The sequence below is a fragment of the Equus przewalskii genome, chromosome 3, assembly GCF_037783145.1.
Source record: "Equus przewalskii isolate Varuska chromosome 3, EquPr2, whole genome shotgun sequence".
Taxonomy (NCBI): domain Eukaryota; kingdom Metazoa; phylum Chordata; class Mammalia; order Perissodactyla; family Equidae; genus Equus; species Equus przewalskii.
The window spans coordinates 96,431,419-96,503,507 of NC_091833.1; the positions used below are offsets into that span (position 1 = coordinate 96,431,419).

Here is a 72,089-nt window from a genome sequence, read left to right on the forward strand (position 1 = left end):
AGTGGCTTCAAACAACCAATATTTGTTGTCTCAGAGTTTCTGTGGGTCAGGAATCAGAGCACAGCTTAGCTGGGTTCTCTGCTTCAGTCTTTTACAAGTTTACAATCAAGGTTTTAGCCCAGGCTCTCCGGGCTCATCTGAGGTCTTGACTGAGGAAGGATCTGCTTCTAAGCTTACTTTGGTGATGGTTGGTAGGATTCAGTTCCTCAAGCATTGTTGGACTAAGGGCCTCAGTTCCTCATTAGCTGTTGGCTGGAGGTCACCCTCAGTTCCTTTCTAGGTGGACCTCTTCAACACAGAAGTTTACTTTATCAAAGTGTACAAGCTGAGATGGCAATGAAAAAGAATGGCAGCAAGATGGAAGTCCTAGTCTTTTATGATCTAATCACAGAAGTGACATTTCATCATTTTTGCCATATTCCATTTGTTATAAGCGCTAGCTTCACTCCATACGGGGGAGTGGATTACACTAGAGTGTGAATATCAGGGGGTGGGGATTATCGAAAGCTACATTAGAAGTTAATGTTATATTGTTTCACATTATATGTATATGTATATTTTCTTGAAAAAATGTATATTGTTGTTTGAGGGTATGCAGTTTCAGTCTTCATAAATAATATTGTGATACAGATATGACTTCATTTCTTACTTTCCGCTTCATCTAATATATGCATTCCTATATCACTACTCCCTCAATATAGCTCTCTCTCATTCTCTCTCTCTGTCTCTCTGCAGACACATGAACATTTACAGGTACACAGTTCTGTTCTCACCATTTTTACTTCAATACATGTTTTTACGATCTTTCCTTGTTGCTGTATATATCTATGTTATTACCGCCTGCTACTCAGCATTGCTGTGGGTACACTGCTATAGCCTTAACACATAAAGTAATGCTTAGCACATAATAGATGTTCAATAAATATTTATTGATTGATAAATAAAATTATTTTTTATTTTTTATATACCCTTTGGGCTGGATACCTGAAGTCTACAACTCCTTGCAACCAGAAAAAATTTCAAATTTTTGAAATTGTGAAATGAACATGCACTTAAAAAAATGATATGAAATTAAAGTTGCATATTCTTTCTAATGACTAATAACGCTATATTTTGAAGGTTTATCCATTTTCTGATAGAGGATGGAAATCTCCAGTTTTTTATGAGAAGTTCTTATAGTCAAAACACATATACACACACACACATCAGCACATACACATATACATTCATCTACACTTCAATGTACTTTTTCAATATTTGGTTATCATGATAGTCTGCTAAACTGACTCCCTATCTATAAGTACACATCCAATCAAATCCAGATATACTTTCAAATATGTGATCCATTAACTTTTCTTTCACAAAACAGACAACAAGACCAAGGATTTCAAGACAAGTAAGTTTGAAAAAATGAAAAGGTATTGACAAAAAGATATATCTGAAAAGTCTCATAGTTAAAAGAAGAACTAGTTGGGATTAAAGATTGGCAAATTTTATGTGGGTTTTTGGATCATGATTAATTATAAAAATAAAAAGTGTACTATCTCCATCTGGGTCATTTGAGGGCAAATTCCCAAGTTTGAGTCTCATCTTTAATCAGACAAATGGACTTTTATTGACACATTTTCTCTTCTATTCAGTTTTTGGGAAGAAAAATGGTATGGCAGGAGATAATGTTTTATTGAGTCCTTCATTCAGGAATGAGAATAAATGGCTCCAGGCTGCCTCCTAATTCATTCCATAGGACTTCCAGAATTGGATATTTTTAAAAAAGAAACAGACATAATTTTTTTTTTGACCAAACACTTCCTCATAAAATAAAATTTTCTGTCATGCTATTGTGGTTCAAACTATACAATTCACTTGACTTACAGCATCTGTGTCAGATAGATAACACATTCTGTTAACTAAAAGTTCAGTATATGACCATATTTGTGTTGAATAGAACACAAATATTGACAGTTACAAGTATCAAGTCCTAATCTTAGGTTGTGGCCGTTTATCTATTTCTGAAAACAATTTTTGTGCTTTTTATTTTATGCCGTTAATTCTTGAGCAGTCACTCATCTGGGAATGAAACCCTCTCTCTCTTTGGACAAACAGATCTAATATGAGAGGGCACTCCATTTCCATAACTCATGTATTTTGGCTCCACCTGCATTGAATGAATTTTTCTTTCCCAATAAGGCTCTTTATGGTGGTCAATGTTTCTCAGTATTAAAGAACTTTTTCTGAAACTAAGTCCCTTTTTTTTCCAAACATTTAATCTTTGAGTAACTTTGAGTCTCTCTCTCTTTTTTAATGAGTAAATATGTTTCATCCATTCTTTGCTCTCAAAATTATAATTCAAGTCATTTTGCATGAGCACATTTCACCAAGCACCCTATATAATAAGCATGAACTGCCAATTTCCTGTAATTTTGAGGCAATTTCCATATGTTATACTGTTATTATCTTCTTTCAGGCTAATTGGTGATTATACCTAAATTGGGATTCTCAAAAATGTTACTTACTCTTGAGGGAAAATTATGCTTAATTTTCCTCAATAACCCTTTTTTTCCCCACTTAGATATTTTATAATTCATTTATGTCATATGCAAGACTAGTTTCACCTCCTAAATAGTGTGCTGGGACATAATAAGTTAAATTCTTGATAAAATTAATATTAAGTAAATATAATGGACAGTAACCAATTTGGAAATGATTCTCCTTTCTTCTCAATCCCCAGATCCAAGTTGAAAAGATAATGTAAATTTGTTTTACCAGGGAGATATATCAGAAAATAAAATCCTTGTGCTGCTCTTGTGTTTATATTAGATGCAAGAAATGGTTGCAGTAGTATAAATGCCCTCCAGCCAAAGACCCCTGGGATTGCACCTGTACTTGAACACATGGGGTTCATTACTCATTGTACACATGGGAGGGAAGACTTACTTTTAGGGTTTCTTTGCCCCTAAGTGTTGCCAGTCAGAAAGCATCCCTCTCTCCACTCACTCTCCCAAATTCTCCCCTAATGGAAGGCTCATGGAGGGGCTATGTAAGGAGATTCTCACTAGCTGTGTGACCTTAGGCCTTCACTCTCTCAGAGCTTCAATTTCCTTATCTGTAAAATGGATCTGTGGTTCCTTATGCAGTGGTAGACCCATAGTTTAAAGTGTTCAATAAAAGGTATTTGTTATTGTTAGAAGCAGCACCTGCTTCTCAATGAAGCCCAGATGCCACCTCTACCAACCCCCAGGCCCCAGATGAGAGCGTCTTCCTAGACCCCAAATCCCACACAAGAAAGAAACAACAGTTTGAAGGCTGTGGGAGAAGGGTGAAGCATGCTGAGACCTTGGCCGACCTCATTCTGGACTTATCATTAGATTTTGGCTTGTCGGGGGAAAATATAAAGAATTAGAACTTTGCTCTGGATTAGATGGTTTTGAGAAGCAAACATAATTATTCAGTTTGGTATCTTAATAAATTTTAGCTAGAGGGAGGAAAAGATAAAGCTGTAACTGGAAAAGAAACAGCAGTACTCAAACCAGCTGGACAGAGGAAAGTTTGATCATCTTGTCTGTGTTCACACGTGATAATGGAGAGGTCTTGTTTTCGTCTTGATCCATGAAGGTTACAGAGTGGCCTAATTTGATGTCAGTGTGGTGTGAAATTGTTTATGTTCAACAGGTGGACACCAAGGCCTAACTGTGAGCACCAGGGAGCCTCATAACAGTACTCTGGTCTAGCTGGGAGTACCAAGCCAGCTCTGGGTGTCAGGGATCTTTCTTTCTCAGTAGTTACAATCTCAAAAGTTTTTAACTTTTTGCGACTTCAGGTTAGCCACTTTTACTAGAACCTGGAGATAAAATAAAGAGAAAGTTCTCATTTTGCGAACCATTGTCTCACTGACTTTCATCCTATTGTGGCCATTCTGACTTGCTTTCTGTCCCTGACAATGCCCAGCAACTCGTCACCTCAGGACTTTTTAAATTATCTCTATTCATAATCCTCAAATTGTATGCTTATGCTCACTACTCCTGTCATCATTTAATATCTCAAAAACAGGTTCTTTCATCAAGAAATTGAAAATAGCCCCGGCTCTCATTTCCTATCCACTACTCTTTCTCATTTCATTATACTTGCTAATCGCTGAAAAACCTTATTGATTTGGTTTTTACTTATTTGCCTACCTGGGCAGTTCTCCCATTCCAAAAAATACGTTCCAGGAATTCAGAGACCACGTGGAGTGTATTTACTACTCTTTTCTCTGGCATATTATAGGTGCTCATTAAATATTTAATGGATGAATAACTGCAGAAAGCAGACTTGTTAATTCTTGTGTCCTTTAATGTTCTCACTGTTATATGCTCTTCTGAAAAAGGATGTTTTCAAGGTTAAAAAGCTATCACTGTGCAGCAAAATGAATAGAAAAATTCCACCATCCTAGCTGGAGTCTTCAGAAAGATCTTATATTTCCTAGGAAACAGTGTATAGGGAAGAGAGGATCATTGGAGCCGTGCCACGTGGGCATAATTTTGAGCACTATCCTATACTTTTTTCCTTCTATTCCAAGGCTATGCACCTGAAGCAATTAAAATTAACTGATTTTGTATTTAAAGGAAAGAGTTAATCTCATGGCACTCTCATAACCGTGGGCTGAAGGTTTCCACCTGGGGCACTTACAACCAGACCTGAGAAAGTAATTTAGCGATTGTGGATAATTCATTCCGACAAATGACTTTCTATGACAAACTGACCTGCTTATCCTACTGCAGGCAGCACAGACTTGCATGGAAGCAGAGATAAGAAGGCAGAGAGCATGCTCTCACCTACGTGCCAGCAAGAGCTTATTGTCCACTTCCCTTTTGGTGCCAAGGTTAGGCAGGCTCTTAGGATCCTAGCACAGAATAAACTGGAACTATTTCTATAGACATAACCTGTGATATAGAAGAAAGACAGAATAATGAAATCAATATTTCTGTGATTACTTAGTTGGAGAGTTGACCATGATCATGGTATTGCACTAGGATCTAATCCCATCCAGTCTCTTGAGGGACAATGCTTCATGGCATTTCTGCAAGTCTCCTATCAGCTTCTGTTTTGAACTATCTTCTGAAGATTGTTTATATAGCAAGCAGCTTTGGAAGATACAAACAGTCTCCCTCTGGGGAAGAGGGCAGATTTGGTTCCTGATCAGGATGATAAAGATAACCTCTCCCTCTAGGATACTGGTTAGACAGGTTCGCTACAGTTTTTTTAAGAGTTGAGTTTCTAAGCTCAGCATTCTTTGACTGTGATACATACCCACGTTTAAGTAGCATCTACCTGTGCCTGTCTCCATGTCATCTCTGTGGGACCTGAGGAGAGAGTGCAAGGGGACCCAATGCAAACAGAAAGCTTATGCACTGTGCTGTGTCGTGAGTAATAAAGTCCTTTGTCTCAGACTCAGTATACTCATGTCTTCTGTCACCATCTAGGAAGCTGTGGCAGGATAATTTGACAGCTTTCAAGTAGGGTAAAATATCAGACCCTCCACAGTTCTTGACGGTTCTTCTCATGTTTGAAAGCTGTGTCATTCAGTACAGATAAAAACAAATGTAAAATGCCTAGTCAGAGACATACATTTTAGCTCTGCCTTGGGTATGCCTCTTGTTAGCCTAGATTTCTTTTTATTATCTGTAAAAGTGAGCATAGTGCTGGTCATTTCTATTGCTTCTGTATAAGTACGATCATTTGGTGATTGTGCACAATTTTACTCCATCTCTTTTTTCTCGTTCAGATAAATATAAAGATGTAGGTGATTAAGTGAGAAACTCTATCAGTGACAACCTTGAATTATTTCTATTTGTACAATTAAAAGTAAATTAATCAAAATCCAATATTTTAATGATTTCTAGGTATAGATTACTTATGACTAACAGAACTAGTTATGACACATGCCACAATAGTTCCATTGAAAACAGGTGATGGTAGTATCTAAGGTTTTTGTTGAGACCATAATTCCTCTGTGCACTAGTTTGTGGTAGAAATACACAAACATCATTTCTATAGTGCAGAAGCAAATGCATTCTTCTTCTACTTAATTTTCTATCAAGAAGTGACTTTATAACTGGAGTGGGTCTGGTTTATTTTTGTAGCTAATGTCAAACAGCCTATTTAAGTCATGACATTTTTCTTCTTTAAAATATATGTGGAAGAGTCACATAACTAGCCATGACAGAGCCTTATTAATATCCCATATCTTTTCAAAAATAGTTATTTCTTAAAGAGATTATAACTGGGACCCCCACTGTGTCACTTCTTCAGTTACGCATGGAATCCTGAGCTCCTTCTCTGTGACTGTGGACTAAAGAGAATACAATTTTTGTGTTGGTCTTAATATGACTGACAGTGTTAAAGCACAACCAGCAGGACCCGAAGAAGTTGCATGAAGCTCGTTTAGTGGCTGCAGTATGACCATGCATTGCAATTTTTTTTTTAAATGTGGAGTCATTATGTCAGTTATAATTTTTGGAATAATGGGATTATGGGAGAAAAAGATACTGAAAGCAAAGCTGAGGTTTGAAAAAACCGATCAGTTACTCAGTTTGAAATGCTGTCTCTAGATGATAATTTATTACTTGAGAAGTGATTATAACTTTAAAAAAATTGTTTGCCATGGCAATCCACTTACAGAATGCATGTCAAATTATGTAAAATATGGATTTTGTTTCTTTTAAAAGAAATTGTAAAGCTATGCTATGTAGCCACATAAAGTTCCTAATGATGAAATATGTCTGTTAAAATAGCAAATCTGTAGTATATTCAACTGTAGAATAAAATAGAAGGTCTAACTCCCAGTCTGACAAATGTGACACACATGAAACTTTGGTGACCTGGAACTTATAGCAGAAGATATCAATAGTCCCTTTGCAAATAAATATAATTCATCATATTTTGATCCATGAAAAGTTTCTAATGCATCAAATGTGCCTCAATATGATTGCATATTGCTGCTAATAGAGCCAATTTCTAACTGTATGTGCATGTGTGTGTATGTGTACAGCTGAAATACAAAAAGAAAAACTATTAAAAAATTTGCAAATTTAAATTAAAAATAAAATAATTTTTCATCAAAATAGAAGTTTCCCCTTTAATTATGATTTAACCACAGTGCTTTGAATATTTTAGGAGCAGTAGCTTCCTAGTGTTGACTTTGCCACTCAGAAGATGTTGAGAACCAAAATATCCAAGCCTCATACGAACACTGCCTTCCTTTCGTTCTTTGAAACTCTTCCTTTCAAAGATTAGCTATTACCCACTTCGTGGAAAGCTACTTGAGATTTTTGATACTAATAGTATCTTTAAAAAATACACATGGCCAAAGTTTGGAGAAAGAAGTGGTTCAGTGAGTTGTGTCTTAGATCTGAAATGCTTGCCTTGTGCTTGTATCTCTTCCTTTCTCGGAAAGGGCAGTGCTCAGTTAGTGGCACCAACAGATCAATCACATTAGCTCGGTTTTCAGTTTCCAGCTGGCCTCACGTTTACAAAAAATACCCACTCAGTCCATATCTTTTCATATTTGTTAATGTAAAGTAAAGGTTATTTGTCATTGTTGTCATCATTCTTTTTGTTGTTTGTTTTAGCTTCTTTTTAAATCCATTTCCATACAAAGAAAAGTTAAAAGCAACTAATTCCCCAAAGGTTTTAAACCCTGTAGCTCAATAACAGGCACATTAATGTCAAACATGAGCAAAGAAAGAAAAAGGAGCTGACCTTTGAAAAAAAAATATTGAAGCATCACTTTATCACAATGAGGCGAAATGATTGTTTATGTCTAAATTCTGTCTTTGCAATAACCCATTAACAGACCATTAGAGAAGAATACAAATGTTAGCAGCATTGTTCTGTGTCGCTGGAATAGGTCTGACCACTGAACCATATGACTCGAGGAGTGTCTTTCTAAACCAGTTGACAGCCTTTCAAAGACTTCAGGGCCGTGTTTGACACTCCCTAAAGGAGTGTGTGGGGCCCTATGATGGTTCTCATTGATAAGTACATCCATATACTTACTTGCTTCTCAGCTCAAGTTGCTAGCACCCTTTTCTTCCACTGGATCTTAAAAGGAATCATTAACCGACACTAGTAGACCACAGGTTATTGAGTGCTCTCTAGCAATATTTAATAACAACACGGACCTCTTAGCAGGCACTTAGCCCTTTTACAAATAGGAGTAGAACCAGTGCTCAGAGAAATTTTGCTTTTGTTTTGTTGATTGTGCTGTATTCCCTTTGTTTTGATAATGAATTAAACTGGCAAAATAGAATTTTAGGAAGGAAATGTCTTATCTTAGAACAATAATTTGTTTTCTAAAATAATAATTTCGTGTTCTCTTTTCATCTCTAAACCATGATAATATAGGACTCCTGTTTCAAATACTACTTTTCACTCCAATGAAATGCATTTTAATATCTCATTGATCAAGGTTTTCTGTTTCCCAAGGTGACAGACATAAATCACAGAATATTTCTTTCCTTATACCTTATCTTGTTCTAAGAAAAATATGGTATATTACAAGGATATAAATAATTTGACAATATGAAAAACATTAAAAATAATGAAGAAAGATGAAACATTGAAGACTTGAGAATAAGAAAGAAGATAGTGCTTGTTAGAGATTATCTATAAATTACACTTTATGGACTATTATACACATATATAAAAGATAGGCCAAAGCTTTTCTCTGAGTTTTCTAGCAGCAATTAGCAAGGAGGAAACCTAGTAAATAACGGATTTCACAGAATCTATCAGTAAAACAAAACCTCATGGAAAACCTAGTTGTTCATGAATCTGAGACAAAGTATAAATGCTACCTGAGGATTCTTATAGGTAGGCATTTTATAACGTATTATACGACATTTATACAATGTATTTATAATTTAATGTAATCTTAAAAGATAAGGGAAGCCCTAAAGGCCCAAGCTAAATTTTACTGGTAGAACCTCATTTAATTGTTAGTATTCTGAAGATGATGGTTCTAAAACCAATGATTTCAGACAAGGTAGGAAATAGGGTACATTTTGTTCATATTTATGGATAGAAACAAGGAATGTAGCTGTCTCTTTGTGTCTTCAGCATCTTTCACTATAGGTGGAGTTTTAAAATGGTGTTCTGTCACCATACTCTCATTGTCTTCAGTTTAGGTGACAAACTTGTGCCATTTTTCACAGAATTTCCTGGATTTAGCATTAAACGGCCTTGATCCCTGGAAATTCCTCAGTCTCAAGGAAACCAAGGTGGTTGCCCACACTAGCAGTGATCAGAACCAAACTGTGTTCTTTGCCTGGAATATTCTTCCTAGACTTTCATTTTTATCATGGACCATGAAATCTCTGCTCTTTAGGTATTTACCAAAATCCCAGTGGCAATTCCTCATACCGCCACTACTGTATTTTATAGATTTTAGCTTATAAATCCTTTGAGCACTTGTTTCATTCTTGTGTTTCTACATCTAACTCTTCATCTGGCTGAGTTCAAATACCATATCTTACCTTTTGAACTCCAAGCAGTGTTTTGCACAGAAAAATTGTTCCACCAATGTTTGATATAGTTAATTAAATTAATCAATTCATTCTAGAATATAATCATATTTTAAACATATTAAGAAGTATTCTGATTAAAGCTTTTTTGGAAGAACTGTCTGAACTGGTTGTATAATCTATGACTGTGCAAAGCTCTGGCATTGCCAGCCATTTTTCCTCTTACATTCTCAGGAGACTATCTGTGAGTGCTATAATTTGAACTCGTGAGATAAATATATGCAGATGTATGATGAGCTAAGAATCCATAAATAGTACTATATGGTAAAGTAAATGGGATAAATGCCACCATGTTAGGTAATACATACTATATAAATGGAATAGTGAGGAATTACATCAAGAATAGATTAGGCACTGACTTCTAGAAAAGAAGTTACAGCTTATTGTGAAGCATTTGGGGCAAAAGGATTTATTTGAACAAAAGCATCTGTGTGTTTTTCCAAACAGAACCAGAAACCACACCTGAAAATATGGACATTCCCTATAAAGAACACAACAAAAATGAAAGAACAATGAATGAATCACTCTCATGGCCCATAAACCAGGTAATATGAAAATAAAGAGACAAATTAATTAATAATGAGGGAGACTGGACTGAATGAGGTAGGAAGAGTTCCTTGATTTTTAATTATAAGTTTGTATAATTTACGTTAGGAAAGTATTTTTTCCTAGTGTAAATTTTCCTTAATGTCATAATCTACCTTCTATACATTGGGAAGATATTTCCTTCAGCTTTGACTTGTTTCACATTTATCAAATTGATTCCATAAGCTTTGAGTATCTACTATCTGCTAGACAAAATGCTGGGCACTGTCAATGTAAAGATAATAAGGAATAGTCTATTTGGATGAAGCAAAAGTATAACAAAAATACACACTTATGAGGTCCTTCCATAGTGTTCTGTATGACCATATGCACGCTGACTTACCAATTTCTATACAAGCAGACAGACACAGTTTTTGAGATAGTTATCACTATTGTACTGTTTACATTGTTGACAAAACTCGAGCATAGAAATTTAAGTAACATAAAAAAAGTTTACATAGCTTTTAAATGATAGAACCAAGATTTGACCCACATAGTTGAGTTTCAGAGTGTGCCTCAACCCTTAATCTCAACACCATGTTCTAATGGCATGTGTATAATAATAGGTGTGAATAACAATGTACTATTATTTCTAAGTGAAAAGCACATAAAATAGAGATGACTATAAAATACATCAAGGCACCAGTCAGGTAATCTAAATGAGTGAAGGGGACTGGAGGTGAATTGACAAAATACAACAGCACTAGACCTCTTGTGGAGGATACCAAAGGTCACATTTTGGACATTGGCAATTGAAGAGTCCATGCCTTATTTAAGGAATGGGCTCTAGTTGATTGTAAACATGCAGGAATACAGGTCTATTGTTACCAGATTTTCTAATTTTTCAAACAAAGATGGAAATTTTATTTTTCTATATCAACTCCCATTATGTTTAACTATAGGAAATTAAATTAAATAATGTGTCTCAACTACTACTAGAGAATGTGTGTGTGATCCGGAGAGAGTTCACAAAGAGCCAGCTCTGAGATAGAAGGTACAAGCATATGCATATATGTGTGTTGGTAGCAGAGGCAGAGGTCATAGAGAGATTGGTCACATCTACTAAGCTTAGAAAAATAAGTGATGTCTGGAATGTCACTTGCAAGATGGAGCATTAGGAGAACAGAAATGCTAGAGAGGCCACCAGAAGTAATTTCATGCAGGGATTTTCTTTTCTTCATCAGAAAATAAGTACTTTTTCCTCGAAGTACACTGATTTAGAAATAAGGATAATGATCAACCTGCATTTTGGCAGTATAACCTGGCAGCAGAATGAAGAACATACAGGAGGAGGCTAGAAACGAAAGCAAGGAAATTAATTTTGAGATTATTGCAATAGTATCAGAAAGAGAAATGGGACCTGAATGAAGACAGTAATTTGAAATAATTGAGCAATACAAAGTTTTCTTTATCAATACTAAAAACCTTTTAAATTAAAAACTTATGTGCTTCCAGGGCTGGTTCCACAGCCTAGTGGTTAAGTTCAGTGTGCTGTGCTTCAGCAGACCAGGTTGGGTTCCTGGGTGTGGTTCATTGGCGGTCATGGTGTGGTGGGAACCCATATACAAAATAGAGGAAGATTGGCACAGATATTAGCTCAGGGAAAATCTTCCTCAAGCAAAAAATGAGGAGGATTGGCAATTGATGTTAGCTCAGGATGAATCTTCCTCAACAAAAATAAATAAATAAAATATTTAAAGAACTCTTACAACTCAATAATAAAAAGAGAGATAGCTCAATTAAAAATGAGAAAATAATCTAAACAGACATTTCTACACAAATGGCCAATGAGCACATAAAAACGTGTTCAACATCATTAGTCAACAGGGAAATGCAAATCAAAAGCATGATGACATAACACTTCCCAAGTAGGATGATTGCAATCAAAAAGACAGACAATAAAAAGTATCAGGAATGACGAGAAATTAGAATCCTTCTATATTCTGATGAAAAAGTCAAATGGTGAAATCACTTTGGAAAATGCCAAATATACAGTTCCTACATATATTCAAGAGAAATGAAAACATATGTCCACATAAAAACTTGTACATGAATGTTTAGAGCAGCATTATTCATAACAGCCAAATAGTAGAAACATTCAAATGTTCATCAACTGATGAACGGATAAGTAAAGTGTGGTATATCCAACAACGGAATGCTAATTCACCCATAAACAGGAACGAAGTACTGATACATTCTAAAATATGGAAGAACTTGGGGCCGGCCCAGTGGCGCAGTGGTTAAGTTCGGACATTCCGCTTCTCAGCGGCCCAGGGTTCGCCATTCAGATCCCTGGTGTGGGCATGGCACTACTTGGCAGACCTTGCTATGGTAGGCGTCTCACATATAAAGGAGAGTAAGTTGGGCACAAATGTTAGCTCAGGGACAGTCTTCCTCAGCAAAAAGAGGAGGATTGGTGGTAGTTAGCTCAGGACTAATCTTCCTCAAAGAAAAAAATAAATAAAATAAAATATGGAAGAACTTGAAGACATTATTCTAAATGAAAGACGTTAGTCATAAAAGATGACACATTGCATGATTTGATTTTGTTTATGTTCTAAATATAAAAATCTAGAGAGAAAATAGATTAATGATTTCTAAGGCCTGGAAATGGGAGGTGACCACTAATGGATACAGGATTTCTTTTGAGGGTGATGAAAATGACCCAAAATTGATTGTGGATATGGTTGCACAATTTTGTAAATATATTGAAAACCATTGAGTTTTACACTTTAAAGGGATGGATTACAATGTATGTGAATTATATCTCAATAAAGTTCTAAATAAATAAAGTTGTTTTTGAGGGTTATTAGGGAGGTTAAATCTGCTAGAGGTGAGTAACTCATTGATTATAGACATTGAAAGTTAAAGGAGTCTAGGATGGCTTCCGGCTTTCTGGTGAGTATAATTCTAGGGAATACAGGAAGCACAAAAAAGGGTTGAGCTTGATTTTTCAAGGTCTTCAGTAATCTCTAAAATCCTAAAAGGATTATCTTTGTATAATTTTCTGAATATTTTCTTATAGTCATCGTTCTGCTTTGATTTCCAATTTATAAGCCCCAGTAACTAGTATCAAAGCATAACTATTTAATATATTTTTATTATTCATAGGGTTAGTCAAAAGATGTGTCACTGTCATTTAAAATGTGTATGATGAATAGAATTTTGGAAATATCATCTTTTAAAAATAGACTTCAAGTTTTTCAGTAATTTAATTCATGATTTCTGATAGACACAACAGTAAAATATTTCACTCAACCTTTAAAAAGCCTAAGCAGAAGGTTTAATGAAGACACAGTTAGACTCATATTTCTTTACAAGTGCCCTGACATTATAGCCCTTATGCTTTCAACATTTAATTCCAGTGTTACTGCTTGAAATCTTGCTAAAATCACCTTCAATTGTTTGTCCTCTTCCTCCCCTTCAGATGAATATAGAAACAGCAGTTATGAACTTTCTCTTGAGATTTCTCATGAAAAGGATGTAGAGATGAAAAGCACTCTTGTTGTTCCATAATTTTTTTTAGCAAAGTTTTGTAACTGTTAAAGTAAAACTTTCAATGTATTTCTGTGACAGACCAATGAAACTGATCCTTTTCCCCTTCCTCTTGGTGGTTACATGTTTTCCAATGACATATGGGAGGTGAGTTAAACTGTCTAAAGACTTTGAACTTTAGTATATCAGGCTTTCCTTCAGAGAAAAGATATCAAACTAGTTGAAAGAAAATTCTAGGGGGAAGAAAAATAATACCAGCATTATATAATTTTTAAGCATAATTTCACAAATGAAGAAGGTTATTCAGACATTAGAGGATAATTAACTTAAAATGTACCACTGACATGGAATACGTTCCTTCCCACAAACCACCTAAGTGATCTTCAGAGGTCGTGCGGTCAGCAGAACAGTTACAGGAAGAAGCTGATGACAAAACAAAAAGGAAGATATTTTGCTTAAGTAAATGAGCTTTCTACTTGACTTATATTATCATTTCCATTGCCATTATTTCCTAATATAAATAAGCCATAAGTTTTCTACATTAGTATTTCTTTGGACTATGTGGTAGAGTGAGAACATTGGCAAGCTACATTCCAAGCGTAGTTAGAGAAAAGAATACAGAAAATAAAAGAGAGGTCTCTCTAGACATAGTCACTCCTATTTACAATCCGCTATTGGGTCTAGCACAACTTCTCATGCGTATATCTGAAGCTGCAGTGCAAAATTCAGTGTAGCCTGTAGTTAGTCTAGCTACAACAAGTACTATAAGCCTCATGGTTAAGATCATATTTGTTGAAGTCAAATAACTCTTGGTCTGAATTTGACAGTCATATGATATGGGACAAGTTGCTAGACTTCCCTTCTTCATATCCCTATATCTAAAATATTGATAATAATTTCATCTATTCTTTAGATCTAGCATAATTGAATGAGATAGCACAATGTTCAGAAAACAGTTAGTGTTTATTTACTATTAGTGGTTATTTTAGTTAGTTTTAATATAAGCATCATGTATGCATATGTTTTATAATAATGATGAGAAGTATTGAAAATAAACCTACCAGTTTTTATCAATAAGAAAAGAATGTGTAAAATCAGCGAATTCAGTTTAACTAGTAAAGGTTGGAAGACTTTGGGGAAAAACTCATAAGATAATGAGAAGAGAGGATTACAGAATATTTACGTCATTAAGGCCATAATGAGATTGATCCACTAAATTTAAGCAATGCATTTATAGAAAATGCCACTCATATTCCATGTGCATTGGAAAATCTCATGAGAAAGCTATGTATTTCTTGGCCAGGTAAATCAGAGTGGTCTATAAAAGAACCAGTCTCGGAGGTTTACTTGGTGACTGGATCCCATCATATTCATTGTACAATAGTGAGAAAATTTTTATGCAAGTGAAACAATGAATTTTTGGAATTGAATTAACATATGGTTTAGCTATCATTATTTATGGAAAAGAATGGAGAGTTGGGGGTATTTGACAATAGACAATGGTCGGAATCGTATGGGAATGAGTTCATGTGCAAACTAAAAGAAATGTACTGAGCACCATGTCAGAGATTTTGCATGCATAATGCATCTTATGTTTGTCAGGGTGTTAACAGGACAAATAACTAGATGGATGTGGCAGTTAATGCTAACTATCACCAATTACTTCTTCTTTTACTGAAAATTAGCTTAAGTCATTTTAGGCTCTTTCTCAATTGGATGTGGCCGTGTGACTGAGTTCTAATGAAAATAATGTGAGCAAAAATAATATGCAGCAAAACTACTTGTAGGTCTGGCCAAAAATAAACAAACACACAAACAAAGATATTTACATGTGCTATTTTATATACTTGTTCACTTTCTCTTGGCTGATATAGATGCCAATGCTGAATTTGAAAGTTACATGTATTAAAAATGATAATCTTATAGGTCTGTGTCCCTGCATGGCTCTATGGATCAGATCTCCTCCATCTCCCTGGAAACATCTAGAATGTATATATGAAAGACACGTAAACGTCTCCTGTAATTGAGCTGTAATACACGTGTAGACCAATTTGTTGGAGAGCTAGCGTTACCCTACTAAAACAATGCCCTTGCAGCAGCCTTGCTGCTCTTGTTCTACCCGATGGTCATTACTGCACGGGAAGGTGATCCCAAGACTCCGCACTTTTGTACCTTATTATTCAGTTTTATTATGCTTGTGAATTGTCCAGGATTGCACGGATTTTTGCAGTTAATACTTTTTTTATGCTACTTTTTTTTGTGTTTCTCATTGTCACCAGGGAGAGAAGAAAGCATCCAATGAGTTTAGCCAGGACAGAAATATTTTGCAGTAACACTTCATACTGATCTTCTGGCTGAATAATAGTCTTTTTCTACTCTGACATGCTGAAATTGTGCAAATAATCTTTAACATTTATTGTATGTATAGCAAAGTACTTTTATACATAAACTGGAGCCATTTCCCAGAAGTATTTTTGTTAAGGCCCATCTTCACCTGATGGGTTTTTATGGGCATCTTTTTCCTATGGAAAGTGATCTTGCTTATCAAACTCCTATTTTGAAAAAATTCATCAATTGGAACAATACCAACAATGCCTATATGATATAATGTGTTGCCTACTGCCAAGCTCCTCCATGCCACGTTGTCTCTCATATTGAATGTTCTTTGATATCTATATCTGCACAGAAATGATCAGGACAAGTTTGCCATAACTAATTTGGAAAGTATGCAATAGCCTTCTGGATCTCTTTTGAGTCAGCTTATAATTAGATGTACAACATCAGTATTCCTCCCAGAATAATCTCCCTCATTCTCGAAGGCTCATAGTTCTAAAGTTTAAGAATCCATAATTTGCGTACAATTCCATAAATTGTAACAAAATTCCAAAAATATTTTTCGTATGAGGGATAATGGGGGAGAGATGTCATAAACTTCAAGGGTTTTCGAATGACTAAGATCTACACTCTAAACTATAAAGCAGGACTATGAACTATTTTATTCTAAAATATTATAATAAAAATAGCAAGAATTTATAATTTTTAGCTTTTTGTGGCAGTGTAATATATATATATAGAAAAGTACGAATGTTATGAGTGAACAGCTCAATGAATTTTACCAACCAAATGTACCTTGCTCAAGAAATATATTACCACATCCTGGAAGCCACCTAAATTTTTCTTCTGGGTAATATCTTCAAGAGAAAAAATTAATAATACAGCTTCTAACGTAGTAGGTTTCATTGACTTTGGCTATTTTTTTTTTTAATATTCGGTAAGTGGAATCATATAGTTTGTGGGTTTTGTGTTGGTTTGGTCTGGCTGTTTTTCACTCAGCATTATACTAGTGAGAGTCACCTTTCTTGTGTGAAGTTTTGGATTATTCATTCCAAATGCTATAGTATTTCATTATGTGAATGTATTGCAAGTTATTTATTCATTTAACTGTTTATGAGGCTTTGAATTTTTGCAAATTTGTGATATTACAAATAGTGCATCGATAAACATTATTGTCCATATTTTTGGGTGAACACATGTACATTACTATTGCAAATATACCTAGGAGTAGAATTTCTGCTCATAGGGTATGCAATTATTCAGCTTTAGTAAATACTTGCGATTTTACAAAGTAGTTGACCAACTTACATTTTCACCAATAGAGAATGAGGATTCTCTTTGCTCCTCTTTCTTATCAACAACTGGTATTTTCCACGTTTGCTCTCCAGTGGATGAATAGATGTCATATTGTGGTTTACAATTTGCATTTCCTTATGACTATTGAAGTCGAACACCTTTTGATATGCTTCTTGTCCATTTAGTTATCTTCTCTGTGAAGTGTTTGTTCAAGTCTGTTGCCCATTTTTCTATTGAGTTGTCTTCTTTTTATATTTGATGGGCAGACATCTATTACATATACTGGATAAATGTCTTTTGTTGTGTATATGCATTGCAAATATCTTCTCCCACTCTGTGAGTTGCTTTTTAATTCCGTCAGCAGTGAGTTTTGATGAAAGAAGTTATTAATTTTAATAGTCAATTCTTTTCAATTTTTCGATTGTGCTTTAATTTATTTAAATCTAATGATTCAATATCTACATATTTTATTAAAACAATTTTCATGTAACTGAAGATAAAGTGAATTGAGGGCTACGTTATCATCACATCCGTTTGTGCTTCCATTTTGTTCAATGTCTAAGTTCTTTGATAGAAAAAGATATTCTCGGAACTGTCAAACTATGACAAAATTCACTTTATTCTCTTTTTATCTTGAGAGACAAAATGGAAATCTTCAAACGGCCTTCAAAGGAGTACTTGATTGTATATCAGGGAAATAAAAGTTTCAGTTTAAATGTCTCCAACAATCTCTCTAAATGCATTTCCTTTTCTCCAAAATGGGATGATAGTGTCTACATCCTCTACACATAGATTTTTGTCTGTTTCTTCATTAGATCTCTCTGAATACACCATCAAAATAAAAGATACACTTCTAAAGGCATAGACTAGGGAGGTAGAATAAGTATGCATATCATTTGTTCACTTATTCTTTCAAATATTCTTTCAAATATTTAACAAATAATTCAAGAGCATTTGCTATGTCTGAGTCATACTTCTTAATACCAGTAATATAAAAGTTAAATACATATGGAATTAGACCTTGATGGACTCATTGTCTTGTTAAACAAAGAGAAACAAGCAAATAGTACTATAGCCTAAGGATATAAATACAATATTAAAGGTATTATTAAATGAAATGAGAGTAAATAATATTTACTCTCTGCCTGAGAGAGCCAAGGAGGCTTAATAATGGCAGTGAACTTTAAGCTGGGAAGGTCTTGATGGATGATTAGGAATTAGGCAAAGAAAGGGGATGAAAGACATTTAGTGCAGAAGAATAGCATGCACAAAATTGCATAAGTATAAAGGCCCTATTATTACATTTGAATTTAATTAGCATACTTTTTAATAGACAATCTAATGCTGTAAATTTTTATGTGCACTATGTAATTGTTGTACATTTACAGATTTCATCTTTTTATGGTCTTTATTTTAAGACAGAAGCCTGGGGAAAAAAAGAAGCTATTGATGACAAGGGCACAAAGTGAGAATGCGTGTTGATCAACTCAAATGATCATTAATAGTGAAAAGACCATTTATAAGTACATGCCCTCTTGTTATCTCTGGTGATGGATTATAAACTGACAGCAGCAGAATTTACTGGCTTTAGCATTTACGATTGTGCATAATCCGATAAAAATCTTGAGAAAGAAAACAAAACCGATTGAAATGGCAACTATGAAATGTATTGATGATAATGACAAATGCTGTAAGAAATTACGCAAAAGAAATAATAAAACAATATATGTAAAACTGCATAATAATGACATAATTTGCTTAACTAACACATGTTTTCTGGGACCTCACAATATTTTCTTAGGCTATTATAGCACGTATATTCAGCTAGCAAATAATTTATTGAGTAGCTACTTTATTTAAACATGCAAACTTCACAAACACAAAGATTAAGCAACAAAGCATCTTGCCCTTGAGTGCTCCCATCACTCTATGATACACACTTGCTGAGTTATCTGGCTTTTTTTTTTTTAAGTGTGATGAGGTGAAACGTGTGCAGCAACACGTAAGCAAATCCCTAAAGCTTTTCTTTACATGACCAGACAGGCAAACTTTCTATAAGTTATAGCAAACTAAGAGGCTATCCTTTCCTCTTGACACAGCCTGGAGGCAGGGTAATGAAAGGAGGGACACTAAAGGCCTTTCTGTCCTGAGGCAGTTTCAGGCTATCGAGCTAAAAACCAAACTCTCCTGAAGCCCCAAGGAAAGAATGTTCGCAAAAACAGGCCTTCAGAAATAATTCAGCACTTATTTTGGCACTCTGAATGTTTCGAAGCATCTCCTTCTTGGAATGGAGATTTGCTAGTTTTGTGAAGTTTGGTTTTTTAATTCTCAGTATTTGGAAGCATCTTTGCAAACAGTAGAAATTGGCCACACATGACATTTTGTGTAGGAACTTTTATATTTGTTCTTAACCATGAACATTAATTCTTTTCAACATAGAGATTTTTAACATTTATTCTACACGAGGGCATTCTCTCTGCTTTAACTGCCTGCTTTTCACCCTGTTGATGAGGGAAGGATGCCCTGCCAGGGTTTTGGGGATGGCCAAATTCAGGACACCTGACACTGGACAGATGAGATCAACATACACTGTCACATATACCCACAGCCCAAGGGAGGACACTGCATGCCACAAAGGGCCCCACTGGGACTGCACCTAGAAATAGTAAGCAACCAGGGGCTGTGGGAGGTAGACTTTGTAGTATCAAGAGGATGTGGTGACCTCTGACTCCCACACAGGATGCGATTAGCCTTTCTGAATAATTCCACAGGCTGGCGTGGAACCAAAAGCTGCAACTCAGGGATAAGTCAGAACTGCTCCTGATCTCCTTGATAAGGAGGGTTGTAGGCCAGGGGATCCTAACTGCAGGAGCAGGGTTGGGAGGAGAACTTGTGGTTAGGACGTTGGAAGCCGTCAGGTTTCACCAAATGTCAAAGCAGTACATAATATCAGGCCTCAATTTTAGGCTTTAAACCACAGCTTCAAATCCTGTCTCTCTTTTTCGCTAATTTGTGTGCTATGGCAAGCATGATCAAAAGTGATCATTTTCAAAAGACTTGCGTAATGTCACAGTTTCACACTGTTTACCTTCAATGGAATTGTGATTGTAATCATGTTTATCCAAAGTGTTAATAAAATGTTTGAATTGGAATATTTTTAGTCGGAAGATGTCCATTCCAGTTTGCTGCACTCACCATATCACTCTAAAGGAAGCACTTTGCCTGTTTTCCTTCTGTGCTTTTCTCTGAATGCACATGAATTTAGGACTCTTGGTACCACTTACAAACTTGTGACCCACGTGGCCAATTTCTCATCATATTATTCAAAGCAATGTAAAAAAAAGTAACCAAAATTAGTTTCACAATAGTTCAAGTTTCTTACAGATATTTCTTCAATAACTAGAGTGAGAATACATAGAATGCAGACATACTTCTTAAATACGTAGCTTGTGATGTCATGACATGTGGCATACTTTTTCAGACCCTCTGCCTTTTCAAAATCTGCCTAGCTCATATGTCTGTTATTCTTGTTGTCCTTTCCCAAACAATTGACCACTGATTATTTGTTCAGAATTCTTCAGCACCAAGGTCAAAAGAATTAACAAGCAAGGTTGAACTTCCTAAGAAATTGGGTGGGGAGTGGATAAAACAAAGAAATCTTGAATCCTTTTCAGAAGCAGAGGAAGAAAAAGGACTGGGTTAACTTAAAAGTTAATGATGAGAGTGGCTTTTCATGTTTAATAATTATTTTAATTAGTTCATATAAGAAACTATTTTTTATGTTCTCACAAGTAACTGAGTCTTAAAGGCCCTTACAGTCTTGGGTGAGTCAAAGGTAAGAAAAAGAAGAATGGAGGAAACAAAAAGAGACAAAGCAAAGACAAAAAAAAAGAATAATAATGTAAAAAATAAAGAACCACAGCGTAAGAAAGCACAGAGTGAATAAAGTTTTGACACCTTTTCCCTGTTCTATAACTGAGGGATTAAATGAAAATCTTTCAAATGCAAATGTTACCTTGTTGCCTTCATTTTGCAAGCTAAATCTAGTCCTGAGGAAATGTAAGTTGTTCCTTTTTCCTAAGAGTATATTTGAAAGACACTATTAAGCTCTCCTACTATTGACCTTAAACAGATAGACAGTCCATTATTTCTCTAGCAAAAATGGGTTTATTCAGGATCAGTAAAGAATTGCAATCCAGAGTCTGCAATTATGGAGAGCTCAGCGCAAGTCCCTCCTCAGCAAAGGAGAAGAAACTCTTTTACAGAGTTAAAAAGGAAGTTGGAAGGGCTATTGTAAACAGAGTTAGTTGGAGGAATTGAGAGTTGACGTGTAATGGCTTTTCATTGGCTGAGCTGTCACAGTCTCCCATTGGCTAAGCTTCTCACTGGTCAAGAATAGGAAATCTTTCTTCTTCCTGTTGGGCTCTGTTATTGATGTGGGCCGAGAGCTTCCCCTTTGATCTCCTCACTCTAAGATTTCTGTCTAGTAATTTGACACTACAATATTTTGTGAATTTCAAGGTGCATATTTTTCACATTTAATATCTATGAAATCCAGGACATTTTACAGTCACAACCATCCAGGCAGGTGTTGTTGAGATGGTTGTCACTGGCAAAGCAGGTACTTGTAAAACTTGCAGAATGGGTTTTATCATTTAGAAAAACATCCTGAAGAAAATGGTGGAACAGTCATTTAAGAAATGCTACTCCTTTGATGCTTTGATTGCACAGAGAATGATGCTATGTGGAAAGACTCTGACATTGGCCTCTCTGAGCTTCAAGGTGATTCGGAAATACCAAACTCTGAAAGAACAAATGTTTGCCAAATGCTTCAACTATTTTATTTCACTTATATTTTCATTTTACGTGTGCTCAAGTTTGATATATGATGAAAGCACATATCAAAATGAGTCTAAAAATGCTCATTCAAGAAACAGAAAGTAAAAATTCTAAATGATAAGAAAACATTGTATAATGTTTTAATTGCCAGCATCTTCTTTTTTCTCAACATTACCTAAAATAATAGTGAATCACAAAATCAATCTTTTCTTATATTTGGTGAAAGTTGGTTCTTTGAGATTTCACCTTGTAACTACCATCCTTTTTCCAGATCAAGACTAAGATATGGTCAGACTACATGGGTGACGAGAGAACAATAAAATATCTAGCAAACTTTTGAAATATATATTTTTATTATGTGAGGCATAGAAATAGATAAAACATTTTCAGAATACTTATCCGTACTATGTAGATAGAAATTATTCTATCTGCAAATAGCCAGAAAACTCCCACTTGTTTTTATCTATAGTCTGGGGGAAATTCATGTTTTAAATATTGGCAAATATGTAGAGGAGTGTTGCATACTTTTTATACCTTTTTGTTTTTTTGCTTGTCTTTATGTAAGCAGATGTCTTGTTTTTGGCTAATTTTTAAAAATTGTACTCAAATGTGCTGCTTTTTTTTTTTTTAAGGTGGCTTAAGCAATATGGTTGAAAAACTAGACATCATAATGAGTGGGATATGTCTTTAACTCTTCTAACGTATTCTCCAAATCACAAGAAATAAATAAGAAAATTTCTAAATTTGCTTTTGGAGTAAACAACACAAAATCAGCACCCTTGACCTTTCAGATATTTTTTCCCAAGATTAGAAGAATTTTTTGAATCCTTGGAGTTTCAGTTTTCCAAGTAAAACTAACTTGGCTTGAAAAGTATACCAAGAAAAAAATTTACCTTTAAGCAAAACCCTCTTTTTCTCTACTTGCTCATATATCTAAAAAAGAAAATCAGTCTCCAAAGCAATTTTTTTCCACGACATGAAATAAATGCTAAAGTTTTGCTAATGTGAAAACTCTATGCAAGAGACATTGAAGGACATGAGACTTTTCCTTTGAAGACTTTACCTTCATGAGATCTTGTGTCCTGGGGCAGTTTCTCCCCAATCCCTTTTGCACATGACTCTACCTTTTGCTTCTCTTCACCTCTCTTCATAAACACTGCCTGTGGGGGATCAGAATTTACCACCCCAAAATGTATCTCTTTGGCTTGATTATTTTTAAGAGCAAAGACTCAGAAAAAACTTTGATCTTCCCCCTGACTGCCTAAAAGAATTTAAGATAGAAGGCCTGTTCCAAGAAGGAGCTAAGCCCATAAAATAACTATAGAATAATATAAACTAGGTGTGGTAAATAGGGAGGAACCCATCAAGGGCCATTTGATCAATGTCCTCTACATCTATCACATCTATCCTTATCTTTGCAAGGCATTGGCAACATTTATCTCCCAAACATTTGCTTTCTATCTCCACGTGAATTCCCTTCTTCCCCTTTGAAATCCCACACCACTATCCCCAACATCCTCCTTTGTCTTTAACTGAAGATGATATTTAAGGTGGTGGCTTCAGCCATTTTGATGAGTTACTCAGTTTTCCTGTGTTTCTTCCATATATACATGTTATTAAATTTCTTTGATTTTCTCCTGTTATTCTGTCTCACGTCAATTTAATTCTTAGACCAGCCAGAAGAACCCAGAGGGTAGGGGAGTATGTCTTCCTCCACCACATGCCCAAAATGGCTACTAGTCCTCAAGAACCATTCTTCTATTCGCGTTTTGAAGCTAGTTGAGCATCAACAGAAATCCTTCTGTTGAAGCCTCATATTCCCCACTCCTTCCTCAAGTCCAAAGTCCCCCCAGAACATTTTTCATGCCCGGCATTTGCCAAGATAGACTTATACTAATGGTGGTCTTGTTGATTTTTTTCCACACTGTTATTTTAATTATCAAGTAAGTCAATGTTTGCTATTTAAATTTAAATGAATTTAAAGAAGATAATAAATGAAAAACTCTTGGCCCAGTGAATGGCACATAGTAATCATGATTATGCATAGAATGAATGAGCTGTACTCTGGAGGGTCAAACAGGAAGTAATTCTTTGCCTTTTCTTATGGCTGTTTTATTTTTCTTGTGGATCATCCTTTTCTTCCCTCCTCTCCCACTCAATTCCACTCCTACTCCTTCAATTCGTGGCTTGTCTTATAGCTTTTCTGATTACCCTCAGATAGTAAGTAAATCTTCTCTTTTGCTAGGTACAAATTTCAGTCCAGTGAAATATAAAAACTTCACAATCTTATATTATCCTCTTGTAGCTTGAGCCAACCTCAGCCTGAGAGACAGTTAGGAAGAAAGTAAAATTGGCTCCTCTTATTTCTCTATTTCTCAGGTCATCTCTTCCCCCTCTATCTTAGCTGCTGTTTGAAGCAACTCCTGAGTAGGAGCTGAGCAGACTGGAAAAGAAACAGGAAATGACAACGTTCTTATTGGACTTCTACAGTTGTAATCTCAGTGTGGCTGATATCAAATATTGATTCTTTCTATCAAGGGGAGCTGGTATTGTTACACACACACACACACACCTCTGGAGATTTCACCTGTGGCTCCTTTTGCACTGGTAATACCACTTCACCTTGTACCTGGCAACCTATCAGCTCCATATTGAATGCTCTGACTCAAGCCACTTTCTAGAAACAAAACATCATGGGTCTGTCTTGGATCAGACTTTTTTCTTTCTTTCCAAAGATACTCACAGTAAATTCTGTCACACTTGTTGCTTATCCTGGTAGAAACTGTAAGTACAGCTTTTTACTAATGCAATCCTTTCTTTCTTTGCTCTTTCATCTCAGGCTGAACTAGCCAGTCAACCTGGTTGAGACTTTCTCCTGGCATATTCTAAATGCCTCTCTCTGTTTCCTCAAACTCTGCAAAGGGACCCCAGTACACTCCAATACCTCTGAGAAAATTCTCATTATCAGTCTCTTCAACCTTCCAGTAAAGTTTTCAACTTTGCTTAAGTAGCCTACATTGAGGTAAAGAACATTGCCAGCAAAAGCAGTTTCACAATCTTTAGTCTATTCTTCGTTAAATATTCATTGAAGCACCTAGTTTTAGGATGTGTGATTACTTGGCATTTACTGAATTCTTCTGACCTTTGTAAGCCTCTACAGAAACAATGAAATAACAGAATACTCTGATTTATATATCTATGTATCCATTTATCATCTATCAATCAATCGATCTTTATAGCTATATAGAGATATGTACATATGCATTTGTTTATGTGTGTGTGTAGATAAACAGATAGAGAAAATAAGGGAAGAAGAGGAGGAGGAGGAAGAGGAAGAGAAAGAAAATGAGGTGGAAGAAAAGAGGGGTAGAAGGGGAAGGAATGAGAGTAACAAGGAAGAGAAGCAGAAAAGGATGAGAAAGTCATATGAAGATGATTTTGCAGCTTCCCTATAACGAACACTTTTCATAATCTCTTGACTCAGAGTTTTATTTTTTTCCTCAAGAAGCTTGGAACATATTTGTCAAATTGCAAATCAGCAAAAACGATATTCTGAAAAATTGCTCTTCACAGGGATAACCTGATTAAAGAGTCACCCGGGAAACCTGGAAAAATGGCAAAATTAGCCCCCTTAACCTCTTGACCTCTCATTGGGCTTCAAGATATGTCAGTTTCTTCTGCTCCACTATAAGATCCTACTAAAGACTTTCCTCAGCTAGGAATTCGGAATCTCATGATCAAACAAAAGGAAGGGTCAGAGTGCTGACTGACAGTGCTAACCAGTCACTGGGAAACCTGCAGGCTCCAGGAGATAATGCCAACCACCACGTAAGCAAGAGGCCCATAGTGAAACTAAATTAGCAAAGGAACAGATTACTGTTGGAGGACCAAAACCTCCTTCACAAGTCATCACTGAGAGTTATTCAAACAAGGTCATGGCAAAGCACACAGTTGACAGTGCACAACTGTTAAGGAAAAAAATACATTTCATATTCCCACCAATAAAGTATCATCAACTATGAGCTTTACACAGCATTGGCCACTGAGGATGTTAAATAAGATTTGGTCCTTGAGCTCTAGGAATTATAAGTGAGGTTAAAGATTAATGTCATAATTAAGAGATTCTTTTAGTGTGTTTTTAAGCATTAGCTTTGCACAAGTAGTTGTTTTAAGTTTGGCCTGTCATGTGATCACTCTATGTTTAAGTTTCTTCTTTTGTAAAATGCAGATAATAAGAGTAACTGCCTTATAGTGTTTTTTTTTGGGGGGGGGAGGTTGTGGATTAAATGAAAACTAAGCCACAAAATTAATCTATTACATAAAATTTATGTTAAGTGTCTAGCTTTGTCTTAGAATTGCTCAATAAATGTGGATTGTTACTAATTTATTGATGGCTTTGTCACTATTATTATCCCATAACAGTTTTATGGCGTGTTGGCTAGAACCGTATCGGTTTCCAGGTTGAAGGAAGTCACAATGACAAAAATAAAGTAAAGAGGAACGCAGAAGAGTGGAATTCTACACGGAAGTGGATGATCATTTTCTTGATTTGGTGTTTACTTAAGAAAATAAACTCTTTCTGTGTCCACACACCTAATTATGCCTATTTGTAAAATTAATTTTAAGAGAAAGAAAAAACGCTAACTTACATCCCCTCCATTTTCTGACGTCTATTGAAATACTAATCCCCATGAGCACCTTGTTAAAAGTTTGGAATAGACTTATAAATACAGTGCCAATTTATTTCTGATTTTATTCCATAGCACCTTATGTGAGAATAAAATCATGCTCAAATCAACAAACTCATTTGATTGCATTCAGACTGAGTAGAACACAGACTCAATTTGTTTTTATTTTTAACTCCCAGAGAGTGAAAAAGAAGGAAGAATTTCACCAGAATGATAATCCCTAAGACTTTTCCAGATTAGTTCATACACCAAGAAGTCTTAGATATACTGCTGTTAACATTGGGTAATCTGACAAATTCTGGAATCCTTATTGGAACAATTCCTCGGGGCTAATGACTCTCATCCTTGCCAAACTTTGTCCACTAAGACATTGCATCTTATTTGTAAGAGCTCGTTTCTCCGAATCAAATGAAGAACACTGTCTACTCTGTGAAGAACTTGGAACTTGCACTTTGTTATGTATTTTTTCAATATTAAGCTTTTATTTATGTTACCATTTAACTAAATTCAAAATAATAAAGTGCATTTACACAAGAAAATATATTGGATCAGATGATAAGAAGATCAATCCATGCACATTTACTTTTCCTTTTAAATTAAACATTTTAATGCCTCTTATCAGGTATCAAAAGTTGATATGAGTCATCTTAGTGGTTTCACATTTTGTACACATTGACCAATACTCAGCTGACATAAGTGATTAGCTTACCTGAGGACTATGAATAACAGCATGCTGTGGAACTAGAAAAGGTGAACAAAAAGTGTATTTCTTATAAATAAATTACTTATTTATGTATTATTTATGTTAACACAAATTTAAACAATGTATAATATATGAGGAGAAATTTACTATATTTGGAGCAAAAATAACTGAGCAGTCTCTCAGGACCTTTGTTAATATTTCAATATCAGTATTATTCTGCTGTATAATTGATTTTTGGAGAATATTTTGCATATGTTTTCTGAAATCTAATGACTGAAGTGCAGAATTGTGAGAATATGCATGAGTTTGATATCACTTATTTTGGGACAAGCTTCAGTCTTGAGGCCAAGGTGAGAACTATTGTCAACCTGGGAGACACTTTCAACAGCTTTCAGAATGACTCTGTTTAAGAGTGTCTCTTCACAGGTTTATATCCTTCACCTCATGCTCACAACCAAATGTATGAATAGAAAAAGAATCATAGCCTGCCTCTATCCCTTGTATTTCAAGCCTTATAGATTTTATATTTCTTTTGCTGGAGAGGGGAAGGCAGGGGTGTTAATTTCAATTTCTTTTACACGAGAGTCTTGGATTAATTACTTTATGGCAAAAATGAAACATACTCCAAATAATATGACTGTGATTAATGATCTGGATCATTGATTTTATAAGCAATACCAAGAAATTCTTTTCCCCCTTAAAGCAGTATTTTGACCTCCCTTTTGAAAGAGGAAGAAATGGGCTCCAAAGTTTTGCAAAGCTAAGGTGAAATGTTTTCTATGTGAGTAGGAATTTAATAAATATCTGTGAAAAGAATGTCTAAGTACCATAATTTATTGGACTTCTATTCTGTGAGAGGCACCGTGCTAGATTTTTAACAGACATAAAAGGAAATAAAAATCTTAGCAAATCTTTATGGAGTGTTAGAGTTCATTGTTCCTGAGTTGCCTCTGTGAATCTTCATAACAAACCTATAAGATACATATTTCAATGATTATTACTAAGAGTATTGCTGATTCTTATTATTCTTTTACAGACCGATGGGAAATCAGGCTTAGAACAGCTAAGTGGCTTTTTACTTGAGATTTGAATATAGGCAGTTTTGTTCTAGAAGGTATTTATTTGTCTACTGTTCTATGCTGCTTCTCATATCATAGCACTACTATTATCTTTTGACAGATGAAGTAATTATTTTGAAAAGTTAAGATACCAGTTCAGTACCACAAGATAAGAAATAAGCAAGTCAAAAATTGGAATCCAGGGGCCAGCCATGTGGCCGAGTGGTGAAGTTCACATCCTCTGCTTCGGTGGGACTGGGATTCTCCAGTTCGGATCCTGGGCATGGACCTACACACTGCTCAGCAAGCCACACTGTGGCAGCATCCTACATAGATGAACTATGACCTACTAGGATATACAACTATGTACTGGGGTTTTGGGGAGAAAAAAATATAAAAGAGGAAGATTGGCAACAGATGTTAGCTCAGGGCCAATCTTTGTCACCAAAAAGCATACTTAAAAAAAAAAGAAGAGGAAAGAAATTGTAATCCAATTCTCTTTTACTTCATTAACCACACTTTACTTCATCGGCATAAATGGAAGGACACTAGAGATACAGCAAACCACTCTTCTAATGTGTCCTAAAGTTTTAAATAGTAAAATTATGAATCATAAATCTAATTCTCTAATCTCAGGAATAATTACATTTGTTTGAAGAAATATTTTTTTCAGAGAAAGTTTTTAGCATTTCTAAAATCACACCATTCAGCTTGCTATCTTCTTTATATACTTGCAAAGTTATGTCTGAGAGTAGCTATTTGTATTAGGGTATTTTTCAATCTAGGATACAAAATAAACTCACAAAACTGTATAGAAAGAAGACCTAAATACACTTAAGAGTGGTGAATCTGATCACAATGTTGTCATGGATTTTGAACAACAATTGCTTATAGGTTGGAAAAGTCCCGAATTATGGCCCTTCTTTTCTTACTTCCTTCCAGCATTATTTATCTCAGCATTAGTCATTTATTGATTTATGTATTTGACAAATATTTATTGACCTCCTACTCTAGGCTAAGCCTTCAGTTAGGTGTTCGAAAGTCAGGAATGGGCATTAACCATACGGCAATTTCATTTCCATTAAAGATACAAAGAAATAAATCTCTTAACGTGTGAGAATAGAACTAGGGTACAGTTGAGTTCAGAAGCACAGAATTTAATGGGGTTACAGACAAAGAGCTCTGAACTGAGATATGGGGACAGGAAGGGAATTGCCAACAGCAGAAATAGTAAACGTGAAAAATTGGCAGTTCACAAAAGCATAAAATATTTGAGAATCCATCCGTAATTACACATGGCTGGAGGAAAGGTAGTTTGGATACAGTAAGTAGCGAAGTTTGGGAGGCTCGTAAAGGGTGAGCATGCTCGTCTTCAAACAGTTGGTGAACATGGCTCTTCATCTTTGAAAGCTCTTTCTGATAATTGTTGTGATATTGGAAGACAGCACTAGGGAACCAGAAAAATACTGCTGAAGAACAAAGGAATGACAGAGTAGGATGAACCGACGGAAAGAATATGACCACAATGTTTTAGGAGTGTGTGGACAGTAAGAATCATCATAATCAGAGTGGCCAGTCAAATAAAAGCTTGGTAGACAGACTGCTTTTCAGAAAACAGTTTCAAAATTTTGGCTGTAAATTTCCACAGCAGGAGATATACCATCGCGCAAAAGTAACTACAAAATATAAATATATTCCCAAGAGTAATAAGAACAATATTTTCTATTCTATCCAATTATGTAAGTCAACACCTTGTGATTTCAAGATAGCGTTTTTCATGGTAAAGCTGACACATATATTTAAATAATTTATCCTTTGCATCCCAACTGACCCTTTGCTAAGACAAATATATATATTTGCCAAGACAAAGATATGGGGAAGAGACACAACTTTCTGTCTTGTTTCTCTTTTATCAATAAAGGTAACTCACTACATGTCTATAACTAGAAACCAAGATAACAAGACTGCTATCCTTATTTCTTTGATAACTAAAGTGTAGGCAAATGAGGAGAATAAACCATACTTTTATTATTATTGAGATATAATTGACACATAACATTAAATTGGTTTCAAGTGTACAACATAATGATTGGATGTATGTATATATTGTGAAATGACAACCACAATAAGTCTACCACATACCATTCTTGCTTTAGCAAAGTAAGATTACCCAAAGAGGAGTGGAGACTGTAAGCCACTGACCCAAAGCTGGGACTCATGTGCAGCATATGTGCACCTGTGGGCCTGGCTCAGTTGTCTAGACTTGACAAACACTCTGATTGGTCAGTGCCTATCCAAATACATCATTACATAGTTTCAATATCACTCTACATTTTGATTCAGGACCACTCTTGCCCATCCTCTAAAACATTAGGTACAGCCTTACTGCTCTCGCCTTCGTGATCAGGCAAAAGGTGGAAGAAAAAGGAGAGACAAGGAAAAAAATTATAAATATGGTTACCCTTGCCTATTTTACATGTAGAATATGAAGCTTTGTGATGACAATGTGTCTACTTTGCCAGAGGAAATAATTACATGCCAGCTTATAAATGACACTGAAAACACAAACTAATTCCAAAGGAATAATCAGAAATTTCTAATAAAATCTTGCTTTTTGTTAATTTTGTTTTTTTAAGAAAGTTAACATAGCTAATCGTTTCTTTAGCTCTATTATTGGTCCTAGATGAAATCTGAAAGAAGAATAAAGTGAGAACTTATTAAAAACTCGCAAATATCATTTCTTTCAATCCTTTATGTTATCTTCTGAGATTTCACATTCAAGTGCTGAGAGGAACTGACCCTGCTCAGGTAGTCAGGATTGACAAGATCACAGCTCAAGATGGTACGTCTTTAGAAAATGATACATTTTTCTTTTCCTTTCTGGCTATTCTTAATACAAATGTCTCAATAAAGTTCTCTAAGTTTCCATTCCTCTTCTCAAAACTTCTCAGCTCTCCATATTATTTTGAAAAATAGAGTGCATAGACAAGCAGGCCAAAAAGTCAAAATGCAAAAATAAAGCTACATTTTTCAATATGTTATTCTTAAAAGCTTATAATCCTGGTGCTTAAAATGTTTTTGCTGAAGACCGCTAGCTAAAATTTAAAGAATCAATAAAGGAGAAAATGGTGGATAAATAGTATTGTTATGCATGCAGTTAACCATTAGCAAAGATATTCTTGGGCATTGTCAGAGTTTTTATTATAGATTCCACTTTTAAAGGGACCTTCAAGCAGAAATTAGCTTTAAATGCCTTGGCTTAGAAGTAAACATACTCTATCCAATAGTTTAGATAATTCTAAGCAATTTTAAAAGACCAAATAAGGATATGTTCTCTAGTCCTAAAGCATTTTATCCAATTCAAAACATATTCCATCTCAGTCATGAGCTTTGGATGATTGTTATTACGTAAAGTAAAAAGAAGTATTTAGAGATCATTTGAACACAAAGTAAGATGGAGATATACTTTTAGATCCAGATTGAAGGAATGTTATATTATTTCAAAACTTTTGTAATTAGGGGTGCCTCACAATATGGGGATACTTTTGTAATATCAATAATCTCCAAAATCAGATGTAGGAACATCTATATGAGTTTTCTATGATCTATCCAAATGGAGCAGAGATTGGGATGGGGGCTGGGAACTACAATTTTCTCCAGACTCATTGGTATGTATTAGGCAAATTCAATCTTAAAAACCATAGTTAAGTGAGACACCTGTATGGCAAGGCCTTATTCCGGACTTTTTCAATACTGAGCTTATAGCCTCAAGATTAATTACAGGCTCATCTCTTTGTCGGGGCTGCACCTCATTTCCTCATATGCAAAGTTTTATTGACCTAAGAAAGTTCTTTAAATGGGACGTAAAAGTATAACAGGAAAACCTGACCATTTCGATCGGCTTTAAGAGGGAGTGCTAGATCTGTCATTCCTCTTATGCCTCTGCTCCATCAGGTCATTGGCTCAGAAAATACATTTCTTTAACAAAATTTCTGAATTGAGAGAGGTGCTTGTGTTATGATCATTACTTATATTTAGGTTATCAGTCCAGAAATCTTGGAAATTTTGAATGAAAAAAAATAAAGTGCAATTTCACAGCTTCAGTGACTATTTACGTTACTTGGTCAAGGCTTGAATGCATCTCTGCCAGTGAGAGCTCTCTTATATGGACAAAAATACATCAGGGAACCTTTGGCTTTTCTAATTTTTATGATGTAGTTGATGAGATGTTACATATGCTTTATACAAATGTGACGAGTTGTTTTCATTGTGAGCAGATTTGCCTCTCAACAGATAAGTATGTTGACTAGGAGAAGGCCTAAGAAATGAGGTATGGAGGAGAAGTATTATATGATCACCAAGTTGAGACATGAAAAAATAAATATGGAATAAAGAAATTCCCATGGAATTTGTAATTATTTTCCTGTGTAGCGGTAGATAAGTATTAAAATACATTACCATATTTTGTCTGCATTGGATGAAAACATAGAATGACTGAGATAAAGCTGGTTCTGGTCAGCATCATTTACCATAAACACTTAACTCTTAAGTAGTACCAGAAGTGTCAATGTATAATTTTTCAAACGTATAAGATAATTATGATTAAGTCTGTTAAATTTTTGAGTGGCCCTTAAGATTAAATAAGCCAATTAAAGAAAAACTCTCTGCTTTAACAGCTTTGGGAAAAATGGACCAGAGGAAGTCTACTATGATCTGACATATAGGAACAAAGAACATAGGCAGAAGTCAAGGAGTATACAGCAAAAAAATTAATCCCAGTATAAAAAAGAGGACTATGTACTGGCTTGCCTATCAATTTCATAATTTCACTTATGAAACCCAAACCAAAACCTCAAAATTTCTTTAAGTCGGAGCCTTTCCGGTTTACAATGATGCCAAGCCACAATCCAGGGATGTCACTCACATTGTGTCCATTGTTAGCTCTGGAACATGAGCATATTATGACTCGCCACCAGCAATATGGGATAAAGAAGGATAGCTAATGTATATCTATATTTTTCTGTTTTTACTACAACATAAATTGGTCTAATCTGTCTTCTAAAGGATTAACAGAGAACTATCTAAAGTAAAAGTCATTTTGGAATGAGTCAAAGAGTGAAAAAAAGGTTGTCATTACTATTTCTTTTTATTCTCCCTGAGTCTCATAAATTGTTGTTGTGTGTGTATAGAGAGAAAGCCAATATTGGGAGTGAAGGTGTCCATGACCAACACATGGGAGTAGTGGTTCGATCAGATTGGTTGTGTTGGAGATGAATATGTGTAGTTCTAGGACAGAGATTTAGGTGTGAGATGGTGAAGACTATGGAGGAAGGTCAGGAATGTCTAGGGTTTAATAGTTAGTAGCTATTTTAAATTATTGTTGCATAATACAAAATTAATTCAGGTAAGTCATGATGCACAAACTAAAAGTTTTTGTATAACAAAATCCTATGCATTTTTTTAACAAATGAGTACATTATTTGCCTTTTGTATCTTAATTAGGCCAATGTTAATTTATTATAAGCATTTTTTCCTAATCAACTGCTAATTAATTATGCAGTATGAGTAAGCAACTATTAGAGAATGGCTTATATACTTATCATCCTAAAGTTTCAACAGAACTGTGCATACTTTAAAACAAACACTTAAAAAATTGGGGAGAAATCCAATGTATCGTGCAATAGCACCAAAAAATTGACTGAAACTTCCAATCACCCCTTTCTCTTCCAATCCCCCTTCAGATCACAAAAGCTTTTTTAATGGCTCCCTCTGAATGCAGATTCTCCATGAGTTTTCAACTTTCCTCATTGAAAAGAGTTTGAGTGAGGTTGGGTTTCATAGTACATAAGCAGAGGAAATCTAATATTGCCATCACTGCCACCTGAGATCAGGTAGGAACATCCACTATCTGCCCCTTTCCCAGGCTGGCTCCTATTCTTCAGAGTGGGGCCAACTAGTCTGATCAATTTCGCTAGAGAAATGCTCTACTGTATTGTTGTTTAAAAAGGAAGCAGTAAACACAAATAGACGATTTTAATTTGTTTTTTAAAGACTTTTCAGATTATTTAATTATTCTGATGTATATTATAGATGTGTAAAAGGAGAGAAATCATAGGTATTATCTCCCAAATTTATTTCTTAAATTACTCCAAGTTTTTTCATTTTTAAAAATTTTCCTCCAGTTACCTTTAAGGTTAATGATCTGTGGAGCATGCTTTGGAAAACTACGCCCTCGGTAAATATCAGATTCTGTAGTAAGTCATGTCTCTCTCTCTTTCTACCTTTTCGCTCTCTCTTCCTCCCTCCTTCCTCTCTATTTTTCTGATATCATGGTCAGCAATTTGATAATTTGAACCAGTGCAATGATCAAGATCATAATATAATGGACATCAGCTCATTGACAACTAGAAAGAGTCCACTCCATCTCCGCAGAGGATATTACAAGACAACACCGTTTAGTCCTCTCGTGATGGAAGAGCCCTGAGCACTTAAAAACTCTATAGAGACTCTGTATGTCATGCAGCTTCCCAGGAAGCATTGACCATCTGCTTTAAATTTATGATTTATTAGGGAAATTAATGTGGACATCATTCAGTAGATTCCTGGAAATTCTTCAGAGGAGTTTAAGCATATGCACAATCCATAAATCACAGGACAAAGAAACGAGAATTCTGACATGTAGTCCCTGACTCTCAAATACTATAAGATGCTTTTACCTTTTTGAAAATAAATGTCATTTTTATCTTTTTATTGTCTTTCAATCTGGGGATGTGTTTAGACAAGTAAGATAACACAGAATCATTAAGTCAAATAGAACTATTTTCCCTTGATCAATAGTTTAAAAAATTTACACAGAAAAATAGAGAAGTGTGAAAGGAGAGCATTTGCCCTCTAAATAGAAGTTGTGACAATTAAGAACGTGCTCTGAGAGCTGCAAGAGGAAGACAGAAATGCAGGAAAGTGTCCATCGAAGGGTTTCAGTTCAACACAGTTTGAGCATCAACAGCAACTAACCTAGCGTTTAGGTTGCAAAAAGCGGCCACAAACTTTTACTTTCCCTGTACGCGTGCCCTTTCGCAAAGTAATTTTGAAGCTCTTTTGTTCAAGAGATTGAGTTTATTTCTCCACTCCTTATATCTGAACTTGACCAGGTGGCTTGCCTTAGCCCGTGGTATATTAGCAAATGTGACACAGGCAGAAGCTTGAAAAGAGTTCAGGCCTCATTCTGTCTATGCTTGAAAATCTGAGACTATCATGTAAACAAAGCCGAGCTAGCCTACTGGAAAATGAGAGCCCACATGTGGATGAGAAGAGCCATTCCACTTGAGGATCCACCATGTCTGCCAACTGTCAGCTGCGTGACTGAAACCATCTGAGATCATCTAGCAGCTGGCCAACTTGCCACCTGATCATAGATAAGTGAGAGAGCCCAGCATGACCAGCAGTACTGGCCTTGACCACAAGAATGACAAGACAAGCCAAAGAATTGTGAGCTAAATAACATTGTCATTGTTTTAAATCACTATATTTTGGGATAATTTGTTATACAGCAAAAACTAACTGAAATGTCTGCTTAGTCAACATAGCAAAGACAGTGGCATATGTTTACCAAATCCCATTTCATTTTCCTTTTCCAGGATTCACAGGGAGAGTACATTCCCCACATGTCTTTGTTATTAGCTTGGCGTCAGATGATAATTTCTGGCAAATGTGTTCCACTACTGCTCAATTAAATTAAAAGTTGAGATTTTATGATTAGGTTTCAAATTAATAACCTCTGTTTGGAAGGAGAGTGAAGTTAGGTAGCTTTCAGACTGCTGGATATAATACTTATGTTCAACTGAGAGTAGATTTTAAGGGGCCAACCTGGTGGCACAGTGGTTAAGTTCGCACGTTCCGCTTCTTGGCAGCCCAGAGTTTGCCGGTTCGGATCCTGGGTGTGGACATAGCACCACTTGGCAAGCCATGCTGTGGTAGGCGTCCCACATATAAAATAGAGGAAGATGGGCACGGATGTTAGCTCAGGGCCAGGCTTCCTCAGCAAAAAGAGGAGGACTGGCAGTATTTAGCTCAGGGTTGATCTTCCTCAAAAAAAGAAAAAAAAAGAATAGATTTTAATATGATATTTGATCCTTCCTACATTTTCCCAAGGCAGTACCTGACAAAGTGACACATAATTACTACCTAGAGAGTTAGCCCCATGCATCACTGTAAGACCTAGAGATTTTTGTTGAATATGTTGGGATAGCTCTTTACCCAAGTTAGATTGATCCAAATGGTTAAAAACTAATATAAGACACTTGGTGTGTTCTGTTTACATTTCCTAAACCCAAACCTGAGTGTATTTATTCAAGTACTTAAAGGCACAGTAGGTACACCAAACCATTGCAAGTAATCTCAGGGAATCTGAGGGGAACATCAACAGGGGATGCTACCCTAGTCCGTATTAATACTCTCCTTGGATAGTGGAGTTAAAGGGGGCAAAGAAGAGTTTTGATGTCCTTTATTGTCCTTTGAAGGCTAGTTTAGATCAACCTCTTAACTAAAGAAAAGCCAAACCTGTTCCCTGATAATCATTAAAACTTTCAATGAGTTCCTTGTTAGAGTCCAAAAGGAGGGGAAAAGATTTGGATATGTGGAAAACAAGAATTTAAAGAAATAATAGGAATATAAAAATTGGAAAGTTGAACACTTCGGGGAAAATAAACATTGATTTTGAGAAAGATGTATTTTCTATTCCTTTCATTCAACGACAGAATGTGCAGATTAGACGTTGGTAGTGGCAGGAATGTACTGGAATGAGGGGCTTTGAATTGCAGGGGAATATAGCTTTCCTCATCTCAGGGTTTCATGTTCACAAGATCAAAGATGGCAATTTGGGCACAGTCAAGTACAAACAGCCTGTTCTTGCCTTCTCTTTTATCAGATAATATTGGTCTCCTCATCATTTCTTTCTTTCTTTTTTTTTTTTTTGAGGAAGATTAGCCCTGAGCTAACATCCACCACCAATCCTCCTCTTTTTTTGCTGAGGAAGATTGGCCCTGAGCTAACATCCATGCCCGTCTTCCTCTACTGTATATGTGGGATGCCTGCCACAGCATGGCTTGATAAACAGTGCGTAGGTCTGCACTCAGGATCTGATCAGGCGAACCCTGGGCCACCAAAGCGGAGCATGAGAACTTAACCACTGCTCCACCAGGTCGGCCCCTCCTCATCATTTCTTAAAAGACTAAATCCTAAATTCTTTTTCAATTTCTGGACTACTTCAGATCTGTATTTCATTCTCTAAACAGCTGCGCAGAGCTGAATGTGTGCTGTGTTTTAAAAGGTATTTGGATCAACTGTAACAAAATTCACATTAAAAGAAGAAAGAAACTGTAAGTAACCTAAACTATATAATGTTTTTTCAGAATATGATTTTTTTAAAAAAGTGTTTGGATCAGGAAGGGCATAGGGGCCAGCTTGAGAACAACCTGGGATATGTACTTTACAGTTTACAATTTTTTTAATTAAAGAAATTCCTGTTTTCATTGGTTTTATAGGTTGCGGTTTAGTGAGGCTTATGAATAATAAATGCAGATAAAATGTATTCTATACAAAAATTCCATAACTGGTAGGAAATTTACCACAGAGCTAATAGGGCTTAAGTTTCTAGACCTCTCACTTGCATAGGCCACTTGCAAGACTCTGAACCGCACATCATATTTATAATTTATTTATTTGCTAATGGTGGATGCTCAGAATTGTGTCAGCGTCCAGTCCCCAAAACCTTGATCTGCTCTGGGTTATAAAGAATTACCAGTTATTACTATTCTTATTCTCTTCTACTAATGCTAATAGAAGTATTAGCAGTGTTAGTAGCACTAACAGTCCCGGATGGATTCCTTTGCCATTGCTAACTCTGGAACTCCTGTGGGCACTTTTATGTTACACATTTACTCTGAGGTCCAAAATTGGGACACCGCTGCCATTTCTTTTATTTCTACTTCGGCCCACAACATGATGCCCCCTTGCCACCCCAATGTACAATCTTGCTTCTGCCCCATTTCTTAGATCATAAATTTTTGTTAGTCGAATACTATCCTCACCGATGACGCCTGCACAATGAAAAGACTAGTTCATTGATGCCATACAACTACTCAAAAACCAGGTTGAAATTCAGCTACCACTGAGAACCTGCTCACCTTATGACACATCCTATGCTACAAGCTTTTGTTGCCCACATCGCTAATCTGCACCACTGCAGCAGCTGCAACAATTAGGGGGGTGTTAGACAATGTCACAGTAAGTGACTCTCGGCCTCGCCTTGAACTTATATCTGTAGTCTGATTTCTCACCACATGCTTCATGATTACTCTGATCTGAGGTGCAATCATGTCTTCTCAGGCGTTTCGCCCTAGTCCACTAGTAACCCTGCTTCAGCAACTGGCCTGCTACTGTCTCTTTTCCACCCAACAGCAGGAAAAGATGCAGTTACAAATGAACCAGTTTGTGCCACTCTTTTATTAGTAACCATTCAAAGGCTAAGTATCTATTCCTAGTGAGACCCAACGTCCCTAAAATGGCTTCCAGTATCCTGTCTCTGTATGGCACTACCCTCCTGCCCTGTTCTCTTCCCCTTCTACCCCAGACTCATGGCCACCTTATGCTTCTTCCAACACATTAGAAATGTGCACCTGCTCAGAGGCTTTGTACTCATTGTTCCCCTTCCTGGAATTCTCTGCCCCTGGATTTCTGCATGCTTGTTCTTCAGTTCTTTGCTCAACTGTCATCATCTTCGTGAGCCTTTCTAGGCCCACTTGTTTAACAATGAACATCACCTACCCAATCATACATACACACAGACCTCACACACATTTCCTACCACCTTCTCTTCGTCTTTCCCCACGGCACTTATCACCATCTGACTCGAAGTAAGTTTTAGGTAGTATTTTTGTTTAAAGTACTAGAACGAAAGCTCCCATCTGTTCTTCACTATTTTATCTCTAGCATGTAGAGAATAGCCTGGCTCGTAGTAAGAACAAACTTAATACTTATGAATAAATTAATAGGTTATGGCTAAGTATTTCTGTAGAATGATTTTTTATTGTGGTAACATTGGTTTATAACATTATATAAATTTTAGGTGTACATCATTATATTTCAATTTCTGTGTAGATTACATCATGTTCACCACCCAAAGACTAATTACAATCTATCAGCACACACATCACTCCTTTCGCCCTCCTCCCTCCCCCCTTCCCCTCTGGTAACCCCCAATAAGTCTCTGTTGCTATGTGTTTGTTTGTTGTTTTTGTCTTCTACTTATGAGTGAGATCATATGGTGTTTGACTTTCTTCCTCTGACTTATTTCACTTAGCATAATACACTCGGGGTCCATCTATATTGTCACAAATGGCCTGAAAAACAATTCAAAATTCTACAGGTTTCCATCATTTGAGAAGTGTTTTTTCTTGATAAAAAGTTTTGAATTAATTTAAACTAATTTTTTTAAAAGAGAGAGAGAACACATCAGGATTAGAGATAAGAGAAAGAGAGAGAGAGAGGAAGAGAAGAGGAAGAAGAAGGAGGAAGAGGCAGAGGTGCAGGAGGTAGATGAGGATGGAGGGAGAAGGATTCAGGAAGGGAAAGGACGCTTTCCTTCATGAGGAGGCAGGAAAAGAGACGTGAAGGTTAAGGTGTGGATTTAGAGTATATGAGTTCAAATCCTGCCTCTATTTTATTAATTGTTTGACTTTGAGCAGGTCATTGACCTTCTATCTTTCAGTTTCCATAAACCTAAAATGGGGATGGTATGAGTACCTCCTTCCTGTTTTGGTTATGTATTTATTTATTTTTCATAATTAAAGGCATTAATGCACAAAGTATCTGACATACAGTAACTGCACAACAAATGTTAGCTATTATTATCTTCAGGATAACCTCTTGCAGAACATAACAAAGAAGGGGGCAAAGCTCTTAAAGCTCCGTGTCCCAAATGAGCTTGTGCACCAGAAATAAATAAAATACAACTCCTTCAAGTGTTGTTGCCCATGGTCTTCATAATGACAGTTCTGTACTAACAACTGCAATAATATCTGATAATTGGCATATAGACACAAACAATTCTATAACTTCTAGAGAAAGAAAAACAGGTCTTAAGAAATTCTATTTGGATAATTTCCACTCCTTCTAATTTTCCTTCCTTTCTTCCTTTTGCTGGAATTTTTAATATTATTTGCAGCAATGTTGATACCTTGAACAGGGTTGTGATTCTGTCATCTTTCATTGCACTGTTCAGGAAAATTTGATCTATGTGTCGTTTCCATATACAGATATGCTACTATTATTCCTACCAGATCAACATTGATTTAATATTCTCTTTCATCTCTCTCACTTCACTCTTTCTTATGGCTTCCTGCTGGTTAGGATCACAAACTGCCAAGTAGGATGGATATCTGAAAAATATCAGTTTTAATCTACATGATTTCACCAAGGCTATGTGTGTGATCTTAAGAATCTCACATTTTATATAAGTTCTAAATAAACTATTTAAAAGATATAAATATTTTATGTATGTATTCACTTGTATGGCAAAAGTAGAGATTCATTTCCTTACTTTTGGGGTATTATGGAACCCCTATATTCTTCACTGAAAATACAATTGGGTAATAATGTACATAAAATGACTCTACTAAATAAAACAAAGTTGACAGTCCCTGCATTTCCAAGCTTCCCAATTAGAGAATTTCAGTTTTATTGGTTCATTTATACATTCATTATATCTTTATTGAATAATTATTATGTACCCAGCAAGCTAGACATAGGAGCTTCAAGATGAGTGGAGGTTAAAGAGAAGCTGATCTTAAATAATAGGAAAGTACAGTTACTGTGAAACACGTAGAAAAATCAACTGCTCAGTTTTAGGAGAATGAAAATAAAGTTTTCTGAGAGCTAAAAGAGGAATAGGAATTAACCAGACAAAGGCATATGGAGAGTTGGGATGAGGAGTTAAAATCAAGCAGAATATGGAAGAATTTGCTTAGGTGAGAGAACAAAATGCAGACAGCCATGAAAGAGAATTTCAGGGTCAGGAACTAGAAGTTTATTAAATCCTAGTGCAAAAATAATTTGTCTAACCTACCAGTCCCTGAGATAACTCTGACTAAGGTGGGAAAGATATTAAAAGCCCAGCATCTACCAGTGAGGATGTGGCCTAGTATACATTTTGCTGTCCTAAACCCAGTTTCCAATGTTTGTAATATGAGTGATTAGCACCCACATGCCACTAAGCTACAGCTGCCTGCCCCAAATACATTGTGTCCAATCTTTATAGTTGTCATTCATTAAATCACATACCTACTGCTTTTATTCAAGTATTTATCTGCTTTATGACCAAATAAAGCAAACATTTACTGAGTTCCTACTATGAACCACACAAGAGAGATAAAATCTCTGCCTTCATGGAATATTTTAGTGATAGAGACTAACATAAGCAGATACACAAATCATATGTGTATGAGCATATTATATAAATATATATATATATATATATATATATATATATATAAATTCTGCTGTTCCACTTCAGATAGAGGCCTGTCTTAAATCTCGTCTATACGAATGGAGCAAGAATACTTTGTCTACTCTTGCCATTTTCTATTCCCAAGATGGTAGACTTTTTATGTTTTTTTTTTCCAGAATAACGAACTTCTAGAGAAAAGCGAGATGGAGGGACACCCCAGAACCACAACTTCCAGTGAATAGAAACTTTTCCAAGTTTGAACTCTCAAACTAGTGGTTCAGTTTCTGGTGATCTCCAATACGAAATATGCCCCTCTGGGGAGCAGTCTACTTTAAAATCTGTCATCTTTGCCACTTCCACTACATTTTCCTGTTATTTAACCACTCAGTCCTTGCATTCCTTGAAGTCCAAGAAACTTAATATCCATTCATGCTTAATATCCATACTTGGCCAGGTTACTAAAGCACAGTGATTTCTTTCTGGCCTATAGTATTCAACAAACATTTTCTCTAGGCTTAATGCTTCTATTGCTTGGGAAAGTTTAGTCATTTACAAAGCCAGATTAACTCCTAAATCTCTGTGGTGTAATGGCAGAGATTTGTTTCCCACTAACCCTACCTGTCTAATTCAGGTTGGTGGAGGCTTTGGTTTTTAGTCAATCAGGGACTCAACAAGACAGAGGATCCACCATCTTATTACACCAACATCTTAATGCACAACATCCCCAGCAGGGGAAGAGAGAGCAAGAAGTCATGCCCGTTCTGACCTGCTTGGAACCAGGGATATGTATTTTTTTCAAAAACAGGGTCTAAATTTAGGTAACTCATTTTATTTGGCACTCGGTATCCATGATCAATATATAACTATCTACTTGGTACATTTATGTGGTGTTTACAAAGTGTATCTCTATGCTTGTCCCATGTATTCTTTCTGAAATCACCTCCACCTAGGAATCATTACACCCATTTTGAAGAAGAGAAATTATAATCTTGTGACATTTAAGTGTCAAGTTCAAGATCACAAAGTCAGTAGGGAAAAGATCTGCAGGTCTAAACCCAAAACCAGATCTGTTTTCTCTTGAATTAAGCCCATTTTTGTTCCCATTATGTCATATCTACCTTACTTGGAGTTTGATTACTAAATATATGTAGAGTCATAGATTTCAGGGAGTTCAATGAGAGCTTTCAGATAATCTGATTGAATATCCTCATTTTAGAGATGAGAACACCAAAGGTGAGAAAGGTTAAGTGGCTCACTCAATGTGTTCAGCTAACTTCGATTCATCTGATTTCAAAATCCATCCTTTTTCTACTACTCCACAATACCAGTAGGATAAGTATTATTAGGTATGAGACACTCTATAAAGATGTAGTGAAAGGAAGTTTTGTAACTGAAGTATTATGTAATATCCTCACTAGGTTGGTTGGAGACCTTCATTCACACCTTATAGGATTTCTATTATCACTTTAATGCCAAGGTCACAGACCAAATTAATGTGAAAACATGCTGTTCTTCTCTTCTTCTATCCTTGTACACCTCAGAAGCCTCTACCCTACTGTTAGCAGTTCGCCTCTCCATTTCTGTTCTAAATTGGCTCCTCAGTAAGAAGTGATTCATCGATTATTATACTTCTAGTATTTCAACTTGCTAAGAAATAGGCAGTGTAGTCCTTTATAAGAGAGCTTTCTGAAAGAGTCAATACCGTGATAGACAGGAATGAGTTTTCATACAAGGTATATTATGAAAAATATCTAACTCTCCAATCTATCACATCAACTTCTTTTCTTCCTAAGTTCAGAATCATTCCAAACTGCTGGCTCCTTATATATACAGAGGTGATAAGAAAGTTAAAATCCTTTACCTGAAAACTCAAATGCTCAACTTCCAAGATTCTTAAAGTGTAAGTTTGTCTCAATCATCAAGGATGCTAAGGGTGACATCTCTAGAATGTACACTCATTTTCTTGCCTTCTGTTTTCTCATTTTTCTATGATTAACTCATTCTCACTTGAAACGAGTAAAGTCTCACTTTTGGGTAAGGGGTGAAGTTGATCTGTAACTCAGTTTTTCTCCTAGAATTGTCCATCTACAACAAGCTGCATTTATAATATGTTGGAAAATAATATGGACTTTCTGCAACAATTTGCTTTTGAAAGCATTAGTATTGTAATCCAAGAGGCATGGCAAATAACTGTTTTTCAAAGCAAACAGATAAATCAACTTGTAAAAATAATAAAATGGAAAGCAATTGATGGTATATGTTGGGTATTTAATATGCCAAATATTTGCTGTGGGTAAAACTTGATATCTAGTCTTAAGTGAGTGATTTTGCAGCTTTATTAATCTACCTCAGCTCTATTAGACATTATTACATAGAAGTAATATATTATTATCCCTAATAATAACTTTCACTAGATTATATCTGTTCTCTGCGTTACATAAAATTCACTTCCCTGGAATAAATACTACCGTTGGGGAGGTTCCCTCCACATCCTCTTTAGAAACCAAATCTTAGTTATATTCGAGAAAGCTGAACAAATTTAAATAGTGTACAGAACAGTGGTCCCTGAAGTATGACCATGGATATAACTAGTGATACCCGAAATTTATTTAGGTGTTACATGAATAAGTATTTTTGGGTTATGATTATGAATTGATTTAGCATGCATTTGAAAAAATACAATAATACACCGTATTAGAGTTGGGGCAGGTAATTATCAGGTTAATAAAAAGTGTTTAATGAAAATCTGTAATAAGTTGTGAACAGATAAGGACTGATGAAGCACTCAGGGTTCAGCAAGTGTTGGAAAGCCATTCCTACCCCTAGGTCTGGAGGAATGAGTGGAAGGATAGATCTATAGATGCAGAGGAGAGTTGTGGCCTTGGGTACAGGAATCTGGCCATTGCCTTCTTGAGAACCAGTAAAGCAAATATTTAGGGCAATGATAAGTAGCCAAACCTTGCCCTCTTCGCATCTCTGCTCTCCTGTTTAGCTGAAGTCATCCAAAAGCCAGAGGGGCAAGGGGTTCAACTGATGTAGTGCATAGACTCAGCTTCTTGGAGAACAGAGAAGGGAAGAATAGAGTAGAGAGTACATCAGCAGTATTATCTAAGAATATTGGCTAGAGAGGTAAATTGAGAATATCAACCACATCAAATTTATCATTTTAAGAGATATTGTTGCTTTGTTATACATAGTAAGGGAATCTTTATTAACTTCAGCCAGAAAGCACTAATTTTTCTTTGTAACTATTTCAGTAAAAAATCTAGGTAGCTGTGAAGCTTTAGGAACAGTGTGTGTGTCTGTATGCGTGTTTTTATGAGTTGCTTTATAAGTGGTGGTGGAAATATTCTCATAATTCTTTCTTTAAATTACATTGTTTTCTATAATTGTCAAATGATACACAGAAAATTCTAAACAAGCTATAGATCTGTGAATTTATTGCATATTTGCTTGCTCATATCCTCTTCTTTTCTATAATTTACTAGTTCATACATGGCCTACTATACACAACAAAAATAGAACACACACAATTTTCCAGCACCCATGGAAATGTTATAAAGATGTATCACATATTTCAGGTGACCTTATAGCTTGGTTTGCCTAGGAATATATTACCCAAGGTTGTTGGTACCTGTGGTCCTGAGGGTCATCTGATTAGCGTCCCTTTTTCACACTCGAAGGTATAACAGATCAGAAAATAAGTGATATTATCACATTACATGTACTAGAATGTGTAGTAGGTCTCAAAATTTTTTTTTTCAAATATCTAGACCATGTTCTCCAACCATGATGCAATAAAATAGAAATCAATAACAAAAAAGATAACTAGAAACTTTCATATTTCTGAAAATTAATAAATACGTGTAAATTACGTAGTTTGGGAAAAGTCACAATGAAAACTAGGAAGTATTTTGAACTAACACATGTCAAAACTTAAGGTCTAGAAATAAGGTAGAATTTAAGAGAACTACATAGTCATAAAGTTTATATTAAATAATTATAAAAGCAAAGTAATGAACTAAACATTCATTCAGGAAGTTGGAAAAGACTATTACAGGAAAGATTCCAGAGGAAAAGATGGTAAAGAATGTAAAATAAATAATGGAGAAAAAAGAGTTTGCGCAGAATCTAATACAGGCATGAAAAGGGAAAAATAACTCAGACATTTCAAACATTAAGAATGCTTAAAAAATGGAAAATTTTAGAAACTATAAAAAATTTTGAATACCAAATGAAATAAACAAATTACAAAAACTGACTCAAGAAAAAATAGAAAACCTAAAATTTATCAAAAATTAAATCAGAAGACACAAAGATTCCTATGAAATAACTTGTGCCTTAGAAGCCTTCACTATCAAGTTTTTTCCAAATTTCAAGGAATATTTAATGCCAATGTTACAGAAATAGTTTAAAAAATAAAACATGAAGGGACATTTTCAACTTGTTTTAGTCTACCATGACAGTAAAATCTGAAAAAGACATTAAAGAAAGGAAAACTTTAGGCCTATCTTAATTGTAAATAATGATACAAAAATCCTAAATAGTGCATTAATAAACTAAATCCATCAAAACACATAAGGATAATACATCATAATTAACTAAAATTATCTTATGAATGCAAACTTAACTTAACTTTAGAAAATTTATCAAAGTTTAACCACGTTAAAAAGTAAGAGATGAAGAAAATGAAATAGTCCTTTGAACAAATGCAATAAAAACATTTTAAAATTAAACAACCATTCAGGTTTTTTTAAAAAGTAGAAATCTGATGGATCTTTTCAAAGTGATAAAGAGTATCCTCAAAACTTAAAACAAATTTACTACTTAATGGTAAATTGTACAAGCCCTTCTTTTTCCTATTCAATTTAACTGAAAATGTCTATTACCATTTCAATTGAATACTTTACTTTAGGACCTAGCCCATGAATTAAGACAAGTAATTAAAATAAATGCTGTAAGAATTTGAAAGGAAGAAATAAGACTTTCAGTATTCACAGATGATATGACTTTATACACAGAAATTTCAAAGCAATTAACAGATAGCGTTATTAGAACTAATGCATGAACTCAGCAGTATTATTGAACAAAACATAAAGAATCCTACAAATGAATGCTACTTTCCAGCACAAAATAGTTAGAAAAATAAATGGTTAGAAAATAAAATTTTTATAATGACACCATAACAATAGCTGCAAAAACATCAAGTATCCAGGAAGAAACTTAATTTAAAGATATGACCCTTATTGAGAAAATTAAAAAACTATTTAGAAAAATTACACATCAAAAATTTTTTTTAATCAATTGGAAAACTCATTAAATTCATTACTGGAAAAAAATGTGCCCTAATTCATGTGTAATTTTAATGTACTGTAAGTTGAAATAAATATATCAGTATTTTGTGGTACTTGGAATTCTGATTTACGATTTAAATCAAATACAAAGGGACAAGACTAGCCCAAGACACACTTAAGGAAGATCAAGTGGAAAGACCTGTCATATCAGATATACTGAGTACCTAAATTTGTGAGACAGAGCCGTAAAGTTTTTTAGAGATAATGTAATATAGGAGAATATTTTCATAACCTCCTTTTGAAAAAGGACTTCTTAAGCAAGACAAAAAAGTATTAACCATATATCAAAGGATATATCTGATTATAAGTAAGAACTCTTGATAAAAATCATTGTAAAGGAAGCAAAACGATTTGGCAAGAATATATGTGGGGAAAAAAAGACAAATATCAAAATTCAGAATGACTCTCAAGAGAAATAGACAAAGAATCCTTTAGAAAAATAAAAGGTGACAGAAAACTTGACCAGCACTTCACAAAAGGGGAAATATAAATGGCCAATAAAGGCAGAAAAAATATGTCCAGCATCATTAATAATCAGGTAATTGCTACAACCACAATGAAATATCATTATATACCATTTTAAGAAATATCATTATATACTATTTTAAATGTTGACGAGAGCAGAAATATGATAAAGTACTGGCTGCAATTCTTCACCCCTCCTTATAGCCACACCTTTTTCTATATAACCAAGCAGTATCTCCCACTAAAGGTGGAGTACCTTTCCCCACTCCTGACTTTGGTATTAGACTGGTTGCTTGCTATGGCCAGTGGGGCGTTAGCAAATGTGATGTTAGCAGAAGCTTTAAAAGTGTATGCTGTTGGTCTTGCTCTCTCATGCCCCTGCCATCATCATAGGAGGAACATGTCCCTGCTGTCCTCTTGATAAAGGTGGGATGAGGGGCACATGGGACGGACTTAAACCTACACAACTACGGTGTGAAGCAGCGACAACCCACAGATTATAATCACGAGAATAAATGATTGCTATGTGTAGCCACTGAGTTTGAGGTGGCTTGTTTAGCAGCATTATTGTGGCAATAACTAACCATCCAGGCACAATGGGAATTCTCACAAACTGGTTACGGAAGTACAAATTGGTACATTTTGCTAAAAATTTTCTTTACTTATCAAATATAAATATGTATATATTCCCCTAAAACCTAGAAATTCCACCCCTAGATGAATACTCTGGAGGAAGTCAGGATACATTTAAAAGAATGTTCAAAACATTGTCTGTAGTAATCAAAACTAGAAAAATCCTAAATAGAGTATATTTATAAAATGGAATAAGACATCACTCTGTAAATAAACGTATTTGGGTACTTATATCAATCTGCATCCTAAAAAAACCATGTTGAATAAAAGAAGAATGTTGTTCTACAAGACACATTTTGACTCAATTTTATAAAATTCAAAAACAGGGAAAAATATAGTGCTCAGGAATATATACATCGTATATGTATATGAGATATTTGTCATTTTCTTAGCCAACCTGCATCTTGGCTTCCTTCTAGGTAGGGAATTTTTCACCGTGAGAATCCCTATGTGTCCAACCCTCAGATCAGAAGCTGAATACTTGACATCTAGATCATGAGTAAACAATCTAGGCTTTGCCAGTCAAAATATCCTGCTTGGAACTTTGGAGTCTGAAGAGCTGGTATAACAGCGAAGAATTTATGCTATTTGAAAACAGTGTTCTTAGGGACAGCAGTCTCCACGACAGTGTGTTTCTTTGGCAAGGCTTTGGCTGTCATTCTAGCGGTCTAGCCTCCTTTGGACCTTGATGTGCTTTTTGTTTGTTTTGTTTTCTTCTGTTTTTTTCGCCCTCGTTCATCAATTTCCTGGAACTTTTTTCTGTGTAAACCATTACAGTTTCAGGAAAGTCTTGTAGTTAACAAGCCAGAGGTGAGTGCTAGGGCTCACGCACCAAGAAACTTGCGAGATACAATCTAGCAAGATCTTAGGATGGACAGACTGTCTAGGATCTTTCTTTCAAGTTTTGGCCAACAAGGTACTTAGAAAAGGATGTGTTCAGCTAATCATATGGCTACCTTACTCCCCTAGATAAAGCTGGGTCAGTGATTCAATTTTTCATGAGTAGACTCTGAATTATTTTGAAACTATAATCTCCAGCAAGCAAAGAGGCCTTTGTTTTCTGTTCAGAATGTGCCACAAGGTTTACTCTGTGCCTTCCTTTCTCTCCACAGGAAACTGCCTCATTAACTTCTGTGACATTATAAGAGCAGCCACATTACCTCATGATGTTGGAAAATATATCCAGTAATCATTCTCTTGCTTTACTTTATCATCCTCTGTGACTTCTAAAGGGGAATTTGTCCCTTTGAAACTGCTACATCCTTTTATTTTTCATGTTTAGTAATACAAAACCCTTTGAAAAGCCTGGAAGGGTTTATAAACCATGATAATTTGTAACAAACAAAAACATAAAAGAAAAATGCTGTGCAGAACAGAGTAAATTCACATGAGACACTGGTTTCACATTCGTTTTGACTCTGGTAGCAAAATAAGAGCACCAGAGAGTCAACAAAGAGAAAATAAAAGGTAGGAAAAAACCAAAAGCATGACAAGTAATTCTGAACACGAAATAAAGGCAGCAACACAGAGAAAAGCAAACTGAAATAAGGCAAATGAAATCTAAAATAAATAAAGCTAACCTGTCTGAAAATAGTTGATGAGAGCAAAAAATAATCAAGCTAAGCTGAATGATAAAGCAAAAGAGAAGGAAGAAAGCTTCAAATTCAGATTTAATTTTCTCAAATAGGAAAAGATGCACTGAAAGGACAGGGAAAAAGAGACAGTAGGAAAAGGGAAAGGATATTATGGAATGTGTAAGTTCTACTCCATTAATCTTAAGATAGTCGAGAGACTTGAGACATGCTCCTTCTGTCTTAAACATATATATGGGGAAATATTTCACTGTTCTCAAAACTGTGCACATTCACTGCCACCCTGCCAGCTTTTACTGCCTTAGGGAATCAAGCAGAAGCTCAAAAGCAGAAGGAATCCCAGGTTCAGTTCCCAGGGTTAAGCTTCCATGAGTACTTTTGTATAGACGTGAAACAGGTTAGGGAAGAAAAGCAATGGTAGAACATTGTGAAAATCAGTGACCCCATCAGTCTACAAGTCTTTTCAATAATTTCTTCAGCAACATGTTTCATTAACAGACACTTTCCTTCAAACTGGTGTGGGTTACTCTAACCATAGGTCATTTCCCAAATGTCTAATTGGACAAAATTAAATTTAAGTAAGTATTTATTTGCAGTACATGAGGATTTTCAAAAGAGTCTCACAGGTACTAAAAGTTTCTCATTATTATAGATTCTCATATTATTTCCATAGTTCATAGGAAGAGGGAAAAGGTAAGAGGTATCTTAAATACTGTGGCATTTTCTGGCAAACTTTCTCAACTGGAGTTTATGAGAGAATTAAGCCTCATAGAAAATGATCGGTGAGACTATTTTTTCAAGAGTACAATTCTAGATGCAAAAAAGAGAAGTCAACTGATACATATCAGAGATGACTTAGGGCATTGCTTCTCAAAGGGCCTCAGCATCATGGAAGAACTTGTCAGAAATGCAAATTAAGAGTTCCCATTTCACGTCTACTGACTCAGATATTCTGGGAGCAGAACCAGGCAATTGGTGGGGGTTTTGTTTGTTTGTTTTTGAGAAAGATTAGCCCTGAGTAACTGCTGCCAGTCCTCCTCCTTTTGCTGAGGAAGACTGGCCCTGAGCTAACATCTGTGCCCATCTTCCTCTACTTTATATGTGGGACACCTACCACAGCATGGCTTGCCAGGGCGGTGCCATGTCCGCACCTGGGATCTGAACCACGAACCCTGGGCTGCCGAAGCAGACCATGCACACTTAACTGCTGCGCCACTGGGCCAGCCCCAGGCAATTTGTGTTTTTAATAAGACCTCTAGGCGATTCTGAAATATGCTGAAATTTAAAAACCACTTTCTTAATACATTTGTGCCTTAATCTATTCTGGAGCCGATTGAGACAGCCTATAAGCTTCTTGAGGACAGCAATGTGGAATGAATATGCTTCAAATGGCCACAAAAAATGATAAAATTACAGCAGAGGAAATTTTAGTGTTATTCTCTTATATGAGTTATAGCCTTAGGAAAAACATGTTATGGTTTTGTCAAAAATTTTCTGATCATGACAGAAATTTCTTTTTCAGATTTCAGTAGCTTTTCAGGATATATATGGAAATCCTTACCACTTATGTCTACTACTAATGTTCCACCATATAAGTAGACTTTGTACAACAACCACCAGCACAACAACAAGATAAATGATGGAAATTATTATTAATATTAAAATAAAGCTATAGCAGTAGGCATGTAAAAAGTCCAATAGATATTTAGACTTGCATGGAGAATAAGTAAATTGAAAAGGGAGTCTTTTTGTTTGTTTGTGTACACTTTGCTATAACTATATATTATATATTTATATGTAACTATATATATTTTATATATATATATATATAACTTTCTTTGTGTTCTCCATTATATGCCATGTTACAGGAGTCTATGTTATTATTCTTTTAATGATAAACAAAATAGATATACCAGAAGATAGGTTCTGCAAAAAGGACAATTTATCATGTAACACAAAAATGTTACAAGGACTTCAAAGTCATAAAAAACATCTGAGCTTTATGCGCCAATTGGATTTGGGAACCCAAATGTCATCATAGCTTTTTTCTTTTTTTCTCTCCTTTTCTCTCTGTATTCCTTTTGTTCTTCTCCTGCTTTGCCAGCCAGTTTCTTCTGCTTCTCCCAGCCAAATGAGTAGAAATTTGACCACTAGTGTTTACATTTTGAGTGTGCATGTTGTGGTACAGCTATCCTCTTAGAATTTAGAATTCTCTCACCAAAGACAAATTTTTGAAGACCAATGTACGTGTCAAGGGATGCGCTGTACCTATTACACCATGTAGATAACAAAGTGACAATACTTGAATGGAAAATGTGGGCCCAGATAATTGATACCCACTGCACAAATTGGCATAAATCACCACTTGATGCATCACACTACTGTGACATATTCTGAAGTACTTTTTAACAAAGTCTGAGAGTAAGTAGTACTTTTGACCAATCAGCACACAAGTAAAATATTTCTCATTTTTTCTGTAGCCACAAATTAAGATTCTTCCAATTCACTTCTTATTTGATAAATGCCTATTAAGCTCACATGTGCAAGACACTGTGCTAACTAATTTAGACATTACCCCTTACTCACCTATACATGGGGATCAGCTAGTGGGCTTGTTAATACACATATTCCTGGTCTCTATACAAAGAAATTCTGTCTCACAGATCTGAGGAAAGGGCCCAATAAATTGTATTTTTAAGTAGTTCCACAAATGATTTTTATGTTTCAGGACCAAGACTTGGGAATAGACCTGGGAATACAAAATTGAAATAATGTCACTCTCTCCAAAATATCTAAATTCTGAACTATTGGAACTCTTAATCATGCCTCGATATTGGTGCACTCATGTATTGACTTCAGTCACAACATATGTCATATTTTGTTAAGTATAGACTCAAAAATATTACAAAGAATGCTAAAAGGCAAGAAAAACACAATATGCAGAGACAAAACAAACATCAGAAGACAAAGATATGGCAGATTTGAGAATTATCAGACAGGAAATTTAAAATAACTATGACTGATATAGATAACATGGAAGAACATATGGGTAATATAAACAGAGAGAAGGAAACAAAATGCTAAGAAAGAATCAAGGGGAAACATTAGAAATCAAAGTCACTTTAACAGAAATGAAGAATGCTTTTGATGGGTTCATTAGTTGATCAGACACAGACAAGAAAATAAAGAGTAAACTGGAAGACAGAGCTACAGAACTTGCCAAACTGAAATTTAGAGAAAAAATAATAATAAAAAAACCCAGAACACCTAAGAAATATGGGATAATTTCAAAAGGCCTAACGTATGCCTAATTGGAATATCTAGAGAAGAGACTCCCCCATTGCCTTTTAAGAATCTTCCAGAGAGCACATATAACACTTCCACATTTTTCTCTTTGTCCAAAATTTAGTCATATGGCCAACAGAGGCGGCTAAGAAATGTAGTTTTTTAGCAATGCACATTGATCAGTATTCTGTTACTCGGGAGAATTTGGAGAATGAATCTCTGGGCTATTTAGCTGGAAGTAATGAAGCTGGAGATCAAACAGTTTGGCTCTGGAAACAGCTTTCGTTATTCTCAAGTGGAAGGACTTTATATTGTTCCGTTTAGTCTCTACTATTCTGAGAGGCACATAGTCAGTCATTCCCTCTGACTCTGTGCAGTTGGTTGGCAATGCATAGCCAGGTACAAAGTCTACATGAACTATATAAGGGTGTGAGCATATCTTGTCTTTGAGATATTGATGTCTATTCCTCGTATCAACGAGGTAGCTAGTAAGTGGAAGTCATATATTGCTGAACAAATTCAGAGGATTAAGTTGAATTAGGGGCCAATTCAGGAATACCAAGATGTAACCATCCATAGTAAGATTTGTCTTCAGCCTTGTTGAGGTATAAGGGAGAAAAATATTTTAATTTGGATTGAATACCATGAGCATTAAGGAAGAAAAAAAGGAAAGAAAAAAAGAGAGAATGTTGCAAAGGGAAAACGGATATAGAATGTAGGTAACCTTCCATGCCAGACCAAATAATTTGATTTTTCATTTTATGAGTAATGGAAAACCATCAAATTTTAGAGTAGGTTGAAAAAGCTGAGAAGTATTCAAGGAAAAGAAATTTAAAACATTGTTGCTTGCTTTAAAAAGAAGAAAATTGAAGATGGGAAAATCTGATAGGTTAATGGTGCATATATAGTGGGGGTAATGGATAAAATAATAAATAAATCTGGGTTATGTTGAAGGTAACATTTGCCTCCTTCCCTAATTTAACTGAAAATAGTCAGTGCCCCCAAAACCTAGACTTCACTGATAGCTGCCCAAAGTTGGACATTTGACTGCAGCCTGAAGAAAATGTGCTGGAATTTTAGATGCATTGCAAACTTTACTGTTCAGATTGAGCATGTTTCCCTCTTTTTGAGGGAAACAATTGTTCATTTTATTCTGTTCTTTTCCAGGGAGGGGAAAATATCAATTAATCAGTCTGAAGTTCAGATCATCTGTGAACAGTTATGCTGAGAAAATGAGGTATACTGGGAAAAAGAGAGCTTACTGTCTGTTCACTTTCTCACCAGAAGTTCAACATGTTGGGGAACATCTTGTATTATTTGGAATCTATCCATCATTAAACATAAATGAGAAAGAGACTGTGATACACAAATGTGCTAATGCCAAATGGATACATGTATTAAAGACACTGTAACCATCTGGGCTCAATATGGGACCCAGAATGTTCCCATTTATCAAATTATAATTCCCATACAATATTTTATATCCGTAACTCAATGTTGATAAAAACAGAATTGTTTTCAATTTGTCAAAGTGGGTTATACCAGTAGTGTAGAAAGTTAACATGTTTATCAGAGATGGGAAAGATTGGTGGCCAATAGAAAACTTGACTAAAATCCTCCTGGTTTTGTAGAGAGAGGAAGCACAGGGAGAAGTATTAGTCACTTTCAGAGGAGCATTCAAACATTTTAAGAGTAGATTTATTTGAGGATTGTTGTTGTCTCCATCTGTCTGAATTCATTCCCCCAACCTTTAAACTACTCTCTCTTCATTATTTACTTAAATATTGCACAGATCTCAAAGTCAATCTCAAGTTCCACCTTCTCTATAAAACTTTCTTCATCGCTACCATCCACTCCGTTATATGAGCTCTCCTTTCCTAAAACTGGAGACATTTCTGCTTCTACCAATCAACTGGTTTTTAACACATGCTATCCACATGTAGAAGAGAAAAGTAAGCCTTCTTTCTTTTCTTACTTTTGTCTATCCTTCCTTGGTTTCTTTGCCCCTGGGAGAAAAAATTTTTGTTGTGAAATTATATGCCAATCACAAATAAATAAAATAGGAAAAAAGTAAAGTCTTTTTCAAGAAAAGGGTATAAGGTCCCATACTTTGTCTAGTAAACCCCTCTTTTACCTGAAAGGCCTCTACTGAAACTTCAGGATACCTCAATAGACCATTAACATAACCTGTAAAAAAATTACTAGAAATTCTTCTGTGGTGAGTATTGACATTCCCTTTTTATTCTTGCTATTGGTACTTGGAATAACTAGTATACTGTTCTTTCCTCTTGTTCTTAGATAACTGCTGACAAGAACACTCTTTCACTTCTAATCCATCCAGACTCCTTAGCTCTTCTCAGGGCTGGGCCAGGGAGGCATCTATAATGGCAGAATTGAAGGTATTGAATTGGAAAGTAAAAAGGAAGACAGAATGGTCAGTCTTCTGGGAGCTTCTTTCTTCCCCCAATATGGACTCTCTTCCCTCCCAAACATCATCAAGTCATTTTCTACCCCTCACCTACTTCCCACCTGGCCACAGCTTGCTTCTTAACACTAAGCCCCTGAATTCTGTGGTGAAATTTCCATAATTTTCTAAATCTTCTTGCTCCCTGTAATGTATCACCTTTCTTTAGTCCTTGAGATCCTCAGTCACCAAATATTGTAACTCAAAGCTACAAATGAATGTCATCACCACCAAAGCAGATACTTGGTCTTATATGATGTGATGTTCTCTGCTGTGTTCCCAGTACCTACTCTGCTGGGCATAGACTTAGGATCCACTCAAAAATATTTTCTTAATATATATGAAACATTTTTATTCCTAAAAGCATCTAGTAGAAAAAGTAAAATAGGCAGGATAGAAAAGTACGCTGTATTTTCTGCCACCATTATGTACCTTGTAATGTTAAAATGTTTTGTAAAACTCAAAATGATAATATGCTTACAGCAACATAATTAATTAATATGTATTGACAACCTAAAATGTACTATATATTTTTGAGTGATGTACATGTATTTTATATCACATTTATTATCATTGAAATCCCATGAAGAAAATATGGTTTATCCACTTTTAATAGAAATAAAGACTAAATGTCAGAGCAGTTAAGAAACATTCTCCAGGTAACATCTCCCCTCTTAATGGGAGAGTTGGCATTTGATTTTAGTTAGGCTTCTCCCAAGTCCATTTCTATTTTACTGAATTTACCTTTGACATTATATCATTTGACTCAGTGCCAGATAGAGGTGAGGTGAGACATATTAAAAACAATGAGTTTTAGCCAGAAAAGGGGTTTCCAGACAGTCAGATAAAAGGGAAAATTCTACTTGAGGAAATAGTCATCACTCACACATTGCTTTTTCCTCTTTGCCAGACCTGAACTTTCTTTTCCACAGCAACACTGCTAGGCAAGGCAGTTGGTATCAGAAGTATCCAGAGTATTCAGTGACTAATATCTACATGACATTGAACCTTAGGTGCCAACCAACTGATCTACAAACATGGTCAGTCTTTGAGTTAGGAGAGCCCGAGTTTATCATTTTATCTTTATAAATTATTTTCCACACTGAATTTTAAATCCTTGAGAACTAGTCTCTATTTCATATATCTTTATCTGAAAATTGCCTGTAATGGGAACTTTGTCACAAGAGGTTCTCAACAATATATGGTCCTTATATTGCCATCTAAATGCTTTCCTTTTCACAGAATTTCAAAAGTACCCTTGGTAAAGAAGGTGTCTTCTATTTATCCTGAAATAATTATGATGTTTAAAAAAGTTATACTTGCTGACTTGCCTATCAATAGATATATAAACAAGAAATCATATTTAGAAGAGTACTGAATTTCTAAACCTACACCAAAAGGGTAATATTTTAAAAGATAATCAATTTAGCCTTATTGGCTCCTTCTTAGACTCTAGACTTGACCCTTAGATTAGTTTTCCTCTGCATCTATACTAAGTTGCTAGTTTTCTTATTCCAGAGAACCCAAGTTCATAGATTCAAGTTCAAGTCCAGCTATTATATCTTCACTGAACTCTAGACATGAATATCCAGCTATTTATTAACTATTCCCTTTAGAATATGTAATATATAACAGTATCCAACTTATAAACTCCACCCAAACTCAGTCTCTTCCAAATATTCCTCACATTAATAATGGCACCTCTTTTCTTCCTGTGACTCGGGCCAAAACTTTCAGACATGTCCTTGAAGCCTCTCTTTCTCTCCCATCCTTTATTCAATCCATTGGAAAATCCTATGGTTCAATCTTCAAAATCCTTCAGAAATCTAACTACTTTCCACCAATACCACCTAAGTCCACGCCAACAACATATCTAAACGTGACAATTGCAATCTCCTCTCAAACGGTCATCTATTTTCCAATATTTGCACCCCTTGCACGTGTATGTCCCTAAGTCTATCTTTTCCGAATGATTCTTTTAACATGTAAATCTGTTTCCGACACTCCTGTAATCAAAGTTCTCCAATGGCTTCTTATCACACTTAGAAAAACATTCAAATTTTCTCTGTGGCTTCTAAATTCTGACATGAGCTTATCCCTGACTGCCTCCTCTGCTCATCTCCCACAACCTCTTCTCCCTCAATAAGTGCCTGCTACACTTTTAGCGCTTCAAAAACTCTCCTGGTTTGGGGTCAATGTAGATGCCAATTTAAATTTCTCGTCACTAGAAAGGTTTTTTATAAATAAATGAAGAAAGAAAGAACATTTTATAAAGAAATAAAATTTTTTTATTAAATACAAAAAATTTGCATTTAATAAATACAAATAAATCTAGGGTGAATATACAATTCCTATATATCAGAAGCAACTTTAAAGAGAATTTAACACAAAAACATTAAAGGCGAAAATTATTTTTAGCATATGTAGCAGAAAAATTAAAAAGTTCAAAGACTGAATGCAGAAATTCTCCCTGAATCTTGGTGCATCCGAGACCTTCCCCATCCCAACTGATATCTAGTTCTTCTTCCTACTTTCGAGTCCAAACCTGACAGAAGCCTACATAAGTCTTGTATTTATGATCATGATTTTCTAGTTGTGCTCTTTTGGATGTGTTGAATGTTGTGTAAGTGATCAAATTCAGAGAGATGAATCAAAGTCATCTCTCTCACAGAAACTAAAAGAGAGATTCAGTCATGTTTTCTACCCCTTCCCACATAATTCTTTCTTAAAAGGAAGGTAGAGAACATTGTTGGTCATATTCTAGGGCAAATATTTAGTCACAATATGGTTTGACATGCTTGTTGTATGGTAAAATGTCTTGAACGTAGGTAGAGCCCTCTCTGATGTTGCCACTGTCACTGCACCCATTCTTCAGCCAGGACCTATGTCTTGGCCCTTTGGGGCAATCCTGACATCTCTCACTGTCTTCTTCCCACCATGTTGCCAAGGCAGTAGGGGACTCAATGCCACTGTCACAGGAGAAAAGGTTTCTGTCCTGTCCTTTGTGCTTTTTGGTCTCCCACTTTTCCCATGACAGATCCACGTTAAAATACAAAGTTGATTTAGAGGATTGGGGGTGACAAAAGGGACCAGCACCTTATGTTTAATCAATCTGTGCTGTAAATATGGTCCAGGGTTCCAGGTGGTTCATTTCAGCTCACCAGAAAGATACTGTATTGGAATTTCAAGCACAGATCTGGAAAGGATAAAATATCATTTGTTCAATGTTGTCATTTTCTCTTGTTTATTTGTCTTCTTTGCTTATTTGTGGAGCTAGAAGGCTGTATTGGAAAGTAGAATTCTGGTATTTTAAAGATTTCCTCAAACAGCATCTAACACAACTGTGAAATCCCCTATTAAATTCAAACTCTGTGTATATGTTTGTTCTCTGTGTGTGCTTGTCTGTTTGCATGTCCAAAAGAAAAGAAAATAAGATCATGAGACATAGATGTTTGGTATATTAATTAATTGGAGAGATGAAGTTTAAGACATGTGAAAGATATATGTATTAGATCTACAATTAAGATACTTGCACCCCTCTGTTCATTACAGCATTATACACAATAGCCAAGACTTAGAAGCAACCTAGGTGCCCATCAAGGGATGAATAGATAAAGAAAACGTGGTATTTATACATGATGGATTACTACTCAGCTATAAGAAATGATGAAATCCGGCCATTTGTGACAACATGGATGGACCTTGAGGTTATTATGCTGAGTGAAATGAGTCAGGGGGAGAAAGTCAAATACCACATGATCTCACTCATAAGTAGAAGATAAAAACAATGACAAACAAACACATAGCATTGGAGATTAGATTGGTGGTTACCATAGGGGAAGGGGGGAGTGGGGAGGGCAAAAGGGGTGATTAGGCTCACATGTGAGGGGATGGACTATAATTAGTTTTCTGGTGGTGAACATGATGTAATCTACACAGAATTCGAAATATATTAGGATGGACATCTGAAAATTAATTAATTAATTAATTTTAAAAAGAAAGAAATGAATATTGAGCAAAAGGACATGAAGAAGAAAAAAAATCAATCTATCTGGTAATACCATGGGTATCTTCATCAGACGAATTTGTGCCACGTTATGGTGGCATCTAGACTTACTTTACTCTTCAGGGAATTTAACTTTTCTTTAAGTCCCAACTCAATAAACATAAAACTGTCTCCAGGAAGATATGCATCACTTAAAAATTAATTCTAACGTTCACACTATTGCATCCTTCTTAATCAGTTCTTTCTGTGTTAATTTAAATTTTTTCTATGTTGCCAAATTAGCCATGTTTGAGCCATTTTGTCTCCAGATGGATAGACAGACAATAGGTAGATGGATATGGATATAGATGGATAGATATCCTTATCTTCCTATACAGAGATATATAGTCCTTTCCTACTTCTACAAAATCATTTCTCACAATTGCTTTTAAAAAACTAATTGATAACTTATCACATTCACTATTTGTGAATCCATTGAGAATAATAAAACAATTTGGTTTTGTTGCTTTTGTGCCCATCAGAACTGCATTTGGCACAGTAGGAGCTCAATAAATGTTGAGTAAGTTGTTTACTTGAATAAGTAAACAAATGAAATGACACGACTGCTTCTTTGTCCAGACTCTTTAGCAGAATGTTCATCTTCATTTCTTTCCAAGGAGGACACATTCAACATGAAAAAAAAGTGTTTCCCCAGGAATAGCAATTAAAAAGAATGTGTTTACCACTCCCTCAGGGTTTTTCCTACTGACTCACTGATAAGTATCAACTGCCTATAATTGCATAATATTCTTGCAAGGAAAGATTTATAAATTTCCTGCAATATCAAGTGAGATACTTGTAGACCTCCAACACTGTTACACAGTTAGAGAAAGGAATTATTTTTAATCCATGTGCCATTTTGGCATCCTTGTATTATGGACCATAGGAAAGAGCCTAAGCTTTTTATATGGAAGATGGCTTTGTCTGGAGCTATTCATAATTGAATCACTGATTCCTTGAGGAAACTTCAGTAACACGTGAAATACCTAGACAGCCAAGATGAATGCTCTCAATTATGGAGAAAATAATCAACATAACCTCAAAAGGAAGAGTGAAGATGCATTTAAAGGATAATGCTGTGCATGTTTCCTTAAGAGAACTGTCTGCATGTCAGGTACTTCTCTGACAGTAATTGAAATAAAGATCATATGTGGAAAAAAATCACAGAAAGTATCAGTGTTTTGGGGATAGGATAGTGATAAGCAAATGTGGATTTATGAGGTAGAAAACATGATGGGGTAAAAAGAAATTGAGAGGGCTAACTCAGCTCTTGGAAGGGCTTAAATGCATGAAAGAAACAACCGGAAATTTATCCTCTTAGCAAATTTCAAGTATGCAATACAGTATACCAGCACCACGCTGTACATTAGGTCTCCAGAAGTCTTTCATCTTGCATAATGGAAATTTTGTACTATTTGACCAACATCGCCCCATCTTCCCCTACTCATCCCCACCTCTGGCACCCACCATTCTACTCTACTTCTACGAGTTTGACTATTTTTACATTCCGCATCTAAGTGAGATCATGCAGCATTCATCTTTCTGTGTTGGCTTATACTGAATCTTCTCAACACACACACGTTATGTCCATATCACACAGGAATAATATAAAGTTCTGAGTTTCTGTGAAGAGGTGGCTGCTGTGACACAAAAAAGAAAAATGAACTAATTTTGAGGGAGATGGGGAGACGGGCGTTATCCTAAGGCTGACATCATGCAAAGAGTATTGGGGAACTTTTAAACATATAACAACATTATTGGGCCTTATTGGGAAAGTGTTTGCTATTATGTGCTGTATGTAATATCACATGAAACAACTGAGGTTCAGAGTGATTAAGTAACTTCTCATGATTTTTTTTTTTTTTTGAGGATGATTAGCCCTTAGCTAATCCTCCTCTTTTTGCTGAGGAAGACTGGGCCTGAGCTAACATTCCTGCCCATCTTCCTCTACTTTATATTTGGGACTCCTGCCACAGCATGGCTTGCCAAGTAGTGTGTAGGTCCTCACCAGGGATCCTAACCAGTGAACCCTAGGTTGCCGAAGCAGAACATGTGAACTTAACTGCTGGGCCACCAGGCTGGCCCCTCATGATCTTCTTTTTTTTTTTTGATAAAGAAGAGCTTGGATGTAATTCCAGATCTGACTCCAAAATCCTTGCAAATGAGTACATTGTTTTGATTTTTCTTTAGAGAATGTGATCATATTTTCCCTGCGTTGTAAAATTATTTAGTATTTCAAAACTATTTTTCTATATAATAGTGCATGATAGTGTAAATTGCCTCAAATTTGCTATTAGAGACCTAGATTTAAATCCAAGGCTTGCGGTTTGATAGCTGTGGCTCTTAGAAAATTTACTTAACCTCTCAAAGCTTTAGTTTTCTTATGTGTAAGTGGGTATATCAAGGTCTAGTCAGAATTGTTCGGATAATAAGGAGTGACATATGTAAGAAGTACTTTTAAACTAGAAGTTACAAAATATATTTTCTACTATATCACACGACAAGGAGACAAATGACTTGGGAAAAATCACATAAAAAGCCTGCTTTAAATTTAAAAAAAAAGTCAAATAGAATAAAAAAGTTATTCTGATTTTAAAAAAAGACTCTCTAGGGACCACCCTGGTGGTGCAGTGGTTCAGTTCTTGAGCTCTTCTTTGGCAGTCTGGGGATCATAGGTTCGGATCCCAGGCACAGACCTACACACCACTCACCAAGTCAGTCTGTGCTGAGTCCCACATACAAAATAGAGGAAGATGGGCACAGATGTTAGCTCAGGGACACTCTTCCTCAAGCAAAAAGAGGAAGATTGGCTACAGACATTAGCTCAGGGCCAATCTTCTTCACCAAAAAAAGAAAAAAGAAAAAAGAAAAAAAGACACTCTAAATTCAAAAGAACCACTTTTCTAAATGACGCTCCTAAAGTCAGAGTATATCTAGTCAGGTGGGTTTCCATAAGAGCTATTTTCTCTGGAAGACGTTTAATAGGTAGGAACACGTTTGAGCCCCTTTTCTAACTACATATAAAAGACAAGGAGAGAATGACTATATCAATAGGCCCCTTATTTCTCTCTTTCCTTTCTTAGGGCATTTTACATTGGATGTGTTTGCAGTCAAAACTAAGGACTAGGATGGTATTTTTCTCTTGCAATAAAAAAAACCCTCACCGTCAGTCCTTGACAGTACTTAAAGAGTATCTTCTATTGACTGACAACTTCTAAGCCAATGCTACTTTGCTCAAGGAATGACTGAGCTATCAGACTTCATAGTTAAGGATGCTGTTTAGAAACTCCAGGAGTTTGCAATGTTCTAACTGTCTAACAAGTGTAAGTAAGAGATCTCAGAATGCTGCTCTACAAAATCCCTTTTACATTCCACTTAATTCCCTTCACCATTTCCTCTCCTGAGCCTCAGCTTCCTGGCTACTTTAGTTCTTTGAAGATTGTTTTTCTGCCCCCCATCCATGTGAATCACTGCAGGCCAAATTCTGCTGTTGGAAGTACAGGACAATCAAGGGGAGCTGCCAGCCTGTACCTAGAGGCTGAGTGTAGCACCGTGGGTAGTGGCTGTTCTCTAAGTGTAAACAAATGCATCAGAAAAAGTAGCCAAGCTAGGCCGGTAGTTGGAAGTGATATTTAGCAGAGAGATCAGATAAAGATTTGTATATCTTACAGACCTGATTGTAAGTTTGTCTTTCTTTTTATTTTCTGTACTCCCATTTCCACTGTGAGTTTTTTATAAACAACTGCAGATTACTTAAAATGTTGGAGGGTTCCTAAGAAACATCACGTCTTATAACACTAACATTTCTGTAGACCTTTATGCTTGCAAGTACTTTAAAATTCGTTTTTCTTGACATACTTAGAATGGATTAGCATATTAGATAAAGATTGATAAATTTAATTTTATAATTACAAAAATACGATTTCCAAGTATTAATCAATGAAAAAGCTGATTAAATTATCACAAAGGAATCTCCTCGCATCATTTTATTCAACAAACGTGTGAAGGATTATTTTTAATAATCTAATGGGAGCCTCAATTAGACTTAATACAGTTTTAGTAGCTCAATTGCCCTTGTTAGAATATGAAAGTTAGGAAATTTTGCTACAAATATGACAAGTATGACTTCTTTGTCACAACTGGGGAAGTGCTATTGACATCTAGTGTATAGCGGCCAGGGATGCTGCTAAATACTCTACAATACATAGGATAGTTCCCATCCCCACAATGAGGAATGATCAATCTGGGCCAGTCCTGCTGGTCTAGTGGTTAAAGTTCAGGGCTCTCACTGCTTCGGCAGCCCAGGTTCGTTTCCCAGTCACAGAACCACACCACCCATCTGTCAGTTGCCACGCTGTGAGGACAGCTCACATAGAAGAGCTAGAAGGACTTACAACTAGTATATACAACCATGCACTGGGGGGGGGGGGGGGGCTTTGGGGAGAAAAAAATGAGGCAGATTGGCAACAGATCTTAGTTCAGGGTGAATCCTTCCCTCCAAAAATAAAAATAAATAAAAGAATAGCTCACACTAATATCCCTGGCTGTGTAGAAACAGCATTTAAAAAAAAAAGAATGATCAATCCCAAAATGTCAATAGTGCTGAGGCTGAGAAACCCTTATCTACACCCTTTGACAAAATATAGTCAGCCATTCAATTTTTCAGAGCTATGGAGTAGATTCCTATAGGAATTTCCATTTTTCTAGACTTTTTGATATTTTCCTCCAAAGCCTGCCATGGTAGATATGGCATCTATACTGTGTTTAAGGGGAACCATCACTTTTTCCAAACATCCAAGAATCATCTCATCAGCATGTTAAGCTCCAGGGATTCTTGCCAAGACATTACATCCTAAAGCATGAGACAGTGTATATTGACAAACCTCCTTTGTCCATCTACTCTCCTTTGATCCAGCAACCTAAGGGTTCTCTTCCAGTGTTAGTCACATCCCCCAAGTACATGTTAGCTATGTCCTGCAGCTGTTTTAGTATAAAATTTCTCTTTCCCCTTATCACATCCAGCACTTTTCTAGTCAGATAATGCTGAAATTTGACCCTAGTCATTGCTTTTATGCCATCAGAAAGAGTGGGAAGAGATCTTTCGGAAGACAAACACCGGAAGGCTTCTGCCTTATTTGAAGTTTCCCTCCAGTCAAAAGGTTGAGGGAGGGTTGCTTTGCCAACAAAGCAAATGGAGCCACTTCTGTAAACCCAGAGTGTCAGAGAAACCTTTAAATTTTCTCAAGTGCATCTGCACAGACATTTCCATTGCACACTCATTCCACTTCTTCCCTCTAAAGATCCTGACTTTGGCAGGAAAGAGTTGCTTAGTCTAAGAAATTCAACCTTTCCTGAATTCCTGTCAATCTTACAATAAGGGGCAATTTTTCATCTTAGTCTCCTGTAGTAGAAAGTCTGAATCAATTTTTGGAAGCTTGCTGACATCTTTTAAGCTTAACCTGTCTATCTCCCCTTCCTACCCTACATCTGAGAAGTCTAGTAAGAAAGCGTTGGTGCTCCCTCAATGGATACTGGTGGGATTCAGACCACATGTCAGGCTCCAACACCTACCTGCCATAAGACTCCCAAGCCAATGTCCTTTCTTTGTTCTCTCAAGACATTTTGGACTTGCTGGGATGATGCCCTGTTCTCTCCAGAAAGCCCTATTATGTGAGTAATAAATCTTTTCATATTCTCTTGATATGTTTGTGACATCATCAATCTTGACACACAAACCACATTTTGGGTAGAGATACATTTTATTTCTGTGAAGTGGCTGTAACATCTGTCTCCAGCTATAAGAAATTAAGGTCTCTTTAAATGCTTTCAAAAAGGTCCTTTGCCTCTCCCTTTTAAAAAAAAATTGTGAATATTAGAAAATAACAAACCACCCATGGCTTTAACAGTATCCACCCAATTCCACAGTCCTTATGGGTATTATTTCCCTCAGACCTCTCAAATATCAAAGACATTGCACAAGGTAGAGCATCTTTTCTAGCTTTGTCTTGTCCTGGTTTACAAAAAGGGAGGGTTTCAGCAAACACACTGCTGGAGCATGCCAAAGACTACCAGTGTTCTACCTAGAGCCTATCACAGGGTACTCATTGCCATCCAGGAAACAAGTAACGCTAATCTAAAATTCCATCCTTAAAGTCCACTTTCTTGGACTATATCTGGTACCAACTGTTTTAGGTCATATCCTCTAAGCAGCACCTCAGATGAAGATTCTTGTGCAAGAGTTTTTTCGAGGATGTGCTTTAGGGGAAACGTGAAAGGGATGAAGGAAATCAGAATTGGTCAGAATAAGGAGCTAGGTAAAGATATATATTCTCAGCCTGATCCCACAGGAGCCCCTGGTGCATGAATAGCACTACAGTGTTGTTACCATCTTGAGACAAGGGGACTAGATTTCACACTCCCGTATCAATCAGTCATTGGCTGCAGGCTACCCATCCTGGAAGGGGTAATTGCTTCCTAGCCATATTTGGGCAAGGTAACTTCCATTGCTGAGGGCAATTTTCCTAAGGTTAACAGCTAAACTCCACAGTGTTTGGTGGATGGGTGCATCATCCTGATAAAGGGGGATCTGTGTGGGGCATCAAAAATGTGTACTACATCATTAGACAAATATAAGTGAAAAGAAGACCTGAGTAGGGATTGTAAAGACATACACTTAACCTGTTCCAAGAATTAAAAGGACAGTTCTGCTGTAGCCTGGTGAGCTGGAGGAGAGTGATCCTAGATGAAATGGAAGAGGTGGATAGGAGCTGGATCAGATATGCTTTTGAAGGCTAGGATAAAAAGTTTGAATTTTATCTTAACTGTGAGGAGGTTTGAAGGGATTTAAGACAGGGAACAGAACAGTCTGATACTACCCTTTTATAACTGATCTTTTTAAGAGAGTTAATAAACCTTTGTTATTGAAGTCCTAGCCTGATGAAGAGGATTAAAAAGAATTTTCAAAGTGGGAGGGGTAGGAGTGGTGCCACACTCTTAAACTGCTAATGTTTTGATATTAAGATGAAAGAGAAAGTAGGTAATGAAAAGGAATGATTGCAAAAAAAACCCCCAAAATTGACTGTGGACTTCTCACTTGTCTTGGAGAGAAGAGATTAAAAAAACGATTTTATTTGAAATAAGATATTTAAAAAAAAATCTAACTTTTTTTGCACCGTGTCAGTTGTAGGGCAAATCACACTTATTACATACGTGAAAGATGTATTTAAAATATTTGTCATTCTTGGGAGGCATATATTATGTTATGTAGACATACCATCAGAGAAGATTTTGGCTTTGGCCTGTGACAGAAAGATATCTAATATAGAGTCTCACACACAATCAAGTTTCAATATATAGGTAAAATTTGTTGGTGGGCTTTTATTTCACAGAAGACGGGGAAAAAAATTAAAAATTACATTCCAAAGTGTTTCTATTATTTTATTTCATAACTCCCATTACCATATAATCTTTTTATTAGATTAAATATTATGTTAACCAAACATATTTTTAAGAATAAGTAACATTTATATATGATAAATTTTAAAACATGTGAGCTCCATCTAAAGTAAATTGTTCATTTTAACAGAAAATGATAGTTTTTACACATTTTTCCCATTTTAACCATTAGAATACATCAATAATCTTACATTTTAGAAAGAAAGACAATATTCTAATAGTTGGGATCACAAACTGTTGCATTAATTAATGATGTTATGCCATATGCAAGATGTTAACCACTGAATAAAATATAAAAAGAAGAAAATTTCTGAGAATTTACCTAGACAATTAAATTTATGCTTTTAATGACACTTGATGACAAATTAATTTCATGTTTAATGATAGAATTATAGTAGAATACAAAATGAATATGTAAAAAGTACATCACACTTTGTTTAAATTTAAACAAAATGCACCCCCTTTTTACATTTTATGTATAGTAATATGCATATCTTATATATACATTCAATATCATTATGACTACAAAAGGTTTTTTATTTAACAGAAACTATCATATTAATTACCTGTAATTGTTCATTATTACATTCCAGTCTAGTAAAATCAAAGTCATAAAGATAAAAGAGACATAAAAAACATCTTTTCCCTAGAATATTGATATTCTGAAATTAATGATTCTAAAGGGGCTGTTGGCATCCCAGGCAGCAAACAGATCAATGATTGTGAACATGAAGTTTAAGCTATAGGATTTTGAACTGAACTGTGAAATAAGTAAAGTTTCACCGATAATGAATAGAAAAAATATATTTTGTAATTGTATTTTCCTGATGTTCCTCATTATCAAGCATTCACTGACTCTCTCACATTACACACTTCCTTTAGGAAAGGATTGAGATTGCCTTGTCAGGAGAAATGGCCAGGATTTTTAGTTCAAGAGAAATTTTATGTAACCTAGCATCATGGAAAAAGAAACATTTCTAGGCTGACTTTTCATAACACACTTTTTCTATAAACAACTCTAGCTGTCAGCGAGCTTTCCATCTCTAACAGTTTAATTATGTACATTTTTATGTAGTTCTGGGAAATAATAATGAAAAAAATGAATAAAATATTCTAATTTATATTAACAGAGTTCGAGAACGTAAAAAGCGAGACAGTAAGTATTAAAGTTGAATTGTATCCTCTCAAAAAAGGCATGTTGAAGTCCTAATCCCCAGAAAAGAAGCCTTAATCGGAAATAGGGTCACTGTAAAAGTAATCAAGTTAAAATGAGGTCATTAGGGAGGACCTAATCCAATGTAGATGAAGTCCTTACAACAGCAAGAAATTTGGATGTAAAGGCATACATATATGGAAGAGGATGTGAAGAGAAAAAAGGGAAAATGCCAAGTGAAGATGGAGGCAGAGACTGAAATTTTACTACCACAAACCAAGGAACATCTGGGGCTACTAGAAACTGGAGAAGGCAAAGAAGGATTCTTCCTCTGCAGATTTCAGAGGAAGCAGGACCTGCTGACACATTAGTTACTGATTTATAGCCTTCAGAACAGTAAGACAATAAATTTATGTTGCCCTAAGCCACCGAGTGTATGGTCCTTTGTTACAGTAGCCCTAGTAAACTAAAAGAAGGAATATAATTCTGATAATTCAATGATGAGATTATGGTACAATCCAGAAAAACAATAGACGAAAACTAGTGCATTCATATTTTGTCTCAATTAAGGCTCTGAACATTTTATTTATTTTTTTTTCCTTTTTTCTACCCAAAGCCCCCAGTACATAGTTGTATATTCGTTGTGGGTCCGTCTAGTTGTGGCATGTGGGACGCCACCTCAATGTGGCCTAATGAGCGGTGCCATGTCCGCTCCCAGGATTCAAACCAGGATTCAAACCAACGAAACACTGGGCCGCCTGCAGCGGAGCGCGCGAACCTAACCACTCGGCCAAGGGGCCAGCCCCAAGGCTCTGAAAAAGTTAGTTGAGAAATTATATTCTCAAAATAACAAATACCCAGGTAATTAACTATTTCAATCAACTTCATCCATATTCTTAAAAGTTAACATAAGAAATATTGTTTGAAATGTTAGTATTATTAGTCTTTTACTTAGGTGTTTATATATAAGCTATGGGAAAAAATCACTAAAATTCCTAAACACTGGACCTGAAACGTTTATCCAGGATTGTAGTACAGATCTCTGCTTAATGAATCTGTGGCTTAATTACTTTAACACATATTATACCTACATGCTGAATTAGCACTCAGATATCTGGTGACGAAAACATCCCTCTGTGTAACCTTTTCTCCTCATTTCACATACTAGTACTGAACTGGAAAAACCTAAACTGTAATTCACAAATTATCAGAGGAGCAGTACGGTAAAGTCTGAGAGTTAAAAACTCCAGGGAGACTCAGTCACATAGAGACTCCTCATGTCAGTGAGTTTTACCTCCAGGAGCCCTACCAGGCTCACAAGGTGAATATCAGAAGGAAATCCCTAATGTACCCAGCAGGGGGAGGGAAAAAATAGCTACTTTGAGTTTTTCTCAACAAGACCAGATCTCAAGAGAAATTATTTTATCAGACGCTAACTTATTGGTATTTTATTACAGCTCAACTGACCCACAGGAAGGGAAATACACAACTCCAAACCCCTCTAACATCCTATCCCACCTAAAAGGGGGAAAAACTGAGAAGCACTTGTGAAGTTCACAGCTCAGGGGCTTAGACTCATTAAAAAACTGAGATCCAATCACAAGACTATGGAACAATCCCTCTCCTCCTACACTTTACCTCCACATCACTAAAGGCTTACTTACTGAAGTTCCTTTTACCCAGTACATCATTTCAGGCTTTTAACAAAAAATTACAAGGCATACTAAAAGCCAAACATCACAGCTTGGATAGACAGAGCAATCATCAGAACCAGATTCAGATATGGCAGGAATGTTGAAACTGTCAGACCAGAAATTTAAAACAACTGGGATAAACATGCTAAGGGTTCTAATGGAAAGAGTAGACAACATGTAAGAACAGATGGGTGATTATAAATAGAGAGGTGGAAATTCTCAGGAAGGATCAAAAAGAAATTCTAGGGATCAAAAACACTCTAACAGAAATAAAGAATGCCTTTGATGAGGTCATTAATAGACAGGATACAGCTGAGGAAAGAATCTCTGTACTTGAGGATATCTCAATAGAAACTGCTGAAAATGAAAAACAAAAGAAAGAAAAACAAAAAAGACTGAAAAAATGGGACAAAGTATCCAAGAACTATGAGATAACTACAAAAAGTGTAACATATGTAAAACAGGAATATCAGAAGGAGAAGACAGAGGAAAAAGAACCAAAGAAAAATTTGAAGAATTTCCCAAATTAATGCTAGACACCAAAGCACAGATAGGAATCTCAGAGAACACCATGCAAGATAAATGCCAAAAAAACTAGACTTGGGTGTATCATATTTTAATTGCAGAAAATCAATGATAAAGAAACAAAACATTTTGAAAGAAGCCAGAAAGGTGTGGGGGTGTGAACAGCCTACATATACAGGATCAAAGATAAGAATTACATTTGACTTCTCCTTGGACACCATGAGGTAAGAAGAATGTGGAGTGAAATACTTACAGCTTTGAAAGAAAAATAATCAACCTAGAATTCTGTAGCCTATGAAAATATCCTTCAGAATTAAAGGAGAAATAAGACATTTTTAGACAGACAAAAATTGAGGGACTATTTTATTAGTAGACCTGCCTTGCAAGAAATGTTAAAAGAGTTACTTGAGAGAGAAGGAAAATGATATATGTCAGAAATTAGAAATAATACAAGAAAGAGCATTAGAGAAGGAATAAATGACAGTAAAATACTTTAAAATTTTTTTCTTCTTATTAATTGATCTAACATAAAATTTTTCTCAAAATAATAAGAGCAAAAATATATTTGATGATTATAGCTTACATATAAGAGAAATGAATGGCAGTAATGATACAGAAGGAAGGAATTAAGAATATTTTGTTGGAGGCTAGCCCCGTGGCCAGAGTGGGTAAGTTTGCGTGCTCTGCTTCGGTGGCCCAGAGTTTTGCTGGTTCAGATCCTGGGCATGGACATGGCTCCACTTGTCAGGCCAAGCTGAGGCAGTGTCCCACATGCCACAACTAGAAGGACCCATGACTGAAATGTACAGCTATGTACTGCGGGGATTTGGGGAGAAAAAGCAGGAAAAAAAAAGAAGACTGTCAAGAGTTGTTAGCTCAGGTGCCAGTCTTTAAAAAATAAAGAATATTTTGTTAATATCAGATATCTACACTACCTATGAAGACTTTTATAGGGTCATTTTAAAGTCAATTTGGGTTAGCTATAAAGGCATAATGTAAACTCTAGGACAACAACTAAAAATAGTTCAAAAAAAAGTAAGTATAATTGATAGGTTAAGAAGGGAGGAAAAATGAGTCATATAAAAGGCTCAATTAAAAACACAAAAGGTAGAAAAAGAGTGCAAGTCAAAAATAAGAGAAAAGAACAAGAGTAATGAGTAGAATACAGTAAGGAATATGACTAATGTTAATCCAACTATATGGGTAATCACTTTAAACATCAGTCTAAATACACCAATTATAGAGTAGAAATTGTCATAGGGATCAACAAACAAGACCCAATTGTATGCTATCTACAAGAAACCCGCTTTAAATATAAACTCACATATGGATTAAAAGTAAACTGTTGGTGAAAAATATATG

The 72,089-nt window shown here is 35.7% G+C and overlaps 1 long non-coding RNA gene across 1 annotated transcript; it reads left to right on the forward strand.

Moving 5' to 3' along the window:
* Positions 1–5,262: 5,262 nt before the first annotated feature.
* LOC139082669 (uncharacterized) lies at positions 5,263–26,706 on the forward strand. Its single transcript, XR_011538879.1, has 3 exons — positions 5,263–5,399; positions 10,008–10,105; positions 26,532–26,706. It is a non-coding gene; the product is annotated as an uncharacterized lncRNA (long non-coding RNA).
* Positions 26,707–72,089: the final 45,383 nt, after the last annotated feature.